General features: G+C 31.5%; 1 protein-coding gene across 1 annotated transcript; it reads right to left on the bottom strand.

Moving 5' to 3' along the window:
* Nucleotides 1-12,628: 12,628 nt before the first annotated feature.
* Nucleotides 12,629-32,589, bottom strand: LOC124915951. The gene is made up of 23 exons (XM_047456692.1): nucleotides 32,579-32,589; nucleotides 32,289-32,480; nucleotides 31,967-32,051; nucleotides 31,645-31,783; nucleotides 31,350-31,442; nucleotides 24,942-25,559; nucleotides 24,763-24,851; nucleotides 24,575-24,682; nucleotides 24,399-24,506; nucleotides 24,248-24,338; nucleotides 23,319-23,371; nucleotides 21,641-21,703; nucleotides 19,970-20,014; nucleotides 19,828-19,863; nucleotides 18,653-18,708; nucleotides 18,164-18,245; nucleotides 16,695-16,832; nucleotides 16,315-16,456; nucleotides 15,387-15,537; nucleotides 14,404-14,599; nucleotides 14,109-14,309; nucleotides 13,933-14,018; nucleotides 12,629-13,028 (listed from the first exon to the last, which is right to left on the bottom strand). The coding sequence occupies exons 1-23, from the start codon at nucleotides 32,587-32,589 to the stop codon at nucleotides 12,929-12,931; spliced, it is 2,883 nt and encodes a 960-aa protein (XP_047312648.1). The 3' UTR covers nucleotides 12,629-12,928.
* Nucleotides 32,590-72,089: the final 39,500 nt, after the last annotated feature.

Raw genomic sequence — 72,089 nt, forward strand, 5'->3', positions numbered from 1 at the left:
ACTTTCACATAGAATTCTTCTTAATACATGTCAAGCTATCATGGTTGTGTACGTTTTAGGCATGGAACACGCACCTAGTTCTGTAAGAGAGTCTATAATTGAGTCGTGCAATCATTCGAAGTGACCCCCACTTTTCCCTCACATAGGTGATCTCTTTGCTCACAAAGAATCATTAAAATTGTATGCACTAAAAATCTACACTCCCAATTTATAAAATTAAAATAATTGTTTTGATTTATTTTTGAATAAATAAAATTAAAATAGTTAACCCCAAGGACAAAACCTAATTAAAATGATTAATTAAATTAATTATTGTGATAATTAAAGCCTAAATAATTAAAAAAAAAATGATCAAAACAAAAAATAAAACTTTTTGAGATAAATATTGTGCTCATTTTATCTTAAAATAATTTTAGAAAAAATCGAGGGATTAAAATAGACAATTTAGAATGAAATGAGTTACCCATTTCATCCCTAAAATTTATTTATTTAACCCTAAAATATATAAAAAAAATATGGCAAAATATTTGTCATATTTATTTTAATATTTTGTGTATTTAAAAAGATTAAAATGAAAACTAAAAGGGTGAAAGAAAAATCAATTTCAAACAAACCTTAATGTTTTAAACTAAAAATAAAATCATAATCGGGTGTAGCCGAAACTCTAAGAGGAAGCTATAGACGAAACTACATTCACTGGATGGGCGCTGGAATCTCATCCAACGCCCCAGACGCGCCCGCGTAGCCGGTTGTAACCGAAAGAATGCGTGCTTGCGCACCACCGGATCGGATAACGCCTATTAGCTAAAGCGTTAACGGGACGCCAGATCACGACGAAAGGCTGACGAAATAATGACGGAACGCTCCGAGTCCGCTTTTAGACCTGAAACAACATCGTTTCACTCTCCGATCATCTTCTTCGTCGCGATCGCCAGAGGGATAAGATCGAATTCCGTATTTTATTTTTCAAAGATGGAACACAACCGATAGTCCACATTTTTTGTTGATTCAAAAGGTGAAATAATCACCTACCACGGTGATCATTTCTCCTACATCTATAGGAACAATCATTGCCTATTCTAGTAAGTTGATCCAAGAACTGCAAAAACATCATTAATGGCTTTCTGCTGATTCAATCCACTTGGATGGATCAACCGACTTAGGGAGGCTATAAATAGCCTCCCTCAACAATTCCAAAGCCAAGAGATAACATCTCAAATCTCAAATTGGAAGAAATCGAAAATCTGCCAATGAAGCTCAAAGCTTCAATTTTTTTGAAATTTCTAGGTAAGGACCTAAAGCTTGGATCTAGGCATCCCAAAACTTCCCTAAGGTCTAAGTAGTGTTCTCCAATCCTTGTTACACTTTCAATCATCCCTTAATTCATACTTCCAGTTTGAAATTGAAATTTTTATATTTCAGTTTTCATAAGTTTGTATATTGCTTGGTTATTAAATTTTAGGATTGGAAATTGATCCTAAGATCATTTTCAAGCTTTCTGTTTAGGTTAGAATCAATCAATCAATATTAAACATAAAACCCAAATTTGAATTTTGAAAATCCAAAAAGCCGAGTTTGTTGTTCTTGGGTTAATCCTCAAGAACAATTGTCCATAAATCATCCCAACATGTTTCTAATGATGTTGGACAACTTTATAGACCATGTTTGATCAAAATAAAAATGTTCAAAATAATTGAAATTTTGAGTTTTGAATTGGTCAAAACGAACAACCAGTGTTCATGTTTTTGTACCAATCATGTATATGAAGTATAAGGAAGCTATTGACTAACTCCTTACACTTCAAAACAACTTTAAAACCAAAAATCCGATTTTTAGCTACAAACAGTTTTGAACAAATTGATCATCACCCAGGTCGATTGATACCTTGGGTGATGTTCTAAATGTTCCTGGGAGTTTTATAAAGCTACCCAGGCCCTTGGATCGTAGAATCCAAGCCTCTATCAAAATTACAAAACTTGCAATTCTGATTTTCTTGAGGACCTAGAGGTCCGAACTAGGACCGAGATATCTAATTGATAAAAATTTAGCTAGGATTGAGAGTTCTGATAGATGTTCTTCATCGAGGACCGAGAGGTCTGACGATGTTTTTTACATCCGATCGAGATGTCAGACATAGGACCGAGGAGTTTTGCACTCGACAGAGAACTTCCGAATCCAGAACCGATGACTCTCACATAGGACTGAGAGGTCCGACTAAGAATTCTAGCCTAGGACCAGGAGTCCTTAGCACCCAGACTGAGGCTTTTCAGTCCGGACTGAGGATCCTAAGCCCCTAACGAGTGGCTCCTGACCTAGGACTCAAGACCCTTAGCCCTCGACCAATAAAAATAAACCCATGACCTAAGACACCGGTCCTAAGGCCTGTTTGGTTCCCATTTTCAAATTTCAAAATTATTTTTGTAATTTTGTAACCTTTAACCATTTTCTAAAAATCCAAAAAATTTAAAAATACTTAAAAAAATATTTTTGGGATATTTCCACAAAAAATAATTTTGATAAAGGCTTGTTTGAGATTTATATTTAAACCTTAGTGCCTTTAAAAATTGATGTTCTTTAAAAAGTATTTTCCTCCCTAGTCAACGTCATCCGCAACAAGTACCAGCATTTAAATAATTGGTGTTACAATTCTTTAAACAACACTAAAACCTATGCATGATTAGGACCGGAAGAATAATCGCTTAAAATAAAACATTATACAACCGATTTTCAAAAGTTAAAATTATAAAGTATAGACCAATTACAAATACGTATTGAGGATGAAGCACGAAAACTCTTTCCCGAGTATTACCAAACTACGAACTAAAAGAAACTATGACTAATACGTTTATACATGTATGACACTTTTATTGATTTTTAAAAAATTAATTGGCGACTCTGTTTCAAATAAATAATCTTTAAAATTAATTATTTTTAATTAATTTAAATAACGGATTTAAAAAACATCAAATTGTAATTTGATTAACGAAAACCCCCGAATTATTAAAATTTGAATTCAAATTAATTATTTTAATTAATTTTTAAAACTGTCAAAAATTATTTAAATTATTTTAAAATAATATTTTATTTTAAAAAGAATTCTAACACGCACACCGAGGTTGAAATACATGAACCTCGAGCTTCCACGAAACTGAAAGGGTTCTTCCGGGGGTTATGAAAAGTGATATACTTATCTTCGTCAAAATATATATTATTTTGTTATAGGATTAATTCTAAAAAATAATCTTCTAAGTTAGTACAATTAGATTGTTCTATTGAACCTAGTTCTTGGGATCTCTAGTTTGTATAGGTTGGATTTTTCTTCATGTTTTAAAAGACTTTCAAACTAACTCTCTATTCAAATAATTTTGTTTGTAAATCTACAATTTTATCTTTGACTAACATTGTCAAATATGATAACTCTATTAGAGAGTATAGTCTAATAACATTATGTCTAAGACGTGTATGTCTAGACTTGTCATTAACTCTAAGCTTGTCCAATTTTATATTACTATCACAATAATTATAAATTTTGGTTGGTGATAATATTGGAACATCTTCTAATAAGAAGCATTGTCATTCATACATGTTTACCATTTAAACATTTTTTAAGAAAATATTTTATTTGACTAATAAGTAGACAAAATGTCTTTGAACTATTCTGGATTTGTGTAAACGATTACATATTTTTCATAGAAATATTTTATTTTTCGACATAAGTCAAAATTAAAGATTATAACGTTTTGTTTATCAATCATAATTTTCTTAAAAGATTTTCATACGTAGATTGCACTTTCAAGTGTAAACATATTCACTTGTAAACGTAAAGTCTTTCATTTAATAATAGTAATATATCATTTGATAACAACATGATATTTTGTGTAGTTAAATTCACAACCTTAATGGATTTAATAATTTTTATCGTACATTTTAACGATAAAAAAATGTACAAAAAGACACGTAATGAAATAACCAATTTCATCGTCTTTAAATATATTCACAATTGTCACATTCATTGATTTAAATTCACTAAAAATCATAATATGAAACTTTTTTATACCATTATTATAAACCTTGTTATAAATCATACAAAGTTTTTACAAAGTCAAATTTTCTTGTTCAACTATGTCATAAAATCATTTTTGAAGGCATTTGTCATTCAGATTTATAGGAAAATAATGTCAAATAAATGACATGTTTTTTGATTTCAAAATCCTCAAAATTGAAATATCAATTTGAGAACCAACTTAGCAAATATATAAAAAAATATTTTTGTTATTTTTTATTTCATTTTATTAAGTTGCACAACTTTATTTTTTTGTAGAGAATATATTTCTCTAATAATAAATTATTTTTTTATTTATCCTAATATACACAAGTTATTATCAATTAAATATTGGCCCCCACATTCAATTGGTACATTTTTTTAAATTACACACATTTATATGATTTAAATCATTGGTTTTCTAATCAAAAAATTATCACATAATTCTTTTACAAATTATTTTTGCTATACTTATCATATAATGAATAATATAACTATATTATAAATATTTAATTGAATAAAACATAATTTCTATACAAAAATTAGAATGTTTATTCATATAAAAATCATTCTTCACATAATCTCTATATAAGAAATTATAATATTTTAATCAATTAAAATATTTATTTCATCACATTATTTCTATAAAATAAATTAGAATATTTAATCAAATAAAATTTCACTATGTCACATGATTTTTAAATAAATAAATCATAATGTTTCAAGCATCTTTGTCCGAATCCGATTAAATATTTATTTTCGGTTGCACGTTTCCATTTCATAATATTGCCACATTTACTACATTATTTCTCAAATCAATTAATATTTTATTGTAAGACCAAATAAAAAAGGTCCTATTAATGAAAATTAGAACCAGTCCCTCTTCTATTAATGCCGCATAATTATGAGTTTTTTTTTTTTGTCTATTCAAATCCAAGCTACATAACTCTTTTAACTTCGAGCTTTAGTATTTATACTACCGTTACGACCTTTTATTTTCTTAATTGAGAATAACTCATTATTCTTTTTTTACTCAACTCGTTCAAGGTTATTCAACCATAACTAATGACTAGTTGACCACTCCTCTTGAACGATTCTGAATTGACCACATCCTTGAGACAATTTATCATCTTTATGTAATATCACAACTAGTATTTATAAAAATAAAAGACAAATATTTTCAACGACATAAGATACTATATAGCTTAGCACACTGAAACTATTTTAAGATTGTTATACTTATTATACAATAAATAAGATAACCATTATTGTGAATATTTAATTGAATAAATCTTCGTAAATAATTTATATATAGGAAATTATGTTGGGTCAAATTATTTTGACTAAAATAAACTAAAGAATAAGCTTATTTTATGTTGACTTTATTTTGATGATCTTTGTTAAAACTTAGTTGTGAATAAAGCTAAGTTGTCTGTTTGTTTTGTGCATGTGCATATATAAGACTATGTTACTTTAGACGTGGTTTAAAGAATGTTATCTTAGACTTCATACGTAGTTAGACGGGTATGTCTAACTCCTTTAGACGCGGTCTAAAGGGAAACATAGTTAGACGGGTACGTCTAACTCCTTTAAACGAGGTCTAAAGGGAAGCGTAGTTAGACGGGCACATCTAAAACCTTTAGACGCGGTCTAAAGGGAAACGTAATTAGACGGGTACGTCTAACTCTTTTAGACGCGGTCTAAAAGGAAACGTAGTTAGACGTGGAAGTCTAACTCCTTTAGACGCGGTCTAAAGGGAAACTTAGTTAGACAAGTATGTTTAACTCCTTTAGACGCGGTCTAAAGGGAAACGTAGTTAGAAGGGTACGTCTAACTCCTTTAGACGAGGTCTAAAAGGAAGCATAGTTAGACGGGGACGTCTAACTCCTTTAGACACAATCTAAAAGGAAACACAGTTAGACGGGACATCTAACTCCTTTAGACGAGATCTAAAGGGATACGTAGTTAGACGAGGACGTCTAATTCCTTTAGATGTGGTCTAAAGGAGCACGCCTAATGCCTTGCTTTAGCAACTGTCTGAAGAAAAACATACGTCTAATCACGATCAACTAGCTGTCTGCTACTCCTCTTCCAATCACTTCTGTACAGTTTGACAAGCCAACTAATTATGTCAAATGAATGAACGACACGTACACGAATATCCTTCCAAATGTATGTCTAGTACAAGACAATATCAGAGGATATTTGACGCACTACTCGTTCGGTACGACCACGATCCAATTGCTCAGAGTCTACTGTACTCTAGTACTATAGGCGACCGTCCAACGGACACATGTCACGTGTTCACAAAGTAGATTCGATCGTTGGTGTCCTTCTACTATAAATAGATGCTCAAGGACAATAGACGAATCTCTCGGTTACCTGATTCACAAAAACTGCTCTTGCTCTTACTGACTTATTATGTCCTTAAAGTTCAAGAGGGAAATTCAATTACTGTCTAGCTGTGAGAATATTGTAAGTTGAACAGAGGTTGTTCTGTTCAATAGAGAGTTAGCTAGCTCAGTGAGTTGTATTCGATTCAAAGTATTTAGTGGATATCTTTTCGGTTGTGGAAGAAAGGGTGACGTAGGAGTTTTATCTCCGAACATCCATAAAACTCCTTGTATTCTTTACTTTTTTCCTTTTACATTCGGTTGTTCAAAGCTTCAAATCCGACGAACACTTCTGCACTTGAATCCGTTTCAAGTGTTTGGAGGATTTGTGAAGAATAGAAACAGATATTAATCCCTCATAGGATTATTATCGAAGAGTTTATCGTAAGTTGTTAACAATAGTTAGACTCCAGTCTCTATTACTATCACCGATCCTATCAAGTGGTATCAAAGCCTTGTTTTCTATTCTCAAGCACCAACAAGAACCTGAAACATGTCTATCATTAACCACATTCCTTTACTCTCGAAAAAAAACTACGATTATTGGATGATGAGAATGCAAGCTCATTTGGCAGCCCTCGATTACGACATGTGGTATGTCATCACTAATGGTCCTATAAAGATTGAGAAGCCAAGATGTGAATGGACAACTGTAGATAAGATGATGAACAACCTAGATAATATTGCCAAAGATATTCTATATAAGTCGATCGACAAGAATATATTCAGTGAGATCAAGTCATGCTCCTCCGCTAAAGAAAGTTGGGAGAAGCTGGTTCAAATACATGGTTGTAACGATCAAATAAAGGAGAACCGAAAAGAGCAGAAGGTTCTTATGAGCGTTGAAAGCAAGTCCAAGTGGGCCGATAGCGACTCAGATGACTCATCTAGCGATAGCGAAGCCGTCACATTCTTCATGGCAGACGACCAATCCAAGGTATTCATCTTCTCTTCGAAAGAGTTTACAAGTAATGAATGACAGACTCATCTTCCCTCGGGGCCGACCCTGATTGGGCCTAGGCTTACACGCAATGAATGACAGGCTCATGCATCTACCGTTCGAAAGCTCTTGCTTGAGGCTTTTGTTCGGTCGGTCATTCACACTGTTTGGTTCACCATAGCATTTTTTCTTTCTCATTAGAGTTGCAACATGGTTTGTCCACAAGTTTGTGGGGAGCCTACCGGTCGACACACATTGAATTACGAGCTAAGGTCTATATTTACGTGTAACTGATGATCAAACATTTAATTTGATAGTTAGCTCACCCCGTATGGTGCACTATAGCTTCACTAATCACTCAACCTTCGATGCCCAAAACCTAATACAACTAGGTTGCGGATTTCTTCTTAGTTGATACATCATGCATGTCGGGTTGAGGACAATACCAATTAGTAGTTGATTCTTAATTAGACTCAATTTGATAGGTCATAGGTGTCTGATGGGGGCATTGTATTTAAACTTCTCTTTTAGGTTATTTCTACAACTCATGTTTCCCTTCATAGGGTTCTCCCATCGCGTAAAAAAAGGTTCCAGATGAACACACGAATTACGACCCTATTTTAAAAAGTGATGATATATTATTGATTCAATAGTGCGAAACTAGTGCCGAAAATTAATATTTACAGAAATAATCTTATGTTCTTTATAAATAGTTTTGAGTTATTTAGAAAATGTATTATTTTAATATAAAATTTGAATTATTTAGATAAAATGATCAAATATCTTTGTTCTTTTATATGTTAAAAAAACAAAATTAGTATTTTGATTTTGATAATTTATTTACATACGTACCAACGTGTGTCAATTTGTCAAATAATAAAAATATTTTATCTTTTGATGAAGTAATTTATAATCAAACAAGAAATTATTTGAATATATATATCCCTTCACCGAAAAGTTATAAGATTTATGATTTTTACCATATTAATGAAATTATAAACAGATGGATATATATATATATTAATTTTAATATTTTGTTTTACCATTTTTTTCTTTTTAGTAAAAAGTGAATTATGAAATTAATAAATACAGAACATCTCTTTTCAATATAATAAAGCTTAAAAATAAGTAAACATTTGTAATATAAAGTGGCCTCTAATTTATTGTTATAAAATTATTATAAACTCGTAAAATATTTGAGTAAACTTGAATTTTGTATAGGTCGATTCATCTGTATAGTTAATTATTTGAAAGTCTCTCACTTTTCAATATATAATTGTGAATAATTGGATACTTTGCAAGATAATGAATTTTTCAACATGTTACTCTGATATTTTTTTATTTTCTTAAAAAGTTAGCAATTAAGAGCCATTTAAATTACTATATTTAGAAATGGAGACTGTATTTAACACAACATATTAGTAAATAATAATAATCATCATCAAATTACTTATAGAAATTCCAATAAAATAGGAAGCAATGGACTATACTTGAAATATCTGATATAATTCCAATTATACTGATCAAATACAATAATATATTTGATCCAATTAGTTTCGATAATATATTTGATTCCAATTATACTGATCAAATATGCATTATTGGAATTAGTTTCAATTATCTGATATAATTCCAATTATACTGATCAAATACACAATATATTAACTTCATAGGAGCAGCGAAACCCAGCGTTCTCAAAAAAAAAAATAATATGCATATTGTCAATCGAAACTAATTAATCAAATATATTATTGTGTTCAAAAGCTTTTCAATCTCCTTCTTAATTCTCATGGTCAGGATTCTTAAAATCTCTTCTTATTAGACTTGATGAGTTTTCCATCAAGTTCATGCAGCCCATTCTTAATTCTCAAGGATGAAGAGATTATCTGCCCATTCTGATCTTCATCATCATGTAATGCATTATGCAGACATGCTGAAAAATTATTTGTTCGAATTCTCATATATGGCAACTTCTCCCGGTTGATCTCCGACAGAGTTATATCTTTAGTACTGTTAGAAGGTCTCGTACGAATACTGATCGAACAAGGATTCGTTTGAAACCATACTCCAATCGGTTTGATTCGATGGTTTATTTGAAAAAATTGAGGCATGTATTATTTCGCAATTATATTCGGCGGGAATTCGTTCCATTGTTTTCAATGAGGGGGGTTTGTTTCGTATATGAATGATTAACAGTGGTCGTTTCATGAGAAGTCGCCGCCTCCGATGAGATTCCTCCATTGACGAGCACACAATGAGGAGAGAATGTGGTAACTATGGTGGTCAGTGTTAATTTAGCTTTGACGGTGACGGTGTGAGAAAAGAACGATTTACGAGATAAGATGGATTAACTGAAAAGGAGAGTGAAAATGGTGGAGGTGGGGTTGGAGTGAAGGACTGAATTAGTAAGTGATTATATAATAGTGATGTGTAAAAATATTATATTAAATAAATAAAAAATTAAAATGACATTCAAATATTTTAATAGATTTATTATATAAAGTAAACGGTGTTAGTGACTAAACTTAAATATAAGAAAAAATTGCAAGTATGACAAAAAAAAAATTAGGAGAGTCAAATTTGTCCTAAGGGTAAACTATTCTAAATGGTTATCCTATAAGTAACAAATTAAAATTCATAATTATTAATATACCAAAGTATAATTATTTTTTTTGAAAAACCACATATTATGTCATTCAATGATTGGTTTTCCATTGGTTGCCTAAAAACTTATAATTCAAATATTTCTCTAAAATTAGTATAATAATTTAAATATTTTTAATTTATACCTTTTTTTTTCTTATAAATATATATTTGAAAATTATGAATGCAAAAAAATTGTTTTATATGTACAACAACCAATTATAATATTTGAAAATATAAATTAAAACGATAAATAATTATATCATAGAATATAAATGACGAATATATCTTGATTAATAAACTATTTTTTTTACATAATTGAATATTTTTATTTAGTAAATAATGATAGTTGTTTATTATTATAAAATTTAATTTTATTGTATAAAAAGAATGTTAACCATCAAATCTAGTTACATTTATTTTTATAAAAAAATATATGTAAGTTGTTTACATGTTAAAAACGTGAATGTTGAATTGAATCAGTTTATTTTATATTCTAAGAAAATATTAGTTGTTTAACTGATAAAGAAACATTTATCATGATCGGTTAATCAAGTCACATTTTCTTTATCATAAAATAAAATATTAATTGCGACTTAAATAAAATAACTGGAATAAATTATTTTGAACTAATACAATAAACGACAATTAGAAAAACTTTCTAAAAGTAGTTTTGTTATTTGATAACAATTACATACAAATATTTTATTTTTTATAATTTATTAATAATATATGACCATAAATAAAAGAAAATATCATATAAGAACTATATCAAGTTATTAATAATAATAAAAAATATATGATATGTTTTTATCTATATTTGTGAAATATATAGTTGTCGTTTTCATGTATTAAAATCTTTTTAAAGATATAGTTATTGCTGTAATCTTGATTTTGGGAAAAAAATAATAAGCTTAGATTTTGACCTTAATTTCACTATATATAAACGGGTTATGCTTCTATTCATTTCACATCTGAAACTCTATCACTTGTTTCTCTCTTATTAGAATTGTTTAGTGAAATCTACTTGTTCTTCATTAGTTTTTCGCCTTTTATTTCATGGTTGATCATTTAAAAATTGCATAAGACCATGTGAGCTTGAATACAAATGTCCAATTAACTCGTTATGTTTAATAATTTTTGATATGGTGAAAAGATTTTTCATTAAACCTGTTAAAATTTTATCAAAATAATATTTTAAAAATTTTCGAGTCAATTAATTATTTTAATATAATCAATTTGTACCTAACTTTTTTTATGTCACATTTTTATCGTTGTGTTTAAATGATTTTTTTATTAAATTATTCATTTAAATTTAAACTTTCGTAAAAGTTATAGAACAAATAATTTTGTTGTTCATACGCTCTTTAACTACTACTTAGTTATTATGAATAAGTTTTAATGATTTAAAATTAGTTACAGTTGTATAAATGATTTGAATTTTGAAAATTTGAAAATTTATTTGGAAATAATTCTATTTTGATAAATTTAGTTATAGAAGGTAATTGATAACTCTAATTTAATTTATTTATTTACCATTTTCTTATTAATAGTGAATAAATGAGTTATGTATTTTGATATGGATGATGGATATGAATGGAAGAAACTCTTCTAACTTACATGTGAATTTAGGTAAATTTTGGTGCGTCACATCTCTATCATTCTTCATTGGAAGCCCCGATAATTTTCAGTTTAACCAGTGCCCTGATTTTTTGCTTCCATCAGGTTTCTGAGCCAACTTGCGATTTTTGGTTTGAACAAAGTTTTAGCCTATCTTGTTGGGAACATTTTGGTATGGTGTCTCCTAGCTCAACTTAGAACATTCCTCAACTTATCACATTGTCACCCTTGTGGCTTTTTCCTAATTTTGAAGTTGAATATCGCCAGGAGCTGAAGGAGGCGAAGACTGTTGACGAAGATAAAAGCATGCACCTCGTGATTCCTGCTCATTCGTAATTTTGGTCGTTTAATAAAATGTTTATAATTTAATTAATTTAAGAACAGTTTACAGAGTATCGTTCTCTAATTAATTATTTTATTTAAATCCAATTACAACAAACAATTGTATAAAAAATTATATGGGTTCGAAATTGTTCAAAATTTGTATATTCGGATATAAAAAGAGTGTTTATGATGTTGTCCCATTGTGAAAATCTTTTTTAACAATTGTTTCTTCCATTGTGAAAGTCTGAAATTGGACTATGTAGATGGTCCCCATGAGAAACTAATTGTCCTACTAATAAAATTAAAAGTTGGTTTGTTTGTTATACATTTGAAAACTTTGCAAATGAAAATGAGTTTATCTCCATTGAATAAACTTTGCAAAAATGAAGTGAGTTTGTATTGAATTGAAAAAAAAAACGTAAAACAATGGATTACAATTTAAATATAAACACCTACAAGGGATATGTTTTAGCATAGTTGAAAATAAAGGTTTGGATAAAGATAGTGTCGAAGATAGTTTGATATATTATGGGTGGTAATATTCATCCAATTGTTTACATAAACAAGGTTTCTTTTGAAACCGAGAACAAATCATATTTTCAAGCACCCTAATATACAATATGATTCATCGCTCAAGCAATTCAATAAATTTGTCAAACAAGACAAAGTATGGTAAAAGAAATTAACTCATAACCGTAACAAGGACAGTTAAAACGAATTAAACAGTGATAAAATAACATACGAAAAGTATTAACATAAAAAAATGTTTCTTCTGAAACCAGGTATTAAATATTTGTCTGCAAACTAAGAAAATTTGACACAATTTGAGATTTTAGTTTTAGAGAATGATATATCATTCCGAGAAGTGCAAGCTGTTGATGTAGTGATTCTCTTTCGACTTCTATGTACCAAGTTAGAGAGACTAAGCAAATCAATTCTTTTGAAAGACAACAAAAATTATTGAGATTATAAGCGCAAAATAGTTCTCAAAGTATCTGAAAGATTCTGAGTGGTTTGTTGCTCTTCTGATGCTTGCATCTCTTGAAGGGGCATCTCTTCATAACACCTTGAACAAAGTTATAATAGAAGGTGAACTAATTGGGATGAATATCTCATTGCATCATTAGTACACAATAATAAGTGAATACTTCTATTGAATGATAGCAACTGGTGTGTGTTTTTTACGCTAAATACTTATTTTGAATCATGAACTTGTTAAAATATCATAGATAAGTTATTGTGCTTCAAAACATCTAGTAAATATAAATTCACAATGATTCCTTTTATATAGAAAATATACATAAAAAAAAAACAAAAAACAAGTGGGCCAAATTGGTTGGGTTGAACTCTCATTGGGTTCATTTGAAAACTCTCTGGCAAATTTGAACATAGTTCAGCCTAGATCCAGATCTACAAGCTATCTGTATTTCCAGGTAATTTGACGGTTACATCATCAACGAGAGGCGCCATTTCCAGTGTATCCTAGCCAGTCCAACCCTACTATATTAAATGTATCTAGATATATATCTAAAAAATCATTGGTGGTTTCTCATCCAGATTCAGAAATAAAGTGTTTCCAAATAAGCGATAACTAAAGTTTTTGGATTAACAATGAGTGATTTGGAAAAGTTTTGTATGTATAAGACTTTGTTTGAAACCTTTTTAAGTAGAAAACCTTATTTAAGATATTTTATTTTTTGAAAATGGTAAGGCACCTTATTTAAGATATTTTAATAAGTTTTGGGGTCAAGGCAAATAATATTAAGGGCATATTTGATCTATCTCAAATAACCCACAATCTCATTACCAATCACCATCAACACCCTTTTTTTATGTTAAAACTATATTTAAAAGGCATTGGTAATAAAATCCCAAATAACTCAATTATTTGACTGTGTACACCAAACAAGTTTATTTTCAAATAACCCAAGATAAAACAATGCCCAAGTGAGGAAGAAGAAATAACTTACGATTTATGGTAAGCCAAAGCCTGGGCGAGATTCATTAATGTAGAGCTTGATGTAAGTCTCTTGTAGACGCTTGGTGGAAGAGGCACCTACATCGGAACATTCATTAACCAAAATTTTAAAATAATAATTATTAATTATCAGTGAAAAATAATTTGGAATAAAGGGAGAAAACAGACCTCGTTTTGTCCCCTTCTTCCCTTTTTCGACTGGCCATCGCAAGTAAAAAGCTCCTGCAATGCTTCCATGGCAGTTGAACCTCCGGTAGTCATTTCTCCACCTTTAAGAACATTGTCGGATAGAAGTGCGATGGGAGAAATATCGGTTGCTCTCAAAAATGGAATAGGAACGGTATTACCAGCCGTATAGATTGACCAAAGCTTATTTATGTGAAATGCCAGTGAAAGAAAAAACCATTAAGTAATGTGAAGAAAGAATAAAAATAAAATTAGTCACATCAAAACAAAGAATTACCTTATCCATAGCTCTTCTACTGACGGTGTCGTTCTTCAATGAACTGCTTACTGTTGAGCCAATTCCAACCTGTTCTTGAGCGAGGCTGTCTAGTCTAAGGTTTTGTGATGCAGGTGAAGATGAAGACACTTTAATTGTTTGATGAGCTAGAAACTGTGATGGGCCCTTTGCTTCAGATTCAATAGCATTTGGCATCCTGCTAGGACAGGTATAAAAGTTTAGCTCATATTCAGTTTCTCTATGAGTTTGTGCAATGACCAATATTTTGGTCAAATGTTCAATACTTGATCTAGATATTGTTTGTATTGTCAGTAATAATCGCAAGTGCGACAACTCTATAAAAATAATATTGAATGGGAGAATTCTCAAAGCACTAAAAATAAATGAGAACTGAAATTATAATTCTAATTGCAAATGGAATTCACATTTCAACTAGAATTGTAGTTCTCAATGAATCTTATTTATTCGTTTATCTTCTTTACAATTTAAATTGTAAGCCACAAAACTAAATAATTATATTAACTCTTATTATTTTGTTTCATATTAATAGAAGGAAATCATTAAACTAATAAAATTCATTGAAATTAATGCATTTTAAAAATTATCAAGAAAAATTTACATATTTTATGTTTGTAAGAAATCAATAATCCAAAAAATAATTTGGATTATGGTCCAAAAAGTCAATCATATACAAAACGGAAAAAAAATCACTTTAAATTTAAACTTTGATAGCTTTCAACTAGATTGTGTCAAAGATTATGACAAAATAGTCTCATAATAGAATTAATAATTGCTCACAAAAATATCCATAATTCCTTTCTAGAAGAAATGAACAAATAATTTGATTTATTCCATTTTATTTATAATTGCAATTCTAACAAACAATGGCCCCAATTCCAATTCCAATTATAACACAACCAAACACATAGCCTTAGAAGCCTATGTTGATATAAAATATAAAAAGAAAAGACGAGGATAGGTACCTGGGATCAGTAGAACCACGTTTTGCACCACTGATGGGAGCTTCAACAAGTTGTGATCCAGATGAAGTTTGACCTGCCCGAGGAATTGTTGTTTGCAAGGATGATCCTCCTTTCTCAGCCCCAGCATGAATGACAACAGTTCCGAAGTCCCCTGAAAAATATATATATAACACATAAATCAACAAACATTCATATTTTGGATGAATTTAGTTTCAAGGGAAATTATAATATTTAGTTGAGGATGTAACCAAATGAAAGTGGCCCATTTGTAAGCACTTATAATTTTTGTGATTCGGATCCAGATGAGAAACAACCCATAAATTCTTTAATATGACTGACTAAGTTTAGTTTTCAAACATAATCTCATCCAAACATGTTTCTGGATCCATAATTTTTGTATCAAGGTCTTTCCAATGGAAAAAAGAAAGCCACAATCAAGAAACAGAAGTTCATCGATCTAGTCATTTTAAAATATCTTAGATGTTCTTATGTATGTTATAAAAGACTTGTTTTTTCATGTACTTAACTTGTAAGACACCAAAAGAAAGAAGAGGAATAAAAGAAAATGATAAAAAGACATCCAAACTAGTTCACCCCAGCATTCGTCGCCATACAAAGCTAAAATGACAAAAAAAACAATCATGAAAACATCATATAAAACCTCGAACTAGATAGTCTAAAGTCATCCTCAAGTTAAGAGTAAATGTTATTTTCGTGTCCAATAAATCTCACTTGGAAACTTTCCCTAACGCATAAATCAAGAAATGTCCCTAACTACCCGCTATCTCAAGGAGACAATAAGGTAATATCTGGAAATGGATCCAAATATAGAGAGACAGATACAAGAAATGTTTCCAAATGGGGTCGATCTCACTTGAGAATTTTCCCCAAGTACAAAAATTATGTAAAAATAATAAACTATGAATACCTTCAGTCACATTTCCCATAGGCCGTTTGATGGTTCTACTCATAGAAGACCCGCCTGCTCCAGCAGCTTGGGATCCACCATCTTGAGGCCTAGATGGGACCGTACCTCCATAGTCTACGTTTATTTTTGGACCTCCTATTTCCTACTCAAATAAGACATAGATGAGACAAATGTACACGCATTTTGTCATGAAATGACATGAGAAACCTTTTTAAAAACTTTTGATTTTGTTTTTGTATCTGGATCCGTTTCCAGAAACATAAATAAAATTTTGAATCTGTGTCACAAAATTTACTTTCAAATGTGGTAAGTGGAAACGAATCCAGAATAATAAGTGTTTCCTAACAAAAACATAGGAGAGGAGGAGATATCTTTCATACATCTTCTCCTGGTATGAAGGAGGTGCCCGGAGAAGTATTTTGTGTTTGTTCGATCATAGAAGCTCTAGCCTGCCAGGCCTTCTCAATCTTCGGCGACATCACAGATGGACCAGATTTGCATCTTTCGATAAATTTGTGCTAGAAAAGACAGGAAGAAAATCTATAGGTCAGTAACCAACTGAGAAAGAACTATTTCAATTATCTACAACAGCATACACATCTAAGAATTACAAGAAAAACACCATTAGAAAATAAGAAACAAAATAGTCATATATAGAAAAGCTTGCATAGGATCAATTTGATTAGTACACAAATCATTTGTCCACTTGACTACTTATAAGTATAATGGAATTGGATCACAATAACTCGATTTTTTATACAAGTATTAATTTTTCAAAAGAGATGTTTCTGTTTCAAGAAACATAAAAAATAAATATAGGAATTGGGATTAGGAGTAAGTCTTGAACTGACTGAAATTCTGCAAACCAATAATATAGCGAAGAAATAAAAGAGATATGTGTAGGCAACAAGAAAAATATTAACACAAACAATAAGACTACAGCTTGGAAATCAGAACTATCAAGATTTTCATCAACCAATGCCATTTCTTATGGTGAAGTAAGAACCAATTATAGCTCATACATAGTAATAGAATGTGCTGGTTGATGTATATATAACAAACCACTTGGGTCTGTGTAACAGTAGTAGAAGAATATTTTAGTAGTATAAGGGTAGTATGGTAATTATTACTGGTGGGTCAGTACTTAGTAGCTTTTAAATAGTCAAGTTTGTTTTACACGTACAGAAAATATATTAATGTATGAATGAAATATTATTCAATCTGTTGTCATTCTCGTCTCATCTTCAATCCTTCTACAAATCCTAAATCTTTATGGTTAGTAACAGTTTGATAGATCAAGAAGTGTATGAGAAGCATGAAGAATCTATAGGAGTTGAGAAACCAGAAATATAACAAAAAAACTGCATAACATAATAAAGTGATTAACATACATCCTTTATTGTAATGGACTAATCCATATTCTACCATGTCTGAAGTACTAAATAATACTAAAACTTTTCTTTTTTTGTAACCAGGGTGTCCGGGATAGTTTTTAATGCACCTCGACTAATCCGCATGGAGGAGGCTAGCACCGTAACCCACCGCCATGACCTCCCACTTCAATCTGGTGCTTTCAGTAAGAAGTGAACCGCCCAAAGGGTAGTAAGCCCCTAAGTCCAAACCTCTTGCGGCTCAGCTAATCATGGTGGTGGTGGGTACTAAATAATACTTAACTAATTATACTAAAGATAATAACAAAACTAATAATATATAAACAAAATACCATTATATATTTAGGTCAACAGTCTAATTTTTCGAAGTCTTCACACCCGGACCATTTAAAAAAATGTCAACAGGCCAGGCCAAACTGCTTCAACAGTACTTGTACATAACACTATAAAGAATGTACCTTTAACATCTCGGTTGCAGTAGGACGTAACCGTGGTTCTTTTGTAAGGCACTTAGCTATAAAGTCATGGAACACAAGAGACCTGCAAAAGAAAACAAGGAGAAAGTAGATGCATCAGTAGAATGATATAATTACACCGAGAGAGAGAGAAGACTTCTGGATGACAAAATAATAGAAAACTTTTAGACCTTCTTTAGCTTTTGGAACTTGATAGTGTAATTAGTGTTAATGGTTGGTAAGACAGAAAAAAAATTATATTGGAGTTTTCTATCTTTTCACCTACTCCTGTAGAAGAGACCAGAATAAAAAATAATAAGATCTGTTGCCTCTATAGTTGAATGTGAACATCAGGACTTCAAAGAGGTTTTACATGTTCTAAGATGGGACTGTTGCTCAGTTAATAACATGTACTTCGGAAGGGTAAAGCAAACTTAAGAAGGAAATAATAGGTAGAAAATTGCCATAAAAACAACAGAGAGTAGGACAAACCATTTTTCCTTGTCTGAGAGCATTGGAGCTGGTTCACTCGATATCATAAACAAAACCTAACATAAGACAGCAAAACTAATGAAAGACCTTCCAACCAAATAATATATACCTATACAGAAAAGAAAATCCTGAATCTTTAATTGGTTACACCACAGAAATATGAGAAGGAACCTCAATATTATGGAAACAAAGATGATTTGCCCCATAGTAGTGCTAGAATTGATACACTTAAATATCCATAAAATGCAACCAGTAACATTTGACTAATAAGGTAAATTTATAACAGTAGAGGCATTGGCATCAGGGAATGCCTTATCCAACATCATTAAGGCTTCATTTGTTTATCAATTGGAAGTAGAATTAATTTTCAATTCCAATTCAAATTCAAGTAGAATTAAAACTGGAATCTATTGTTAAGAAATTTATAATATACTTCATAATTACAATTCCTATAGAATTATATATATGTCCCTTACTTCTTTTATGCCTCTTTCAAATATTTTGATAATGTCATCAACATAATTGTGAACTTAAATTACTCATATATAGAATAGCTTTTAGATTATAAAACTCTCAAAGATTCTTATTTTCTTCTTTTAGTTTCATCCATCTCACTCACCATTTACATTTGACTGTTTTTCGTTGTATTCTCCCCTTCAATTGAAATATATTAACTCAAGAAACAAGCAAAATATATGAAATTAGATCTCAATCCTCTAAACAGAGAATGCAGAGAAATTATACATATATGCAGATTTACATTTTTATAATACTATCAGTTACATATAATTTGATCTTCTTAAGCTTATTAGTTATAAATATACATCGTTCAACATTATTAATAATTAGAGTAGATTGATGGAAGAATTATAAATGAGATGTAAAAAAACTAAGGAGTTCAAAAGCTTATTTTGGCTTGTTTGATGAAGGATTATTTGGAACTATTTATCCCATCATCACTAAAATACTAAAATACCTTTTAAATTTTTTGTAACATTTTTAAATATTAAATATGTCATTTAACCCAAATTCTGAAAATTGACTGAGACCTAACTCAAAGAGAGCAACTAATCTGAAGGCTAGTGAAACAAATTTCTGCTTCATGGCCACATTTATAACTCTACAGGATAGATAGGAATAACGTTAAAGAAAGTATAAATGAGCATAGAACTCACCCTCATTGGATGAACTGTGGACCGAGGAGGAAACCCCTGAGAAAAAGGAGAAAGTAAGGAACATAAGAAGATGCCCAAAATTATAATTAGGCAGGCAGGAGTATGATAAGAGTTTATATTGAGAAAAGTGCATAACTCCTACCTCAGCCATTTCAATAGCTGACACTCCAAGAGCCCAGACATCCACCTGATATAAGAAAGTTGAATATATACATAAAAAACTAAGCAATCTAATTCCTTCAGTCATACATAGATTTGAAACCAATCCAGAAAGAGGCATGTAATCAACAATGTTATGAGCATCAAGCTAGAGTTGTTAAGGGATATACATCTCAACATCTCTAAAGTTGTGCATTAGATCCATATAGACTTGCATGTTCAAAAGTATTTCTAGGACTAGTAGTACTTCTCATTTTTTAAACCACAGTTTTTCTTTTTCTCTCTAGTAAATTCTCCCTATTGAACTCCCACTTCAATCAAGGTACTTTAAGTGGGTTGAACCTGAGATGATTCGAGATCTCAACCTAGTTCAAGACTCTTACCACTTGAACTTGAGCTACCATGTGTGGTTGTATTTTCAATACTAACCTATATTGTGTAAGGCTATGGCTATTGTATAACATAGGGCAATCTTTATATGTTGGGTATTAAAAGTTGTTCAAGTTGTTTTCAAGAGAAGCGCATGTTGGTATAATACTTGTAAAATCCATGGTACAAGTGGAGCTTAGTCAAGAGGAACATACTTCTCTCACCAATGTAGTGAAGGTGACTCTATTGAGGAATATTCTACACTTTTAATTGTTGGGATCCAATTTGATATTGAACAGAATTTTATTTAAAGAGTCAAAGCTTTATGCAGTAACTTAGGTCAAAGTTGCAAGTAGATAACAGATTACTTGAGAATCCACTTGACGAAACATAGATGATCAGTCTCTTTGTATTGAGAGGGAGAGACGTATAAGAGAATGAAATTTCCTCTCGGTGTGGGACATGATCTCGGCTTTCCACATAGGAACGATCTCGATGAAACCACCATAAGAGTTAATCAAATGAACAAGAAAGAAGCATGAAGAATAAAGCCAAATCTAAGTTTGATAAGAATAAATTGAGACCCCTGTGGAGTCAGCTATGAGGGCAGTAAATCGAAAGGAACAAAATCAAGACAAGATCAACCCATCCTCTGCAAAGGACTTCTAGCTTCACATGGATCTAAGTCCTTATTAGATTCTTAATTTGGAGCAATGAGTTATTTCTATTGAAAGTCTTTTTTGAGATTCTGAATCGTTTTGAGATCATATTTTCAGTTACTCCTTTTTTTTCCTTTTCTTGATTAACTCATCATATCTCATGTCATACTTCGATGTGACTTGCTTGGGTTGTTTTCACTACAGTCAATGTCGGGCTCAAATCTGCTGTTACAGATTTGGTGCTCCACCCTACATCACCTTCACAAAAATTGGTTAATTTATAGAATAAGTCAAAATTAATGAGGAGAAAGAATGAAAAGTCAACATATTTTGTGAAGGTGGTGCAGGGTGGAACATCAAACTTGGAACAGCAGATCTAAGGTGGTCAATGTCACCATTGCATTGACTGTGATCAATGAAAAGTGCCCCTCTTAAAAAAATAATTGGAGATAAAATGTTCCACTATAACAAGGTTTTTCCTTGAAAATAGATGATTCATAGTAGTTCAAATCTGTAGAGATATGAAGATAGACCCATCTACCTTTCTTTTATAATAATAAAAAAATCATATCAACCATGCGCTGTCAAATGCCATTGAAAATAACTAAGTTGATACCATGCAATACCTTTACATCATAACGATTCTCTTGAATAACTTCTGGAGCCATCCAATGGGGTGTTCCAATAAACTGAAAGTATATAATTAAACTGCATAGTCAGCTTCCATGACTAGAAAAACTTGAACTATGGAAATAGATAAAGAAAGCAAAAGAGTAGATGAACAAACACAATTATATCTTACAAAATAAGATAGTTTTCCCTAACAGAGAAACCAATCAGAATCAGTAAACATATTGCATACAAGATATCTGCAGTCGCAACCTTTATTAAAGTCTTCAACAGATATGCATTTTACAAAATAAATTTCAGTCCCACAATAAAAATTGGGATCACCAAAGATTTGACAGTTTTGAACAATGTAACTCACTAGAGGCCCGGGAAACAAAGAAAAGATGTGTACGAGCAAGATATTCAGCAACAAGTAGAAGTAAAAGGATTGAATAGAGGATAGAGGAGGCCAGAACATTTGGCGATCTCAGATGTGTCTCGATAGTGATTCATTTTCTCGATGAATCATTTTGTCGGACATAAGAAGATTATGGAAACACTTTCCATGTTTTTACCGCTTAGAATTATCTCTAAAGAAAAGAAATTCTATATTTAGAAAATCTCAAAAAAAATATATATTATATATATATTTTGTTTGTAAGGAAGAATTGAAAATTGAAGAAGTGAATATATATATATATATATATATATATATTTAAAATTTCTATAATATTAAATATTATAGAGTAAGCATAGCTGCATAAGTCATCAGTTAAAATCAGATCAGATAAGGGGATTTGGCCTTTTCTTTAAAAAAGAATTCCTAAATTTGAAGGGAGAAAAAGAGATTGTTAATCCTTGTAAAATGAACAATTGTATTATAAGTTATATGATGAGTTAGAGTTTGAGGACTTATTCAAAAAAAAATTGAATTATCATATGAACCCAATCACACCTCCAATAAAGGCTACAATATTGCACACAGATCCAATATGCAATTGAATTCACCTGACCGTTGTACACAATGTTAGGCCAATTTTCTTTTTATTACACTTGCTGTCAATGATTTAGATCCGGAAATTTCCCAATCCTATCCATGTTTGTGTCTTATTAACATAGTGAAATACATGTAGTAGATGCAATAAAAGCACTTGATTATGAGATCTGGAGCGAAAAATCTGGATTTTGTGCAAGTAATGGGTATTGATACTGAATAAGGACTCATTACCCCTACTTAATCCTAGTATTGATTTGGGGGTTTTGGGGAAACTGGGTTATTTTAGTCTTCCTTTACTTCTTTTATTTACTTGGCATATTTGGGTTTTTGCATAGTTACATAAGTTATATAGACTATTTTATGAATCATGATCCATATTATAGTGTGATTTGTGTAGCTTCATTTGGTATACAACTTATTTCTCGATCATCATTCAATGAAAGAGTAATTTTTGCTTCGTTTGTAGAGATTTATTTTTTGGATCATGATAGATTATCTTCTAGATCATTGCCATTTTTGGCAAACATGACCGGTATAATTTTTTCCGAATCATAATCAACGTACAAAAAGTTGAAAACAAAAGCTTAAGCCATATGAGGCTGATTTTATTTTGTTTTTCCTGCTGAAGTTTAGATTACATGCAGGCTACGTAACACAGTAACAAATCTTGTAACTTTAAAAATAACTTCAATGCATACCGTATTACGCTTCGACATGGTTCTTGTCAATTGTGCTGCAACCCCAAAATCACCTACTCGTAGGGCCAGAAAATGGATTAGAATAAACTAGAAGTAAGAAATGTATAGGATAATACAACCAATTCTACTCTTTTAACGGGAAATGTAAGATTTTTCTTTCCATAACTAAGATTTCAAGTAATGCTGCCAATATTTAAAAAAAAAAACTATTGATTGCAAATGGCTGACAGTTGGGACCGAAACAGATAAGAAACATGATAGAAGGTCTCAGAAACACTAAAGACTGTCCTCAAAAGAAAGAAAGACGAAAACAGTTTATGGTGAACTTGACCTGATTAATCATATCATTCAAATATAGAGTAATGAACAAATTCAAATACAGTTCAAAGTCCAACTTGGAAGAAATTTCAAAACACATATGTGAATTGGTTGATTTGCAAAGAATGGGGAATTGTCAATTTAAAGATCTTGGAACATCCACACAAAAAACAGATTTACAGTCCTAGAAAACAATGACTTTTGATTTGATTTTATGTTTGTTGTTTATCATTTGATAGCTACTCACTATCTAATCAACAATCTACATATAATCACATTCAAATCATCAACTAAAATACCAAAATATATATATCATTGTCTATTTATAACTCGAATGACTTCTAATCCAAATAACCTCATTTTCATTAACCTGCATCAAACAAGATCATTTTAAAATAATCACTTTCTAATCAGCAACCTACATTATTCAAATTATCAACTAAAATATCAAAATACCCTCTATTTAAATATATATATATATATATATATATATATATATGCTCCTAATGCCTTTTTACCCAAATAACCTTGTTTTCCATAACCTACATCAAACAAGATTTTAACAATGCTTCCACACCCCACCCAAAGAAGAAAAAAAATCAAATACTTACCCAACTTGACCTCGCCCTGTTCAGTCAACAAAATGTTTCCTCCTTTAATATCTCTATGTACTTTAAAAATTGAATGCAAATAAGATAATCCCTGCATCCATTGAATTGCAAGTTAATTTCAGAAACACTCAGAAAAATAAATAAATCTCACCTTTAATGCTTCCCTGCAAATATAAGCTATTTGACACTCTTCAAGTGGATCATCAGTAACACTCATCAAGTCAGCTACACTACCACCCCCACAGTACTCCATAACTATCTGCATTACAGCATCAGCTCAAAATTCAAAACAATAAAACTGAAAACTGAAAAACCCTTTGATCTTACCCATAAATATTCTTCTCCCTGGTAGCTTCCCAGGTATCTAACTACATTTGGATGACAACATTGCTGTAACATCTCGATTTCTCCACGGATTTCTTCATAACCCTCTTCCTGGTATAATTTATTGTTTTGTTAATCAACTTTAGAGTTAAAATATATATAAGATGGGGGTAAAAAGTAAGAAAACAGACCCCTTCAGTCAATGAGATAACTTTGATAGCAACCATCTCTGAAGTGAACAAGTCTCTTGCTTTATAAACAGCACCATAAGAGCCCTTGCCTGCAAGAATAAATAAATTCAACCATCAAATTGAATTTGGGTTAAGTTACTATTCAAAAAGCTGAAGTAGAACTAAGAAAAAACATTTACCCAGTTCATTAAGCAATTCGTACTTAATAGAAGGATCTTCTCTGGTGACACTTTCAGGAATGGAACTTGACGAAACTTTACTGGATCTCTGTACATAAAGATTAGCATCATTATGGAAAGAGGCACCTGCCGCCTGCATACTTGCAACCGCCCTACTCATCGTGTTAGTCTCTACACCACCACTAGTCCGCCTGACAACTGTCCCGGAGACAGACTCTCTCTTCTTACCAGTAGGTCTCACAACAAAAGTCGAGAAATCACCATCGCCGGGTTCATCTTCCTCATCATCATCATCATCATCATCATCGACATCATATCCCTTCCTCGAGCTCGATTCATCCTTATCAACCAAGGGTTTCTTCTGATTACTACTTCTATCGGTCTTTACCACCATTGTCCCAGAGTTGTTCCAGTTATCATCGTCGTCATCGTCGTCAATAACTCCGAAGTCCTTGGGAAGGTGCTTTAGTAAAGGAGGGAGAGAAGCATCGTCTTCCTCGTCGTCATCGTCAAAGTCTCGGATCTGATTGTCTTTGTTCCTCACCATTGTCGCGTAAGGATCGTCGTCTCCTCCTGCCACTGGAGCTAAATAATTTGATTGTTCACTTTTATAGTGTTCTAAACCATGTCTTTGTCATAAATGATATGTTTAATGAATTGAATAATGTATGGTAATAATATATTGGGTACTCATAAATCATATTTATAATTTAATTATATGTTAATAGTTAATTATATTTCTTTTCATTACAAATTAACTTTTCAACTTAATCAATAACGAGAAATTTACGGTATTAATAAATCAATTTCTCTTATTATCACCATCAAATTCTTGTACGACAAAAAATATATTCTAGAGAAAGAATCGATTATCATTTTTAACATTGTTGATATTGAATTTCTCATTCTTCCCAAATATCTCATTATTCACAAAAATTCAACTACACATAAGTTTAATACTTTGTTAGTAAATTTGTATCGTAAAAATAATAAGAGAGATATAGTGTTTCAAACATGTGAACTTCGTTACAATAGTTACAATAGGAGCTTCATTGTTCACGTGATCTGGAATGAGTCGTTTTCAGTTGCTCCTGTTGGGCAAGTCTCATATGAGATCCCTACTTTACCATGTTAATGACAATCTTTCTAATCCTATATCTATTTATGTTTATTGTCATCTTCCTGTACATGATGTAATAAATATACAATTACTGTATTTTCCATAGGAATGAGAGGATTCCGCCTAACATGAATTATCAAGCAATAGTAGAAATAAAAATATGAAAATAAATGATCCAAATGAATTATTAAAGTTGTGTAAATAAAAATTTCATTTTTCAATCATAGAATTATTCTAGAGAAAGAATCGGTTAGCAATTTTAACATTGTTGATATTGAATTACTCATTCTTCCCAAATATCTCGTTATTCACAAAAATTCAACGACACATAAGTTTAATACTTTGTTAGTAAATTTGTATCGTGCGTAGAAATAATAAGAGAAATATAGAGTTTCAAACATGTGAACTTTGTTACGTTACAATAGGAGCTTCATTGTTCACAGGATCTAGAATGAGTCGTTTTCAGTTGCTCCTATTGAGCGACTCTCATATGAGTTCTCTACTTTACCATGTTCATGACCATCTTTCTAATCCTACATCTATATTTATGTTTATTGTCATCTTCCTCTTCATGATGTAATAAATATACAATTACTGTATATTTGAACTGCACCATAGGAATGAGAGGATTCCGCCTAACATGAATTATCAAGCAATCGTAGAAATAAAAATATGAAAATAAATTATCCAAATGAATTATTAATGTTTTGTAAATAAAAATTTCATTTCTCAATCATAGAATTATCAACAAAATAAATTGTTTAGGTTAGATAACCACATGAATCTAACCTAATAAGAAAAGTGATCTCTTATCCTGCTTTTCAAATATTTTCTCTTCATTTGTTGTACACGGATAATAAAATAAATATTTAATCGAATAATTTAAATTGCGATTCAAATTATGAATTTAAGACATTATCTTAGTGAATTTAAGGTTGATTCTTGCATTGGAATGATAAGTGATGTGACAAAGAATTTGTGTTTTTTTCTACAACAATTAATACAAAGATCACCCGCATTATTGCAATAAAACATTTATACAAATGTATGATTGTAATACTGAATACAAAAAAAAAACATAAAACATACAAATGATCCTGCAAGTACACCACATGTTTCTAAGTTCTTGTTCGTATTAGATTTTGCCATCTTCATGAAGCTATCCATTAATGTTGTCAACTACAAGATATAAAGAAAAAGAAAAATGACATGGTCATTTCCTATCTGCATCATCTGCTTCTTTGGAAGAGAAAACAAAAGGTAGGCGACGCCCAACGAATCCAAAAACAAAGAAAGATCTAAAGGGAGACGATATACCGACCCGAGAATCTGCATCATCATCAGCTTCTTATATCATCTAGATGTATAATACTTTGATACTTTGGAAAAGGAAACAAAAGGTGGGCAAAGTCATTCCCACTTCTCCTACTACTATCAGCACGAAACCGAGTCTGCATCTAGAGAGATAATCACTCCAGATTTTAAATTTATATTGAGATAGAAACAGGGCTTTATTACACGAAAGAAACTCAAATAAAATAGTCATTCTTATGTTCACGTACACACGCCACCTCCAAAAAGTCATATTAAGAAAACTAGCATGTATCCCGTACATTTGCACGAGTAATAATATAAAAAACCGTGAAAAAAATATTATGGTAAAAATTTTATGGGCGGGTAAACCCACAATCCGACCCAAGTATCCATTTACTCTCACATATATCCAAATTAACCACAACTCTCGACCCGGCAATTCGAACACTTTAAAAATTAAGCATCATTATATATATATAGATTTTCGAGGGAAATAAACCCGTCATCATTTGTTTCCAACAAATTAAATTGACTATTAAAGTAAAAGAATTCATCCAATGTCAAAACTTTCCATAGAGCCTAGAAAACAATATGCAAATGCATGAAACAATGTAATATTAAATTTACTATAAACCCAAAAAATTCCATAAATTACTCTTACATTGATGGTTACACGTTTTAAAGGCGATGAATGAATGTATGAAGAACCAAGGCAGTTTTCATGTTTTAATCATGGATGACCTGTTTTAACCGCATAAACGAATCTGAAAATCCATTTTTAGAAACTTAAATGATTTTTTCATTTTTTACTTACCCTTATTTAGAAGCCTTTTAACAAAATCTTTAGTCTCTATAGAAGATGAAGGACAAGGAGTGTCAACAAAATTCGGATTACATTAATTAAGGGTTAATGTCAAAATAAAAACAAAATTATTTGGGATAAATGTTGTACCCATAACATCTCAAAATAATTAAAAAAAAAATTAAGGACAAAAATTAATAATTAAGATTGAATTTTGTATCCAAATCACCTAAAAGAACTATTTATTTAAATCCTAAAAATATAAAAATAAATTGGTAAAGTATTGTCATATTTATTATAATATTTTGTGTATTTAAAAAGATCAAAATTAAAACTAAAAAGGTGAAAGAAAAATCAATTTCAAATAATCCCTTAAGGTTTTAATAAAAAATAAAATTAGCAATCCAGTGTAGCCGAAATTCGGAGGATTCACTGCAATAAGATTCGTGGCCATCAGATTAGCGTTGAATTTTCATCCAATAACCAGTAGAGCTCTGTGTAGCCGGTTGTAGCTGAGGAGACGTGCGCCCATGGCTACATTGGATTAGGAGACAACCGTTAGCTGGAACGCTAACGGACCGCCCATACACCAACGACGTCAAGACATAATGGCAAAAATAGACAAAACGGCGTCATTTGGAACTCGACCATTGGTCGATAGTTTTGACCCGTTCAAAAGCTAGAATGATCACCCTACGATGGTGATCATTCTCCCTACAAGAATAGGCCTTGTCATGGCCTATTATGGCGACTATCAGCCAAGAACAGTCAAAAGCCATTAATGGTTTTTCGATGATTCAAGCCACTAGGCTTGTCCAACCGACTTAGGAGTAGTATAAATACCATCCTCAAGTCATTCCGAAGATAACCTACCAACAGAGACCCCTTAAATCAAAGAAATTCGAAATCCTCCATTAAAGCTTAAAAGCTTCGAATTTTTCAAAATTTATGTTTAAGGTCGTGAAGCTCGGATCTATATTTCTAGTAAGCTTCCCTAAGGATCAATGAGTGTTCACCAATCCTTGGTAAGGTTCCAATCATTCTCTAGTTCATATTTACAACTTGAATTTAAAATTTTTATATTTCAAATTGGATAAGCTTGTATGTTTGATGTTCATGTGATGTTATGGTTGAATATTGATCATATGATCATTTAGAAACTATCCGAATATGATAAAATTGATCATTCGATCTAACAAACAAAAATCCAAATTTGAATTTTCAAAATCAAAAAATGAGTTTTCTTTTCTTGGGTTAATTCTGTTGAATCACATCCTAGAAAGCTTCCTAGCATGAATGTAAACATGTTGGGAACGCATTTGGATCATGTTTGATCCATCTCGATATGTTTGATCAAAATGAAATTTTAAATGAAAATTTTGATGTTCTCGAATTGCTCAAAACACGAGCAACCAGTGTTCTTATTTTTGTACCAATCAAGTATATGTAGTATAAGGAAGCTATTGAGTAACTCCTTACACTTCAAAAAATCCTTAAATTAAAAAAAATCATTTTTTTTTATCAAAAACTATTTTGAACGAATTGGTCATCATCCTGGTCGATCCATACGTTGAGATGATGATCAACATATTCCTAGGAGCTTTGTGAAGCTACCCAAGCTCTTAGATCAAAGAATCAGAGGTAAAAACCGAGAAATAAAGACCCGGGACCGAGAGCTCCCGAGTCTAGGACCGAGGAACTTAACCCATAGTTAACTTCGGACCGAGAGGCTTATACACCTTGACCGAGAAACCTAACCCTATGCTAGCCCAGGACCTATAGGTTTTTACACCTAGACCGATAAGATCAACTAAGGACCGAGTCCTTAACACCTATGATCGAGAGACTCTAGTACTTAGACTAAGAGCTCTCGAGCCCAGACCGAGGGTCTCCTAACCCCGACCGATAAAATCGAACCCAAACCTTAGGACTTTGGTCATAAGGCTTGTTTGATTCCACTTTTCAAAATCCATAATTATTTTTGTAATTTTGGGACTCCAAATCATTTTTCTAAAAATCCCGAAAAATTAGAAAATATATTTTAAATATTTTTGGGATATTTCCACAAAAACATTTCAACAAAGGCTTGTTTAATGTTTATTTCTAAACCCTAATGCCTTTAAAAAAATGACTGATATTCTTCAAGTATTTCCATCCTAGTTATCATCCGCAATAGATACCAACATTTAAATATTGACGCTTAAATCTAAAAACATGACTATGACCGAAAGAATAATTGGTTAAAACTCAAAACCTTATATAACCGATTTTCAAAAAGCCAAGTTTATAAAGTAGAGACCGTTCTCGAACGGGTACGAATGAATAGCGCGAAAGCCCTTTCTCAAGTATCACCAAACTTTGAACCTAAACGAAACTCTAGTGCAAAATACGTTTGTACACATAAACCCTTTTTTATTGATTTTTATAATATCAATTGACAACTTTGTCTTCAAATATATAATACTTTCTTAAATTATTTATGTTTAATTAATTTAAATCGGATTTCATAAAAAATCAAATTGTTATTTGATTATAACAAATCCACATATTATTAAAATTTGAATAAAATTAATTATTTTTACATAATTAATTTTAAAAGTTGCCAGGTAATATCAAAATTATTTAAATGTTTTATTTTAAAAGATGTCTAGCATGCAAACCAAGGTTGAAACTATCGAACTTCGAGCCACTCTAAGCCCGTATTGCCACACGTTCACCACAACGCATGTTAAGCGATAGGGAATCCCGGGGGTTACAACTTTTCTGGCGACTCTGCTGGGATTAAATGTTTAGCTTGAAAAACATAAACTTGTCTTTTAAAATGTTTGAATCACGTTTTCACACTTAATAGACTTGTGTTACAAGGTAGAACACCTTAAAAGATGCATAGATTTTATCTCTATTTTTAAAGTCTTTATGTGTAAAGGGTACATCACCCTCTTCTTGTAAATAAGTACTCGACCAAGATCGGTACTTCTACACCTACGTGCAAAGATTTTCAATGTGGAATGACAACTTGTTACAAACCGAGTGATGTTGTGAGAGGAAAAACTAGGTAACCGGGATCAACCCACCCTTTGGCGATGAGTCGTTTGATAGAATGCATACATTGTGGAGGTTGGGGTAAATTCTCAATTGAGTAGATATTTCTTGGTTTATGGAGGAATTTTACCCCTTCCAATGTCGGTGAATGAAACTCTCTTATCCATTCTACCCTTAGAACAAAAAACCCAGTTATTACCACCAAGCCGCTTGTTTGTCGTGCCTAGACAACCAAAATATCTTGTCACTACAGTCCTTTATGTGACTACTATATATGTATTATGTGTATGCATGTATAGTCTAAGTGAACATTTAGAGCAAGTTCCTTCCTTTCAAAACAAACGCATGCTGATGGATGTCGAGCTAATCCCATGGGTTGAAAACTTCCACGAAAACGAGTGGAACCATGGGATTTACAGACTAACCCCCATCATGAAGTTTACAAACTTCCAAATAAACTTCACCTTCACGATGCAAATACAAATAAGGTGGGTCCACACATGACGCGTTTATTATATAGGAGAAAGGGCCATGTACCCAACCATAGAGGAATCCCGAGATATCCTGATGATTGACAACAAAAATATTATGCACCTCAAACCACGTGTAGAATCAATGTCTCTAATGAAGTTTTTATAAGAGGAATACGGATATACCAAAATAACATCCGATACAATCCTAAAAAAATGTCATTGACTTCCAAAAATGGACATAAATAGAAATTAGGAATGGATAAGTCCCTCTAACCATGGGATCCTCCTTTATAACAATGATAATCCCGTTGGCCCATTTCTTCATGGCTCTAGAAAATGATAAGCTACCTTCCAAAATCCTAGAAGTAACATACCACATGCGAAGAGGTAACAAAGACCCCCGGGTATCATTTTGGCTGACACTTTGATGGGTTTGAACAACTCGTTCTTAACCTCCTCCGTGAGCAAAAGAGTCTCACCTATGGTCTTATACATCTAGTTACTCGACAAGTTTGGACGCCTACCACCAGTATGTCCCAAAGATGTATTATCTCCCTCTCTTCATTATCGAAGAATGAGGAAAATTTCGCCCTTACCACTCGTAAAATATGACGATGAAGTCAGGAATTTTCTCCCACGATACCTCATTAAGAGAATGACATGCATTATGGACGACATACCCATGATCATGCTTATGGGCCTCTGATGGATTATGTTCTATTAAACTCACGAACTCTACAAACAGTCTGGTCATGATTTTATGCCCCCTTATATGAGAAACGTCATCGCTATAGACATGTCAATTGATCACAATGCCTATATGAGGTACCTCGATAAATGAAAAAATGCCTCTCAAATGAGTATTCCGAAAGAGCGAAAGAACTACCTGATCGTCATTCTTGAAGAATACAAAAGGTCCAAGAAAGATGAAGAGGAAGAAGTTTCCAGTGCAATAACAATTTAACTACTAGTCTGTAATCCCAAACCTTTTCCCTTTTCCCTTTTAGACTCTTTTTGTAAAATATCAACAAGAGAGTCCTATTTGTCATAAACTTTGCGAGTATGTTTATATACAACTTTATGTTTGTTTAATCGAATCACAAAAAAAAAGATATTCATTTTTAGGATTCATTTTATATGCATATGCATTGCATTTGTACTTTGTTACATCTACAAACCCTCACATCTTTCTCTTCGCAATAGTCCACGACTACGTAAGGCTGACACAACCCCAAGAAAGAGAGATCCCAAAACCGAACGTTTTATACGCCACCAGATAGACGAAGAACCCTTCGTACCTAAATCAGTCTCAGCGGCCGAATTCAGAGAAATGAAGGAAACTCTACAACATGTAATTGAGAAACTCGCATTGATCACAACTTCTTTACCTAATTAGAAAATTCCATCTACATCCCAAAACATCCATCCTTCTCCTCATTTTCCAAACCAAGCAATCCCAATTATGTTCACTTATATTAACCTTGGTCCCACTGGTCAAAAACCTTAAGAAGAAGTCTCTCTACGAGACTTTGAAGAGGACATCAACCAACATACATGGTACAACATGAGGAGGTAATCAACCCCTAGGTTCAAAGGAAAAACAAATTCCAGCGGATGACCAACCACCGTTAGTCACCCGCTAACGGAATATGAATGTTAAATGACTCAAGTTCAAGCCATGCAGGCAAAAACACAAGCCCAACTAAACAAGTTAACTAAGGGCAAAAACATCAAATATGACCATAACTGGAAGGACACTATGAAAGCTGTCGAATGAGCATTTATTCCAATAGGTGTCAAACTTACAACTTTCTCTAAGTACATAAGAAAAAGCGATTTGTTTGTCTTTTTCAAAATGTACGCTTCCACAATGACCACATTAAAACTCGGAGAACCAACTATTCTCCACCTATTCCCCTAATATCTTGATAATTATGCTCTACGCTGGTATCGCCAGTAAAAGATAGTTTATATATAGAGTATAGAAGAACTGGCTACAACATTCATAGAACGCTTCTCAATGAATCTCAACTTAGATGACCAGAAAAGAGGTTGAAGAAGATCAAACAGGGGAAAATGAGAAATTCTTTGAGTTTATCGAACGATGGAAAATTGTCGTCGAGGAAATCGATTCATTCTCGAGCGAACAACGTCAAATTGACATGATCCTGGAAAATGTTAACGGACAATATTCTATTGGACTTGCCGTCAAAACTTTCCAAACAATGAAGAAATTACTGAAAACTGGCATCAACCTCGATAACGCTATCAAGAAGGAAGAAAAAGAGGGAAAAGTAGTCAAAGCTACCCCACCTTCAAGTTTTTTCCCAAGAAGGGAAAAGATGCAGGTACACTAGGTAACCGCTACCTGACAGGAGCTATCGCTTCAAAAGGCGAGCCCAAGTAAGTCTCCACAGTCCAAAGTAGATACAACTACTCCTAATAAGGGAACTCCTCCAAAGGCACCTAAACCCCCTAGAGTCTTTGACGACCTAGGGATGCCTTTTCTAGGTCAAGTAATGAAGATTCTTAAAGAAAAGAATCTTGTCAAACCAATTTCCCCAAGAATAGATAGACCTTTCTTGGAAAAGTATTAGAATGCTTGGTGTGACTATCACCAAGCAAAAGACCACACTACTAACACTTGTAGCGCCCTCAAGTACTTGTTCCAGAACTTGATCGATCAAAATGTGACCACGAAGCCGGAAATAACAAAGAAACCACTACCGGATCATAAAGTCAATATGCTCACCACTGACGAAGCATCTCTTGACTACAATGTGTTACTGGACTTGATCCATAATACTGAACTAGAGATCAACATGATCGATCCCTAACCCAAAGAGAAGTCCAAACCATACTCTGGTGAGACTTCTAAATGGTGGAAGTCAAACATGACTGCCCACATCTATGCCCCGATTGACAACACGACAACGCATTGTGGGATGGATTTTCAACCCACTTTCATGAAAACCATATCGGCCAACGTTCCATCCACCTCCCAACTTCCTATTGGAACTAGAAAGGAGGATGTAAAGGACAAATGTTAACATTTCCATCAATGAAATCCTAATGTACTCTATCGAGCTTAGGAAAGCAATCCTCAATGAATTAAGCAAGGCCAACGTCCCTACCAAAACCACCCCTGAAGAGCTAGTAGGGATTATATCCTCTAGTTTGTAACACAATTCGTAACACAACATGATTGGCTTCGAAGACAATGATCTTTCATCAGCCGAAACAAATCATGACAAAGCCCTCTACATTTCTGTGCAAATGTAGGAAAAGACTGTTCAAATGGTATTGATAGACAATAAATCTGCTCTCAACATATGTCATTGGAGGACACTTGAGAAAATAGGAATATCCTAATATAATATCATACCATCCGACATATGTGTCAAAGGTTTCGATAGCTCTCGCCGCGATATAATGAGTTGCTTTAAGTGCATCGTCCGAGTGGTCGACATCTACTTCCAAGTTGACTTTTATGTCATCAACATGAAACATTCCTATAACTTGATCTTAGGAAGACCATGGCTTCATAAATCCAAGGCTTTAGCCTCCACCATACACCAAAAGCTTAGGTTCATCGCAAACAACCAAGTTATCACAGTCAACGACGAAATTGACACAACAGTCATAAGGTCTACCCACATTGACACCCCTGAAGTTAAACTAAGCGGGTTCGAGATATGTCCAATCCTCTCAGAAGATAAAAACTCATTCAAACACTCTAACTTTAGTATGTTTAGCCTCTCCTCAATCAGAATGAAGCACCAAATGAGATATTTCCCTAACACGGGCTTAAGCCCAAACGCCAAAGGCATGACTTCATTACCACAACCATGTTGTAACATAAATCGACATGGTCTAGGATACATCCCTATAGGATTCGAAGAAATCCGCACGAAAAGATATCTAAATGACGCATAGTTGTTCCACTAACCTTGAATGGATAGTTCATCGACGAGGGATAAAGCACCCCATGACTTCCCTAAATCTTTTACCAACCTAAATTTATAAAGACGTTTTCCAGGTCTTGAATCTTTTCAGATTGTCCTCATAATCTTAACCCTTATGTTTGTGTGATTGGGAAAATAATGGACTATTGACACGACGCCCTCTAAATATTGCGTCGGATTCCCAAGAAAACTACTTCAGCTAAAGAATCTAGTTCTCTCGGTTCTCAAGAAACTGACTCCCTTTCATCCATCAATACTATGATCGATGAAAGTATAACTCTTTCTTCTCTCCTATGTACAGAGTTGTTAAATATTGTACATTATAAGAAACCTAAGAATAATGATCTTGTTGGATCATCTTCTCTTTCATGTAATAAATTCTTTGATGTAATACAAGAAGTAGATTTAGAATCTTTGAGTAAAATTGATCTTTCCTTTTACTCTGACTTGAACTTCGAAACTAAAAACTTCTTAGAAACTGAGGATGAAATTGTCTACACTACGGAAAAGACAATCAAAATTAACTTAAACACGGCCGACGATCCTCAGATCGTACTGATTGACCAAAGTTTAAACCCCCAAGAAAGTCTAGAGATTGTTGAAATATTTAAAGCCAACAAAGACGTCTTCTCTTAGTCATACAAGGGCATGCCAACTATTGATCCAATAATCACACAACATCATATTCCTCTATATCCTAACGCTAATCCCGTGAAGCAAAAGCTCAGACGAATGAAAGAAGAAGTTGTGAACAAAATCCGAGAGGAAGTGCGAAAGTAACTAGAAGTTGGATTTATCGAGGTAGTGGAATATCCTACCTGGATTGCCAATGTAGTCCCCGTTCTAAAGAAAGACGGAAAACTATGTGTGTGTAGATTATCGAGATCTAAATAAGGTCATCCCTAAAGATCATTACCCACTACCACACATTGACATACTAGTCGATCATGCCATCGGTCATGAATTATTATCATTCATGGACGGACTTTTAGGATACAACCAAAAATCTCGATGGCCCCACAAGACAAGAAAAAGACCACGTTTATAACAGAAGTATGAATTTTCTATTATATGGTCATGCCTTTCAGTCTTAAAATGCGGGAGGCACCTATCAAATGTCTACCACTATGATCCTTCATGACATGATCCACAATGAAGTGGAAGTATATTTCGATGACATGATTGTCAAGTCGAAGGATCGGGAAGGAAATGTCATAAACCTAAAAAATTCCTACAACAAATCTGGAAATATCATCTACAATTGGAGTCACAACTAGTAAAATGTTAGGCTTCTTAATCACACAGAGGGACATCGAAGCCGATCCCTAGAAATGAAAGAGAGGTCCGTAGAATTTTGGGTAAAATCTAATAAATTAGTCGATTCATCAGTAAGCTTATTATGACATGCAATATAATGTTTAAGATGCTAAAGAAATATAAAAAAATTTGTATGGAATGAAGATCGTCAACTAGCCTTTGATAGAATCAAGGATTACTTAAAATCCCATTTCATAATCATGTCGCCCCGAGTTGGCATTCCTCTCATTTTATACCTTACTGTAACAAACACAATCATGGGAAGCCTATTGGCTCAAGAAACGAGGATAAACTCGAAACGACTGTGATAGGATCAACGCAATCAATAGAGACGGGGGTATGACTATTGTTAGCAACTTCGGATAAACGGATTGATATAAATCTTGTTAGGGATTAATATCACTTTTTATTCTTCGCAAACCTTCACAAACTCTTGAAACAATTCAAGTGCGGAACTGTTTGTTTGGGTTTGAAGCTTTAAACCAATGAGAGATGGAAGACAAAAGGAAAGAACACAACAAGTTTTTTATGGATGTTCGGAGCTAACTCTCCTACGTCACCCCTTCTTCCATCATCCGGAAGGATTTCACTATATACTTCTTTGAATCAAATACAATTTACTGATCTAGCTAAACACTTTGTTGAACAGAACACCCTATGTTCGACTTACAATATTAAGAACAATATTCACTCAGCTAAATAGTTTTTGATTCTTTCTCTCTTGAACTTGGAAGATGATAGGTATCAGTGAGTACAAGAGTACGCTTGTAAGGTTGTAGAAAATTAGCAAAGTAACTAGTGATTCGACTGTTGTCCTTGAGAAACTATTTTTAGTAGAAGGACACCAACGGTCAAATCTTCTTCATGGACACGTGGCAAGTGTCCATTGGAAAGCCTCCATAGTAGAAGAGTACAACAGACTATGTGCTCATGGATCATGGCCGTACTGAACGGTAGTACGCCGGATATCCTTCTGGAATTGTCCTGTACTAAACAAGTAGTGGGAAGAATATTCGCATACGTGGCGTTCATTAATTTGATGTAAATAGCTGGCGTACTTGACTGCAAAAAAGAGTGGAGCAGGAGTAGCGTACAACTAGTTGATCGTGGGTAGACGTATGCTAACTTCAAACAACTACTGAAGCGATGCATTAGACGTGCTCCATTAGACTACCAAGTCTAATGGAGTTAGACGTCAACGTCTAACAATGAGTTTCATTAGACCACCAAGTCTAATGGATTTAGACTGCAACGTCTAACTTTGCATCCTATTAGACTACCACGTCTAATGGAGTTAGACTGCAGCGTCTAACTACATATCACTTCAGACTAATCTGAAGGAGTTAGACGCCAATGTCTAACTACGTATTTATTAGACTAGCATGTCTAACTACGTATCTGTTAGACTGACACATCTAACTACTTATCTGTTAGACTAGCATGTCTAACTATATATCTATTAGACTGACACGTCTAACTACGTATCTGTTAGACTTGCACGTCTAACTACGTATCTATTAGACTGACACATCTAACTACGTATCTGTTAGACTTGCACGTCTAACTACGTATCTGTTAGACTAACATGTCTAACTATGTATCTGTTAGACTAACATGTCTAACTATGTATCTGTTAGACTGACACGTCTAACTACGTATCTGTTAGACTGACACATCTAACTACGTATCTATTAGACTTGCACGTCTAACTACGTATCTGTTAGACTGACACGTCTTACTAGCAACACGTCTAATTAGCCTACTTAGACCTCGTCTAAGTTAGCCAAATCTGATACACCTGTATAGAAATAATTAGACGACTTTGCTTCTTTCATATTTAAACATCATCAAAACTCAGTTGACTAATATTTAATAATTTCTAAGTTAATTAACTCTTCACTTAGTTCTTTTCAACAATTTCTTCTAAGTTAATTAACTCTTTACTTAATTTTTTCCAATAGACTGCGTACTACATCAGTAAAAGGATGACTATGTGTGAACTTAATTACATTTCAACTGAAAAGATTTGTTGGGCCTTAGCATGGGTCACCAAAAGGTTGAGACACTACATGCAAGCCCACCCCCATCAAGTTGGTATCAAGACTAGACCCGATCCATTTCTTGTTCCAACAAACTCTCCTGTCACCAAGGCTATCCAAATGGATAATATTGTTATCCGAATACGACATAGCCTATACGGTATAGAAGTTTGTTAAAGGAATCGTTATTGTAGACTTCCTTGCTGACAAAACTCATCATTGTTGAGTTAGAAGAAAACTCGAGCTCCTTGATGAAGGAATTATAAATATTACATCAGACACATGGAAATTGATGTTTGCAAAGTTTCTGGAAAGCAGGGTTATAGAATTAGGATTCTATTAGTTGACTTGAAAGGGAAGTAAAACCCAATATCTATAAAACTCGAATACCCCGTCACCAACAACGATGACGAATACGAGGCATGCCTCTTAGGTCTCAAGTTGGCTTATGAGAAATGAGTCACCCAACAAGAAGTATTTGGTGAGCCTAACTTGGTTATATCCCAAGTCAATGGCACGTGACAAGTGAAAGGGGAAAACCTGAAACCCTACCACGCCCACTTAACACAACTCATGAGCAAATTCAATCAAGTATCATTTGTTCATGCTCCATGAAGTCAAAACCGCTTCGCGGATTCCCTGGCTACTTTAGTAGCAATGACTCAAATTCCTGACGGCATCAACGTCAAATCTCTGAAAATCCAAAAAAAGTAATGACTTGCTAAGCCTTAGTATGATACTCTTTAGAAGTACATTGAGTATGGAAAGTACCCTTCTCATTTCTGAGCTAAGAAACGACGGGCGTTGAGCCAATATTCCACCAACTACGCTTGGATTGCCAACAGGCTTTATCGTCGATCTTTTGACGGTAAAAAATGCTCTACATTGATACTCCTGAATCCATGGTGATCATGGAAGAAGTACATGTAGGGACATGTGGTCAGCACATGAATGGAATGGATTTAACCTAGAAAATACTCCGTTTAGGATATTATTGGCAAAACCTCAAATAAGAATGTGTGAGTTATGTAAGGAGTCGCCATCAGTGCCAAATCTATAATAACATGAAGCATAGAACGACCTATCTCCTATACAACATGACATCTCCTAACCCTTTTCCACATGGGGTATCGACGTAATCGAGAAAATCTATCCCCACACATCAAATGGACACGACTTCATACCCGTCGTTATAGACTACTTCACCAAATAGGTCAAAGTAGCCTCCTACAAAGTCTTGATATCATCTCAAGTGGCAAAGTTCATCTGAACTAGCATCATTTCTAGATATGGAGTTTCTCACGCATTGATTTCAGACAATGGTCGACACTTTCAATGAAAAGTGTTGTAATTGCTCGACGAATTAAAGATCGAGCACCACAAATCATCGCCCTACCGACTTGTTAGATTAAGTTAAATAAAGAAAAAGGAAAATTAATTAAAATTGAAATAATTAATTAAGGGAAAATATTTTTAATTGATTAAAATAAACTTAGGTGAACAAGTTTAAATCAATACGACATAGTTTTAATGATGTGCTGGTGAACAAAACTAAGTTGTGCAAATGTTTATGTGTAGGTATAGTTCAAGAAGCGCGACCAGACGTCTCACTTCAATAGACGCCCTAGTCCGAAGAAGTGCGTGAACAAACGTCTCACTTCAATAGATGCCCTAGTCTGAAGAAGTGCGCGAACATACGTCTCACTTTAATAAACGTCCTGGTCTAAAGAAGCACGAGCAAACACATCGCTTTAGTAGTAGTCTAATGAAGCGCGAGCAAACGCCTTGCTTCAGCAGCCGTCTGAAGAAGTGTCTACTTATCTGCATAGCTCATCAGCATAACGAACAATAGTGTTCGTTATTAGTAGTCTGCCAAGTCAACTTAATACGCTTAAATGCCACGTACTCGATTATTCCACTAGCCCACGTACCTTTTAGTACACCACGTTCTACCGAATATTCCGTAATATAATCTGCTACGCCACGATCCAACGAATATATTCTTGTGTACAATCTCGTACATCTGGCGTACATCTAAGGGAAAGTTGACACGTATCCAAGAATCAGATTCGACCGTTGCTACAATTCAAGATAAAAAGGTAGCAGAGCACAAGAATGGATCTCTCTAATTCTCTGATCTTTTGCACGCTTACTCTCTCTCTAGGTCATCTTTCTCAAGTGTATTCTGTAATTCACTAAGTTAAGCTGAGAGATAATTTATTGTACTACCTGAGTGTATTTTTAGTATTGTAAGTTGAACAGAACATTGTCTATTTAATAGAGTGATAGCTAAGAGTTCAGAAATAGGCAACTGTTAAATCCTGTCTTTTGTGTAGTCGCTATACAAATCAAAGTATTCTAGTGAAAATCCTTCTGGAAATAGAAGAAGGGGTGACATAAGAGATTTATCTCCGAACATCCATAAAACTCTTGTGTTATTACTTACTGCATCTTCCCGTCTTACATCTGCCGCTTTAAATCTAGCAATTATTTCCGCAATTGAATCCGTTCAAGAGTTTGCGACGATTTGTGAAGAATATAAACAAATTTTCATCTCTAACAGGATTAAAATTGAATTGAAAGTGATAATTAGTACAACAATATTCAACCTCCCTTCTATTGTTGTCACTGATCCTAACAAGTGGTATTAGAGCCAAGTTTTCTATTATCAAGCAAAGAAGATATCTGAATCATGTCTTTTCTAAATAAAACCCCAATGTTCTCAAAAGAATATTATGATGATTGGAAGATCAGGATGCAGACTCATCTAGCTGCTCAAGATGACTACGTGTGGTATGTCATTACTAATGGTCCAATGAAAATTATGAAGGTCAGCACAACCACAACTTTAACCGATAGTTCTCCTGAGATGAAGGAGAAACCAAGATTTGAGTGAACTACTGAAGATAAGAGGAAGGAAAACCTCGATAATATGGCCAAAGATATTCTTTACAAGACGCTGAACAAGAATATGTTTAGCAAGATTATGTCATGCTCGACTGCCAAAGAAATTTGGGAGAAATTGACTCAACTCTATGAGGGAAACAACCAAACAAAATAAAACAAGCTAATGGTTGTCACACAGAAGTTTGACAACATCAAGTTGCGTCCTGGAGAAACGATGACTGAATTTGATGAAAGATTCAGCAACATTTTCATTGAGCTCTCAACTCTAGAAAAGACATATAGTAACCGTGAGGTTGTCATCAAAGTCATGAGAGCCTTGCCCATAGAATGAGACCTAAAGACGATGGCGATGAGGGAATCTAAAGACCTCAATAAGATGGAGTTGCACGACTTGTTCGCCAATCTAAAAGCCTATGAGTTTGAAATAAACTCAAGGAATAAAGAGGAGCCATCCATATCTGTCTTAACAAAGGCACTGGTGACTGCTGAAGAGCCACCTGCCGCGACTACTGCGAAGTCTGTTGAGCAGATCAACAACGATGCAATACCACTCTTCATCAAGAAGTTTGGAAAATTCATGAAAAAGACTCATTCTAACTCAAACTCTAATAATAACAATTATAAGAATGGATTCAAGGCTAACTTGAAATGTTTAAACTGTGGCTGTGATGACTTAACTTTAAAAGATGAGATTAAATATGTTAAGCCAACTTCAAGTTGTCTTAAGCCCAAGAAGAGGGCAGCCAACCGGTCTGGCAAGTAAAAACATGATAGAAAGTCAAGAAGTTCTCAAAACTCATCTCCTAAAGTCAAGGAGTCAACATCAGGCAGAAAAACGTCTGCCAAATCTAAATCATTTGCTTTATTAACTACACAAAGAGGGAGATCTATAAAAATAACCCAAATATGGATCCCCAAGGAACTAATTAACTACAGACCCAAGTGAATATGGGTACCAATGATATAAATATGTATAATTGTAGGTAATTCAGGACAACTCCCTGGAAAAATCTGTTTGGTATCTGGACAGCGGCTGCTCCGGACACATGACATGCAATAGCCACTGACTGAAATAACCAAATGCACAGGATCTAAGATCACATTTAGTGATAACAACAAAGGTAAAATCGTGAGTAAGGGTAATATTATCCATGGTAACCTTACTATTAATAATATGCTGCTTGTAGAAAATCTATGTTATAACCTGATTAGTATTAGCTAGATGTGTGATAACGGATATACTGTAGATTTTCAAAAACAAGCATGTCTTGTTAAGGATCAGCAATGTAACACTCTGCTGATAGGAAATTCTTATTAGATGAACTGGAAAAATAAGACGTTTAATCCTTTATGCATGATAGCTAAAAATGATCAAAAACTAGTTATGACATAAAAGATTAAACCATCTTAATTTTAAAACCATTAACAACATTTGTTCAAAAGATTTAGTAACTGGTATACCTAAACTGAAATTTTATAAAAATAAGGTATGTCATGCTTGTCATATGGGAAAACATGTTAGATCAACTTTTAAAAACAAAGGGAATATCCAATCCGACAAGTGTCTGAAATTATTGCACATGGATCTTTTTGGTCCAATCCTAGTCACCAGTTTAGGGGAAATGAGATATACCCTTGTCATAATTGATGATTATTCTAGATTTACTTGGCTAATATTTTTGGTTTTAAGGATCAAACTACTGAAAATTTGATTAAGATCCTTAGAAGTCTTCAAAATGAAAAATCTTTAAGTATCATAAAGATTAGAAATGATAGAAGAACTAAATTTACAAACAGAAGTCTGTCGTCTTTCCTTGAGGAATCTGGTATTAGACATGTGTTGTCTAGTGCTAGAACTCCACAGCAAAATGGTGTTGCTGAAATGAAGAACAAAACACTAAAAGAAGCAGCAAGATGTATGCTAGCTGATTTCGGTGTTTCTCAAAAGCTTTGGGAAGAAGCCATTAACACAACATGTTATACTCAAAAGAGATCAATGATTAATAAACGTTCCAATAAAACACCTTACGAAATCTTTTATGGTAAAGTTCCTAAAATTTCATATTTTAGGATATTTGGATGTAAGTGTTTTATTTATAAAAATGACAAAAATTATTTGACTGCTTTTGATGCTAAGGCAGATGCTGGCATAATGTTAGGTTATTCTTCAATTAGCAAAGCTTATAGAGTGTTTAATAAACAAACTCTAACTGTTGAAGAATCTACCCATATTGTTTTTGATGAATCTGTTGAAAGTAACTCTAACGAAATCATTAAAGTTGCTAACAAGTTGGAAGCTGATAATCTTCAATTTTATAGTGATGATGAAGTGCGGGTCATCAGAAACAACTCGTCTTATTAGACGACTGAACTAGCTAATCTTCAACTAGATAGCCAGACTATAAGTCAGCAGGTTGTTGACAGTCCAGATGTCGTAGAGCTAGTTGACCATACGTCCGATCCTCTGGGACCGAACATCAGATGGAACATAAATCACCCACCTAAACTAATCATAGGTAATTCTAATGCACCTCTTAAGACCAGACATCAATTAATAGATGAATTTGCAAACACTACTCTTATCTCTCAAATTGAGCCTAAGAAAATCGATGAAGCATTGCTTGATCCAAATTGGATCAATGCTATGCAAGAAGAATTAAATCAATTTGAAAGAAACAAAGTGTGGCATCTAACTCCAACACCAGATGATCAATCTATTATTAGAACTAGATAGGTTTTTAGAAACAAGCTAAGTGAAGATGGCTTAGTTGTGAGAAACAAAGACAAATTAGTAGCTCAAGGTTATAGACAAGAGGAATGAATTGACTTTGAGGAGTCATTCACCCCTATAGCTAGACTTAAAGCTATCATAATCTTCCTAGTTTATGCAGCTTTTAAAAACTTAAAAGTTTATCAAATGGATGTTAAAAGTGCTTTTTTCTTAATGGTTTATTTAATGAGGATGTTTATGTTGAATAATCTCATAATTTTCAAAATCATTCCCTGCCTAATCATGTTTTCAAATTAGATAAAGCTATATATGATCTTAAGAAAGCTCTTAGAGCTTGGTATGATATTTTGACTAATTTTCTATTTGAGCATGATTTTATTATTGGTACAGTAGATAAAACACTCTTTAGATTTCTTAAAGACTCACATATATTACTTGTTTCAAATTTATGTGGATGATATCATATTTAGGTCAACTAACTCCAAATTATATAAGAAGTTTTCTAAGCTCATGCATGACAAGTTTGAGATGAGTATGATGGGTGAGCTAACGTTCTTCCTTTGTCTTCAAATTCGTCAACTTGAAGATGACATCTTCATCAATCAAGCGAAGTATACTAGGGAATTGCTGAAGAAATTCCGCATGGAGAACTATTCAGCTGCTTCTACACCCATGAACTCATCTAACAAGCTGGATAAGGATAAATATGGCCAGAGTGTCAACATCACAACCTTCCAAGGAATCATCGGATCTTTAATATATCTAACAGTCAGTCGGTCAGACATTTTGTTTGTTGTCGGCGTCTGTAGAATTTTCTAGGCTAATCCTAAACAATCTCATTACATAACCGCTAAGCGTATTTTAAAATTTTTAAAGGTAACTCAAAATGTTGGACTGTGGTATCCGAAGGATTCTAGTTTCAACTTAATTAGTTATTCTGATGTAGACTATGTAGGTTGCAAGATTGATCGGAAGAGCACTATTGGAACTTGCAGTTCCTTGGTGATTTTATGATCTCTTAGTTTAGCAAGAAGCAGACGTCTATCTCCACGTCTAGAATAGAAGCAGAATATCTTGCCACAGGAAGCTATTGTGCTCAATTGTTGTGGGTCCAACATCAATTGAGAGACTTTGGCATCCAGGCAGACGAGTCTCCTATCTTTTATGACAACATCAGCACTATCGCGATCACATATAATCCGGTGTTGCACTCTTGGACGAAGCATATTGGCATCCGTCATCATTTCAGCTGGGACCATATTGCTCAGAAGCATATCAGGCTGGAATATGTGCCAACGGATCAGCAAGTGGACGACACTTTCACGAAGCCACTCCCCGAGACTAAGTTTTCTTACTTTAGAAATATTTTGGGTATTTTAGATCTAAAAAAATTTGATTTAGTATGCACAAACTGAGGGAGAATTTGTTGATAAACTAATAAGTCAGACGTGTTAAGACGGATGTATCAAATCGTGTTGAACAGAACAGTCGTCTAAAGACACTAGGCATTAGACAGGTTGTGCTTAAGCAGCTTGCATTTAAGCATAGTCAGACACTAAATTGGTGGGAAGACGTCTTCTGACACTACTGTTGCTATGAGTCAGCAGACGCCTTCCGAATAGACGTCTCACTAATCTTAAATGGAAGGTATGCGGACAACACAAACATACGTCTGTCTACAAGTGCTCTTCAAACGCCTCGTCTTAAGCCGAATGGGACAACTATCTTAATTTTGCCAATGCTCTGTCATTTTATCTTTCCCTTCGGACAATAAAAGGTCATATTTCAAAATACTTGGAGGGAAAATATTTATAAGATAAGATAAATATCTTATAAATATCTTCAAAAACGAATATCATGAAGACTTGTGTCTATCATGATTAAAAATGTGATATACAGACCTGACGGTTCATTACCACACGCATAATTTTTAATAATGTCTTTTATGTTTAATAAATGATGTCTTTTGTTAATGATACCTTTTATAGGCACGTGTCGGTTAGACTATTTATAAAAGGGTGCCTTGGACGCCTAAGGTGTCTCACCTTCCATTTGTGATCTTTAACCCTAAAAGCTCTTTGCCTTCTCTTTAGAAATCTAGTTTCTTCTTCGTCTAAATCTTTCATCTAAACCCTAAACCTAAAGATGATTTCGTTTCTTAAAATACAATGCAGGTAGACTTTGAATTGGTGTATGCTTTAGAGTTGTCGGCGATGGTGGCCATGTTGAAAACCCAAGTGGCATCCGGTCTAAGGAAGTTTCTACACGAACAGGAGGTTTGTGAGTTCAGAGAACGATGAAGGGCGCAAAAGTTTATATCTCTAAAGATCTTTTTACCTAGATTTTTGGTCTTCCGACAGAAGGTCTTACCACTTTTAACGAGATTCCGGCCAAGGATGTCTCGTAAATGCAAGTCATCTTCTCAAACGTCTTTGGTTCCGTCGCAGTTCACGGAAAGAAGAAATATCTCAAATCTGAGTTATGTCTTCTTAATGATATTATCTCCAAGTCTCTTCAGGCGAGAGTAGGGTCATTCGACGCCTACACCCAAGAGAGATTTCAGATGATGGTGGTCATATCGAATGGGATGACTATCAACTGGTCGTCCGTCCTTTTCACCACTTTGATGCTAATGGTAAAGATGTTGAAGAAGTAGAGTGTGGGATTCTCTGTTCAACTTAGTAGGGTTCTTGAGCACCTAAAGGTGAACGTGGGCAAGAGTACCAATATTCATGTCAGTAGGGTGATGACCTGCAACATTGTTGGCAATTGCATCTTAAGGATGAAGGTGATCAAGGAAGACAAGTCCAAATCCTTCGTCCAACAGTCAAGTGGTCAGTAGACCACTCTGTCCAAGTGGTCTACTGCCTCCAATCGTCCCACCTCTATAAAGAGGAAAAAAGTTGAAGGTGCAGGATTCGATTGCGAGTTCCACCAGCCAGAAGCGAGCTTTTGTCGTAGAAACTATTGAGGTTGCCTCTGTTGCGAAGAAGGCCAGACTGACTGAATCCCATGTTGTAGAGGTTCCTCCCTATGTAGCCTCTATTTTACCTTCGGACGCAGCACCGGCTGAGAAACAAACTAAAGGATTATCCTAATGGCAATAAACCCATTTTTTATTTTGAAAATTCAATTTTGGGTTTTTGTTTATAAGATCGATTGATCAATTCTTCTATCCAAATAATTTATTAATGATCCTAGGATTGATTTCCATCCATAAAACACGATAACAACAAGCATACAAGATTTTACAATTTGAAATATAAAAGTTTCAAATTCAAATTGTAAATATGAATTAGAGGGTGATTAGAATCACACCAATGATTGGAGAACACTCATTTGACATTAGAAAATCTGTTGGGATGCATGGATTTGAGGTTTAAGGTCTCAAACGTATTTTCAAAAAATCCAGAAGCTTTAGGCTTCAATGGCGGATTTCTGAATTCTTTCGATTTGAAGGTGGATATTGGATTCTATACCTTTAGAATGATTTGGGGAAGGGTATTTATACTATCCAAATGTCGGTTGAGGCTCTTAGTGTCTTGAATCAGTCAAAAATCATTAATGACTTTTGACTGTTTTTGGCTGGTAATCGCCTGAATAGGCCGTGGCAAGGCCTATGGTGGTAGGGAGAATGATCACCAACGTAGGGTGATAATTCTAGACTTTGAATGAGTCAAAACCATCGACCAATGGTTGAGTTCCAAAAAGAGAAGATCATCACGGATCTTCATCATAATCTAGACGACGATCGTGAGGTAGAAGAAGATCGGAGGTCAAAACGACGCTGTTTTGCCTGTATTTGACGTTTCGTTGGCATTCCGTTAGGAACGGGTGTTTTTTCAGCTAACAAGGTTGACGTCCCGCCGTTAGTTGATTTTGTACTCCTCGGTGAGCGCTTCCTTTGCTACAACTGGCTATGCAGAGCGCTGTAGTGCGTTGGATGAAGATCGGGCGTTGATCCGATGGATGCAATTCCTGCTGCATCCATTTTATCTGTTTTCGGCTACACCCGATTACATATATTTTTTTTTATTTAAAACCTTAAGAGTTTATTTGAAATTTATTTTTCTTTCACCTTTTTGGTTTTAATTTTGATCTTTTTAAATACACAAAATATTAAATTAAATATGGCAAATATTTTACCAATTTATTTTATTTTGTTGTATATTTGTAGGATTTAAATAAATAATTCTTTTTGGTAAATTGGATACGAAATTCACTCTAAATTATTTATTTTTGTCCCTTATTTTTTCTTAAATTAATTTAAGATGAAATGAGTATAACATTTATCCCAAATAGTTTTATTTTTATTTTGGCCTTAACTCTTAATTAATTTGATTAATTAACACATTAATTAATCCTAATTAATTGTTTTAAATAGATTTTTGGCCATAAAGTTAATTATTTTGATTAATTTATTCAAAAATAAATTAAAATAATTATTTTAATATTATAAATTGACGAGTAGATTTTTAGTAATTACAGTAAGCCAAATGGTTCTATAACATAACTTTCGTAGATAATGTTTTTCTTAAAACAATGCACGATTCGAGTTTACCGCTTAAGTTCTTCGTTGCATTCCCTCCGCGGAAGGAGCACTCGAAAGGATAGTTATGGCATGAGATCGATAAATTTTGGACTGCACAAACCGTCTTAAAGACAAGACATTCGAATGGAAAAATTGTAATAGGAAAAATCTTTTCGAAAAAAAAAACATTTTTTCTTAAACGGGAAAGGACGAGAAAGAATGTGTACCGACTCCGTTTAGTTTATTTTCTCATGTATCTTTTCGAAAATGGATAAAGAGATTTGACCAGAACCGGATAATAATGACACGAACCAAAGACACGACTTTGATATTATAATATAATTATATATATTTTTTGCTGGAACTTTGTATATGGAGATTAACTTCAAGCTTTTGAAGGTGTAGACAAAACATTCTTAACATCAAACTGAAAACCGAATCACAAGACAAACGATGAGGCACATTGTAAGCTCATGATCAAGCCATGTGAAGAAAATTATTACTCCATATATATTTATATGAAAAATGGTGGGTGTAAAGTCAATAACCCATTATTCATTTTTTTCACTAAAGAAAATAGAGAATAAGTTAATAATTTAAGTAAATAATTCTTAGTTTTTCAAAGTTCACTTAATTTTATTTTAAATTTAAACTAAAAAAATATTTAAAAGTTGACACCAAGCTCTTTGAAAAGTATGAATTGCAAAATTTGACATTCTCAATACAAAGTTTAGTTACAATGGGGAAGGACTAAATGCTCACACTAATCCTCCACTACAACAAAAATGACTTTCGGCGACGCTTAAAAAGACTTCTGCCAACCTTTAAAAGCGTCGTCAAAAACATTACCGACACTTATTCTTGCGTCGCCAGAAGCAGGGTGGGCGCAAGTTTTTACCACGCTTATTTAAGCGTTGGTACAAGCGTTGCCGAAAGACGAAAGTTTTAACAACGCTTATTTAAGCGTTGGCAAAATTAAAAAACGTCGCTAAAAGTCTATTTTATTTTTAAACTATTTTCATTTTAGATGTTATTTTTTTATCTCTACTATTATCACATTTGCCCTTCATCTCTCAAGTACCTGAACATAACCCTAAACCCTTAGGGTGAACCCATAGTCCAGCACATTATAATCATAAAAACACTTCATAAACTAATGAGCTCTCTCATATTTTATATACCAAAAACTTCTTCTTTTTCTCCGATGTGGGATAAATGTCATATTAACATTTCAGAAACTAATGAACTCTCTCATATATTTTACTTTTAATTTAATTAAATTTAAATAATAATTAAATAAAAGACATATATTAATAATACTATAAAAAGTTTAAAAATTATGTTATATAAAAAATATTAATTAAATTTTATTGTTAACAAAATTTTAAGTCAAATTTAATTTAAAAAAAATTAAAATAAAATATTTACAAAGTTTAAAAATAAAACATAAAAATTATTAAAATTTAGAATATTTAAATTATAAGGTTTTAACAAAGTTACAAAGTTGGTATATAAAAAAAATAAAGGTGGTGGTATAGATATAAAGGTTGGCAAAAGTTTTTTTCTTTTAATTTTTACTCACGCTTAATATGGGTTGACATATAAGGGTCGCTGAAAGTATGTTTTGTTGTAGTGCTCTGGAAAATCGGTATTCACATTAAAATAGTTCTACCAAACATACTTTAAAAGGATAAATAGATCATGTTTCATTTGTATAGATTAATGTTTAAACTATGTTTGTCTCTAATAATAACACTACTCTAAAATCAGGCTAACATGTATCTTAAGTAAAAAGAAAAAGAAAATTAAATTCATTACAATCGTATTGTTAACTTTGCAGGTTTTGCTATAAACCAACAACAATCACAAATGTGCTGTGTCAAAGGATAGTCTACACAAGAGATCATTTCTAACAACTTGAACTCTTTATGCGACATATTTTCATAAACTACATCAAATACAATGTTTTTTTTTCTTTTACAATATGTTGAGGATGACAATATAAATATTATCCATGTTCCTTCTACTTCGGAAACTTTTTTATTCCACTCTTATTCCTATTTGGTTTCGAATAATCCCCGTGGGACACCGTTTATATCATGTATTTGAAAAACAATTAATAATAAAATTATATAAAAAGATGTTTTTTTATATTATATATTGAAAATTTATGTTATTGTAAAGAAATCAACTTATTTATTTTTATAAAATATGAAAAATAAATAAATATATTGGTGATATTATATATTTAGTTAGTTTATTAATGTTCGGGGGAAGAATTGGGGCGAAATCGAGATGGGAACACAATACTATCATTAGTGGAAAATACACTATTAGAGACGGCACAAACCGTCGCTAAAAGACCAAATGCCAACGTTAATAATTATTAACGTCGGCGGATAAAACTGTCGACCGTCGTCTCTAAAGAGTTGGTCGTTAAAAGATAATGATGTTTAACCATGTCGATATTCCCCTAATGCCGACGTTGATAATTCTTTCTGATTCCATTATTAATGTCGGCGTTAGGGGAGAGCCGACATTGATAAAGATCGATATTGACGTCGGAGTTAAGGGAGAATCGACATCAATATAGTTCTTTAACAACATCGACTCTCCTTAACTTAACACCGAAGTTCATATCAATATTTATCAACGTCAGCTCTCCCTTAACGTCGACGCTCATAATCTTTGCTTTCGGGTTGTTTGAACCTCTATGGTTCTCTTATTAACGACGACATTCCCATAATGCTAACGTTGATATTGTCTTTATCAACGTCGGCACTCATTTAACGCCGACGTTGATAATGTTTGTTCTCGGGTTTTTGCATTTTTTTTATATTTTATTAAACCCGTTTCATATGTTATTATACTACAATTAGAAAAAAAAGATCATTCATAAATAAAAGAAAAAAAGTTACTTAGACATATGTACTTGTACAACTATCTCACTTAGATGTATAAACTAATAAAAGATCATTTAAACATATATATATATATATATATATATATATATATATATATATATATATATATATATATATATATATATATATATATATATATATATATATATATACTATCAAAAATATGTTCATTTAGCCTATGTTAATAAACAAAGTTAATTTTAATTTTTTTTTAATTTATATATTTATTAATTAAATATTAATATATTTTATCTCTCATTCTTTTTCATTAATTAAACCATTTAAATTTATCTCATTCCTAAATTTTATTATTATTTTTATATTAGTTTCTCTTTATTTTATTTCATCTTTTTTTTATCCGTTTTTATTTCTGTTAGTCCTCAAATTATCTATTTTTGAAGAGATTTTAATAACTTATTTATGAATTTTATTCTAGTGTAATATTTTTTTAATGATTTATTTTTTATTTAATTTAATATAATAGTAGTAAGAAATATTGTTTTATCTAATATTTGATTATTACTCTTTTGTTGTTTAATGAATACGTTTCTATTATTATCAAATTCTTGATTATTAATTAATTTTTGTGTTGAAAGATTTTTGTTGTTAAAGGAATATATCGCTGTTATATTCAACCATTAGAACTAAACAATTTTAAAATAATTAATAATAAATATTAATATAAAAAAAAAGACATAAAAAAGGAGAAAAAATATAAAGTTAAAATAATTAATTATGAATGCTTATATAATATAATAATATATAATATAATATAATATAATATAATATATATTATATATATTATATTATATTATATATATATATTATACATATATATTATATTATATATTATATTATATTATTATATTATATTATATAATATAAAATTTATGAAAAAGATAAAAGTAGAGAGTTGATTAATTAATAATAAAAAAAGAGAAAATATATTAATATTTAATTAATAAATATATAAATTAAAAATTAAAAATTAACTATGTTTAGTTACCTAGGTTAAATGAACCTATTTTTTTATAGTACGTATGTTTGAATGATCTTTTATTTGTTCATACGTCTAAGTGAGCTAGTTATACAAATACATACGTCTAAGTGAGTTTTTTTCTTAAATAAAAATCAATTTCAAGTTTCAAAAATCTCGAATCGTATTAGTACAAAAATCTCAAATCTATGTCAACCACTACTAATCGCGGGAAGGAGGGGATCCTAGACATGTGCGTCTTTATAGATTATTGTTGTGCAAGCATCATTGCGTGCATCTCTTCCATTTCACGTGCATGATGTACGCGCAACTCCATTTCAGTGCCTGATTTGCGCTCAATTCTTCCATCCTTCATTGCAAGTTCCTGTTCTCTTTCATGAGCATTTCCGTCTATTGACGTTGAGACATGCGTGAGCTGTTGACGCTCGAAGTTGAACTTCCTCGTTGATTAGCTCTGAAGTGCAATGAATGGTCCCAAAGAAGCCTAATACACGTTAAACAACGACATTTTAGGATTTGTTTCTAATCGCTCTCACATTACAACCTACAATCATTTAAAATATTGTTAGTAATTTTAAACTTAATTAAACATGCAAACTAAAATGATAAAAATTATTACAACTTACGACGGCCTGCTAAACTTGCGGATAATGCACAGGAGTCGGATCCTCGACGGTCGCTCTCATAGTATGTATTTGTAGGAAGAAGTCTGCATCACTAAGGGTGTCCAATCTCCCTCTCCTGTACGAATAACATACATACCATCTATTAAATATTATGAAAAAATAATACTCTTACTAGAACTTACCATATATCGCTCCACTTGTGAAAATGGTCTATTGCCGGTGTGGTGGGGGTATATCAATTTCGATATGTTGTCGGCGTTGGTCGTACTTTATTATGCAATTATAAGATAGTTAAAGTTGTTAGTTAATAGTCGATTAAACATATAAGAAATATAAATGACTACTATACCTTAAATTCAACCATGAAGTAGTGATGGTGAAGGAGATAATTTCAATCTTCGAAGTAAAATTCAGGAGGAGAGTTTAGTCTGATCCTCTCATCATTGTTAATATGTGGGTCGGTGTATTTCTTCTTGTTTGTATATCTCCACATATCTCATGTTTTCTTCACTTGTGAAATTACTCAATCTCTATAGGAGTCAATGGGATGGACTATTGAAGAATGGAAATGATCATGGAAAAAAACAACATATTTTAGGATTATGAAAGTTTCAAATTATAATATAACACGTTAAAAAAATATTAAACTCACGGAGATGGACTGTCATATAAGGTTTAACTGGTATTGGGACAGATCAGACCATTTTTTAGACGATGTTGCACCCCTCGGGTTTCAGACAATTCTACCAATATGTCGAGACTAGTTACAAGAGTTATCGCATGGGCTTTTCATTCATCTCCCTGAACTCCAACCTCATCTTCTCCATGGTTGCCATTTTCGCTAGAACCGTATTTTTGTTCTTCCCCCGTCCCCTTCTCGATGAAGACCCTACAAAATAACATTGAAACGAAATTTGTTAAAATATATATAATCATTTAAATATCACATATAAGTTATAACTAACTACCTACAGTCTTAGGAACGGGGGAATTCCCCTCTAGGGTGCTAGACTCCTCGGGAATGTTGGAATATGGATCATTCAGTCTCTCAATATCATGAAGTGATCACATAAAATTCATAGGATAATCGGATTCTACATAATATGTACGAGCTCGGAGCTCATCCAAATATCTTAACCGTGCTCGTCTGATACCTCGTTTAAGTGTCAGGATATCTGGAAAAAAAAGAAGTTAAAATTTTAATGAAATCATCCTATTTAACACACACAAATAAAACTTGTCTAGAAGTTCGAATAACAGGGATTTATCTTTGTGACAATTTTCTATCTATGTTTAAATTCCATATCCGTAGCATAAAAAATCTAGTGTGCTTGACTTGCCGTTACAAACGGATCGTGACTTTGAGTTCTAAATGTCCTATTCACATTAACACTTATAAACCCATATTTATCTACTTTTATACCACGGTCTTTGAAATATACATCAAACCATCTACACTTGAAAATAATTACTCGGTTACCACCAAAATACTGATCTTCTATGATATTTGTGAGTACTTCGTAGTAATTTATCGTTTCTGCTCATTGTTGCCAAGTACACAAACACCACATTTTTGCGTGATTAACCCTTCGTCATGCTTCTTGGTGTTGAACTTGTACCAATTTATTTTACAAAATTTATACTTCTTAGCATAAATTATCGGGTCACTCCCAAGAATCTTTAGATTCAAAGTTCGATCTGATTCATCATTTAATTGACCCACTTTTGTCTTGAAAAAACTTAAGTAAAGTTTATCGCATTTAAGATTAGAAAGATTGAGTCGCCTTATATCGGTCAACTCTTGCATGAATTCGCTGCATATAGTGAAATTTAATTATAATTAGTTAATTAAAAAATTCACACTTAGTCACTAATTAACTTATGAACTCTTACTTGTAATATTGTTCGACTTCCATACAATTTCTCAAAATGTATACGTGAACACGCTCTCGATCACCTGGTTCATATGTGTAAAGTATTGCAATCGATAAATCTTACATTGCCAAGAATATAGAAAGTGTTGAAGTTTGTTGTATCGATGTCTCTATTGACTCATGATCTTTTAAATACCGAGCACATAAACTCATACTCTCGTGCAAAAAGTAACTCTCACTAATTGATCCTTTAGGAAAGTTTTTGTTACGAATGTACTTTTTCAAGGTACCCATATATTGTTCAATTGGATACATTCATTGATACTGGACAAGTCCCCTTAGAAAAGCCTCAAAGGCCGAGTGTATAGGCAAATGTACCATTATATCAAAGAATGAAGGTGGAAATATTTTTCCAATTTAAAAAGGGTCAAAACAATGACATCCTGCAACTCTTCCAATTCATCTCGTTTAAAGATTTTTGACACAACAATCGGAAGAACATAGACAAGTGCACTAGAGCATCATTCACATCATTCAGAAGTAAAGCACGTGTGACAAGTGAAATCAAATAATGTAATAGGATGTGACAATCATGACTCTTTAATTCAAAATTTTCTTATCAATTACGTTTACACACCCTCCAATATTTGAATAGAACCCTTCTGGAATTTTTACATATTTAAGAAACATACATAATCGTTTCTTCTAATCCGAGGAAAGTACGTATGTAGCTGTCGAACATTGAAGAACACCATTGAACTCAACGAGATGCAATGAATGCTTTATGTTTAAAAAATTCCAAATCTTTATGAGTTTCCATCCTTTGTATTTTCTTTAAAATCCATTATAGTGCCCAACACGCTATCACAAATATTTTTCTCAATATGTATCACATCCAAATTATGCCTCAATAACAACGGTTTTCAGTATGATAGTTTGAAAAATATGATGAGTTTATTCCAATTATCTCCCCGAGACTCATGGAAAATCTTTCACTTTTTGAGATGGTATTTAGTCAAACACATGTCTTTCAAATCTCTTGTTTGCACTAATAATTCCGTTTCTAGAAAAAATAAATTAGGTGGCTGTCTTAACTATGTATTACCGTCAAAAGAATCTCTTTCTCTGTGCCAACAATGAGTAGGTGTAAGAAACCGTCGACGACTCATGTAACACTCTTTCTTCTAGTGTACCAATCTCAGCGACGTTGTATCCTTATTACAACATGGACATGCAAGTTTTCCCTTCGTACTCCATCCAGATAAATTTGCATATGCCGGAAAATCATTAGTACACAACATAGTTGCTCGCATATTGAAATATTCTTTACGGCATGCGTCGTAGTTCATCACACTGGTATGCCACAACTCTTTTAACTAGCCAATCAATAGCTAGAGAAACACATCAATCAAATCCCCGAGACTTTTTGTCCTGGGATTAACATGAAAAGAATGAAGTTATTTTTATCCATACAAATTGTAAGAGAGACGTTGTAAGGGATAATAACAACGGGCCAAATTCTATAAGAAGTCTTTCCATTTGCAAAAGGTTAGAACCCGTCACTTGCGAGAGAAAGTCTTACATTCCAAGGCTCGGAGGAGAAATCTTTGAACTTTTCATCGAAGGACGTCCATGTCATTGAATTAGCTGGATTCCTTAAGACTTCATCATCAACTTTAATATTATCTTTATGCCAAGTCATCTGAGGAGCGATTTTGGAGCACATGTACAACATTTGCAATCTCGGTGCAAGTGAGAAAATATCGTAAAATTTTATTTGAAATGAACTTTTCATTCACCTTTTTTCTGAAGGGTACCACTTGATTGGTTGATCTTCCATCTAGATACACCATAAACTTTATACTCTTCTAAATCTTTATTTTTTTACGGAATAGCATACAATCATTCTTACAAGCATCAATTTTTTTATACGTTAAACCGATTTCTATAATAAATTTCTTGCACTCATAGTATGAACTTGGCAACTCCGAATTAGGTTGTATATTTCCTCTTTGATCAATTTTAATAACAAATCGAATGACGTGTTGGTCCATTGACCAACATTTTTTAATGTGGAGTAATTGAAGTATGGTGGAGTCTTTTGAAATTCGGGATTCTTTGTACAATGGAAGTTTTGAATCATCCAACAACCAGTAGAATGCATTAACATCGTCAACATGGTATTCATTATTTGAGGTTTCAGTAGTTGAATACAAATAATTTATGATGTCTTCCATAAATTGATCGTTTTGATCAATTTCTTCATTAACGACATTATCTCATAATCCATCCTGATTTTCATCTTTAAGGTCATCTAATTCATCATCCTCATCATCCCGTCCCTTACATTCGAATATCTCGTTTCTCCATGAAAGTATCAAAAATTGTAATTTTGACGGATTCCAAACACAATTAGATGATCTATCACCACGATTCTATTCGTATAGATTCGATTTGCACATTTTACACACAGACAAGCAATTGAATTTCTGTTAGTAGACCTAATCGTGAAGTCTGAATATTTTAACCCCTTGAATATAATTTTGATCTTATCAGCGTAGAGTTGTCAAAATTTTATCGAGGACGTCAATTTTAACTAGGAATTAACAACAAATAATGAAATCAACATCTACCTATAATCAATTAATCAACATACTAATCTAAAAACGTCATTTCTCTAAACATGAAACCCTAATAATCCAAGTAAGTCATTTCTCTAAATATGCAACCCTAATAATCCAAGTAAGTCATTTCTCTAAACATGCAACTCTAATAATCCAAGTAAGTCATTTCTCTAAACATGCAACTCTAATAATTCAAGTAAGTCATTTCTCTAAACATGCATCCATAATAATAAAAAACATAAGAAAAATTTAGAACTTACCAAATGAAGAATGCCGACGAAGAGTAAATCTCGAATACTTATTTAATTCCAACCGATAAAACTAAAAATAAATAACAACGACAATCTATCAGCAAACATTATTTGGAAATAAATCAAATAAAACATAAATCAATCAATTTATCAATCTAAAAATAATATCTATCAACCTAAATCAAACATAAATCTATCAACCAAAATCAAACCTAAATCTATTAAACAACATAAATCAAACAAAATTAAACAACCTAAATCAACCAAAATTAAACAACTAATCAAATATATAAACATTCAAACCTAAATCAATAATATCAACCTAAATCTATCAATAATATATATCTATCAAACAACATAAATCAAACAAAATCAAACAACCTAAATCTATCAATAAATCAAACCTATCAAACCTAAATTAAAACTAAAATCTAAATACCTAGAGGATGAACGGCGGGTGAACGGCGGAAGGCGAACGAACGACGAAAGGACAGGTTATCGAAGGAAGGCGGACAAAAGGTTGATTGACGGAAGGCGGACGAATAACGTATAGAGAATCACGAGAGAGGAGGAGCGGCGACTACAAAGAAGAAAGAAGGAAGAAGGAAAAAAGAAGAAGCGAAGGTTTTATATAAAAAGATTATCAACATTTCCGTTATTGTGTGTCGACGTTAATATTTATTTAATGAATATTAACGTCGGTTTTACCCTAAAGCCAACGTTAATAATATCATATATTAACTTTGGCCTTATACTAAAGTTGGTGTTAATAATCTTTTCCAAAAAAATGTTTTGATTTCGATAGTAACTCACTTTTATTAACGTCGACCTTACCCTAAAGTCGACGTTAATTTGTTATAATTATTATCTTCGGCTTTAGCAAAACGCAGACACTAATAATGTTTTGCATTTTGATATGGTAATAACTCATCTTAATTAACGTCAACTTTAACATAACGTCGACATTAATGTTAGATCTTACTTCAATAATTATATCTTTTGAGATGACTTCATTTCTAGATTTGAAATTTCTTAATGGATCATGATATATATATATAGTTTTTACTTCATTTCTATATTTGACATTATTGAATGTTTCTATTTTAATGGATCTAAATAAAGTGAATGAAATTCAATAATTACCTCATCTTTCCAAACTAGTCCTAATTACCATACTTGTAATCATAAAATCTTGAGTTGGGATTAAATCTAAAAGGAAAATTTAAACAATAACAAAAAAAATAGAACATATAAAATAATCAAAGATAAATCGAAACAATAACCAAAGATAAATTGGAATAATAACCAATAAAATTTCAATAATTTAACTCATCTTGAATTGGGATTAATATATAAAATACGATCATCTTAATGGAACATCATTCCAAATCATTAAACCCTATTTAATCAAATCCATAATCATTAAACCTCTTTCAATAATTACCACATTGATGGACAACTTGAATAGACAATAGACCATTAGGCTCTCTCAGGAAATATCCATCTTCAAATTCCTTCTAACTAATTAAAGATGGAGAGCTCCTAGAAGAGATTGATGATCATTGAGAAAATTTCTTAATGAGAAGTGCTTCTAATCAATAGACAATCAAGCTCTCTTGGGAAATCACCATCTTCAATTTCATTCTAACCAATTGAAGATGGAGATTTTCCATAAGAGATTGATGATCATTGAGAAAATCCTTAAGGAAAACCGAGAGAGGAGCGTGCTAAGTGACTACATGAATTGATTTCTCCTTGTGGTCTTCAACCAATGTGATTCTAACAAATAAACAATCAAGCTCTTCTGAGAAATCTTCAATTTCCTTTTAACCAATTGAGGATAGAGATATCTCAGGAGAGATTGAGAAGACCCCGATTGAATATTGGTTAGAAAGAAATCAGTAGTTTCAGTTATTTGGCAATCTCAAATTCCTTAAGAAAGAAATGAGAGAGGAGCGTGCTATTTATAGTTCAAAACTTATTTGGCAATGAATATCAGCGATGACATTTGTCGGTAGGTCGTTGATACTCTAAAACTATTAGTGACGGTGATAACATAATGTCATGGCTAATATAATTATTTATCAGTCACGGCATTATGTTAACGTCGTCCCTAATATCTTTAGAGTATCAGTCACGGCGATAGCATAATGTCGTGGCTAATAAATAATAATATTAGTCACGGCATTATGCTATCGTCGTGGCTGATATTCTTGAAAATGACGGGGAAATCTAAATTTTAGCTACGGCGTTCGCATCGAAAACGTTCGCAGATAATATTGGTGAGAAAGGGGCGGGAAAGCCAAACTAATAGAGACGACGCCGACAAAGAAAGTTGTGGCTGATATTTTTTATTAACCATGGCGTAATTTAGCCGTGGCTGATAATTTTTTTTAACAACGGCGTTTTAGTCGCCGACGCTAATAATATTTATTAACCACGGCGTATCTTCACCGTCGCCAATGTTCGTTGTTAAAAACTATAATTCTACTAGTGTAACAAACTCCATCCTGGTAAAACCGGAGAAAAACTGTCTTGACAACACTATTCATATCGAAAATCGGGACGGGTTATAATTGTAATCCTTAATCTATTAATCACACCACCCTTATTTATTTCTTGTTAATTTCTTGTTAATTTCTTTAATAGAATTGTTTTTTTGCTATACCTAATTGGAATTTTTTTTTGTCTTGAGAACTAATCCACCTATGATAAGTAGCTGGTGGGTTTATCATGCATATGCATTAGAGTTTTGAGTACTCATTACATGAATCTATATACTATACATTTGTTAAATAATTGTATTATAATTTTGACACCGACCACCAACTAATTAATTAACACTCAAAGTGAAGGGCAACAGCCAACACGATTGCTTGTTCTAATGAGAATTAACAAGAAAGTGAAATATAATTTTTATTTTATTTTAGAGCGTCCTTAATGAGATTCATAACTATAACCTATAATCGATTAGAAAAAAGAAACAAAAAGTGTGATAATTATCAATTTGTCTATTTGTTTCTAAATCACCCTTATCATTCAATCATTTAAAGCAGAATATGATTTCCTTAGACATTTTGAAAACACATTTTGTGTCTAGATTTGTCTTCTTTTTTTATGGAAAGATATGTGAAAGGCTTATATTATTCCAAGTTGCTTTAACCAATTATGCATTTAAAAGTTAATTAATCTTTTTTTTATTTGAGTTATTTAGATAATTTTGAAATAATTCATTATCTTCCACCTATTTTCTCATAATCAAATTATCAACCAAAAAAAATACTAAAACTATCGGTAACTTTTTCTTTTAAAAAAACATTTTTTTCCATAATATCCTAAAATATACCCTTTTATTATTTTTCACAAAATAACCCATTTCTTTTAATTTAATCCGAAACAACTTTATTTAAATAACTCCAATAGTAACAAAGGTTCACTTAAAATTTAAGAATTTCAGAATTTGACGGTTATACTTGAAAGTACAAATTAATGCAGTGACAAAGAGGACTCATGCAAAAGTAATATATATGTAACAGCAGCACTAAAATTCGTTACTATTTTCGTTACTATTTTCATCGTTTTTTTAATTAGGTTTATGTAACGGTTTTACGTATATGCCGTTATAGATATATACACCCTTTTGTAACGGTTTACGTAGATGCCGTTACATATACACCATCTCTTTAACGTTTTTTTTAATTGGGTTTCTGTAACGGTTTTACGTAGATGCCGTTACAGATACATACACCCTTTGTAACGATTTACTCATATAACCGTTACAGATACACCATCTCTTTAACATTTTTTTAAATTGGGTTTCTGTAATGGTTTTACGTAGATGCCGTTACAGATACATACACCCTTTTGTAACGGTTTACTCATATAACCGTTACAGATACCTTATCTAAAAAACGAAGAACTGATGAGATATCTGTAACTGTGATATTTATCTAAAAGCAGTTACTGATCTAATATATCATTAACGGTTATATACAGCCGTTACAAATAAATTTATATCAGTAACGTTATTATTCCACTGTTACTGATAAAAATAAATTTGTAACATCTATATACCGCCGTTACAGAAAACCCCTTTTCTCCCATTGCTATCCATCCATTATGTTTTTAAAGACATATCATCAATGAATTATCAATCACTCTCCTTGGTTGAGGAATTGGACAAGATTAGCACCACAATAGAATACTTTTGTTTCCCATTCCCAACATGGAGTTGATATTCATGAAAAGGAATGGTGTCCAATATATAACAACTAGAAAAGTCTAATTCACCATTCTTTCGATAGTGTTATATTTTTGTTCAAGGTTTTGGATGCATGTTCAATGAAAAACATCTCACATTAATTGCATTTTGTCACAGAATAACTAAATAAATATCCCCGCCCAGAGTTTTTGCAATTGGAATCTCGAATGAATAATAGTACTATATATAATATATATTTAGCTTATCGTCAATTTTTTTACAAGTGGAAGACCGATTATCCATCCAACCACCTTACCTTACCCTTAGAAAACAAACACTTTAATCAATTAGCTAGATATGTTGCATTGATCAATTATAAATAAAAATGATTTTAACAAACTTTGGGAGAAAGCACCAAACCATTTTGGTTGTAATCATTTTTATGTTAGAAATGATATATTTGTAAATTTACTGAATTTTTTATTTTCAGACTAAATTTGAAAAAATCATGTTCTATGTCAGATATGATATATTAATTATACTTATTTTTAAAATGTCCTAATTAAAATGAGGTTCCCGCAAGCCGTGGGGTTTCACAAACCATAATTTATAAATAAATAAATAAATATATTTCATGCAAGTTGTTTATAAGTCAAAAGGTTGACATTGAATATGTTATTATTCTAGTGCCTTGTCCTCAACTACAGGCAACATCAACTCATGATGCCATGATGGAGAGGCCCTCAATATATACCCATTAATTATTTTGTCAAAATTAATGAATTAAATTAAGCCTTTCAAACCCACCAATAGGCATGTATATATATATATATATATATATATATATATATATATATATATATATATATATATATATATATATATATATATATATATATATATATATATATATATATATATATATATATATATATATATATATATATATCAAGATTTTTTTAAATAACCAAAATTTGGAGCATTTAGTGGGACAAGAGTTACCAAAAAAATATTTATAAAAGAAATGAGACTATTTTCTATAGAACAACGACATCATGACTGTAACATCAAGGAAAACAAAGAATCAAATTAAATTATCTATACAATATAAACATTAATGTTAGCTCAGATCTTGATACCTTTTTCAGGGCAATTCTAAATTTATCGCTTAATATTGCAATCCATAATTATCTTGCTGTGAAATTTGAAAGTTTTTCTTTTCACTCATAATTTATCTTTTAATTATGTATTGTTGTGCTAAGTGGAGAAAACAATTGGGCAAAATTAAGTGCACGAGGAATGGACAAACCGGTTGGAGACGAGATTCAGAGTCGGGGTGGCTCCTTCCATAGGCGCTGAAAAAGGGTTGATGTGTTGTTGGAATTAATTCCAATATTTACCTATATTAATTATATATGGAAAGAATGCCAATTTTACACATCAAGTTGTAAGAAGGTGTCAAATTTACTTATTAAGTATCAAAATTTTATTTATACCTATTAACTTGTAAAAAAGTGTCAAATTTATTTGAAATAACAGAAATGTTAAACACCGTCAAAAAATTTTCCACATGTAATATCCACATATTTTTTATTTATTTTTATATTGTCATTACTTTAATTATTTTTTCATTTAAACATAACATTAAAAATTGTCCTTATTCATTCTCTCTCTTTATTCCACAACAATCTATTTTTCTTTTTAACTTTTTCCCTCTTCATCTCCTCCCTTCCTAAAAATGAAATTGAGGCATTATCTTTATAATCAGTTCATTCAACCTTTATCTTTATTTTTAATTCAAATTGAGAGATAAACACAATCTCTTTATATTATAAATCAAAAATAATTTATATTAAATTGAGTCATTATAACTGTACAATTAAGAATTGAATTATAACAAGTTCCACTAAAATGACATTACATGATTCAAAATGAATTATGTGTGACAAAAATTTACTGTCAATTGAATATAATCTATTAATTTTGAATCATGTAATATCCTGTTGTAGTTCAATTCTTAATTTTATAATTTTTTTGGGTTGTTTTGAAGTTAATCTATTTGGTTATTTATAAAGACTCAATTTAATATAATTTATTTTTTGTTTATAATATAAATAGATTGTGTTTATCTCTTTTCATTTGAATTAAAAGTAGGGATAAAATGATATACAATAATATGATGTGTAGAGAGGGATAGAGGTCGAATGAACTGTCTACAAGGATAATGCCTCAATTTCATTAATTAGTACAAGGATAAAGCCTCAGTTTCATTAATTAGTTTCATTTTAGGAAGTGATCTATCTATACAATCCTAATGCATATTAGAGATGGAGATGGAGATGGAGATGGAGATGGAGATGGAGATGGAGATGGAGATGGAGATGGAGATGGAGATGGAGATGGAGATGGAGATGGAGATGGAGAGAGAAAAGTTAGAACAAAATGGATGATATGAGATAAAGAGAGAGAAAAAATGGATAAAGAAATATTTAATGTTTTGTTTAAATTGAAAAATAATTAAAATAATGTTAATTTTAAAAAAAATGAATATTACACGTGGCAAAAAATTGACGGTGTTAAATATTTCTGTTATTTTAAATAAAATTGACACTTTTTTGACAAGTTAGTATATATAAATAGAATTTTAATACTTAATAAGTAAATTTGACATATTTTTACAAGTTGGTGTGTAAAATTGACATTCTTCCCAATTATATATTGATTCTTATCATGATAAAAATTGTTAAGCTTAATTAATTTAATGTATTAAAATATAATCGTGTAGAAATAAGAACATCTACTATTTCGTTGAGAAACCGAATAATAAATTATTATATTAAGGTAATGTCACAATTGAGTCTCAACCCATATAGATAATATACATATTATGTTAATCTTATCAAACTAAAAATAAATTTTTTTTCAATCTCAAAAACATTTAAGGACTATCGATATAGGGTTGAAAACTTTAATTCAAAATTAGACGATACTAAAAGAATAACTCAGAATCAGATTCACAACTAAGAGATCCAAAACGAAGTTACAACGCACATCTTCATTGAGTATTCTTTATTAAGGATTCAAATATGTTTTTTTTTGCAATTCAGATTATTATTTCAAATTTGACATGATTACTATGATTTGTGGAGTTTTTCACCAATTATATTGCAACAAATGTGAGCTCATTCTTTACAATTATTTCTAATTGTTTGACATGTAGGTATCTTGTTCAGTGCAGACTTTTTATTCTGTTTTTAGAGATAATTGTATTTTGGTGGAAGATCTAAAACTAAAAAGAATAATATTTGCTATGAACAGTAGAATGGATCTGATTCCATTTAACTAATCATCCATATATTTCTACCAAAATCTATCAGCATCTAGCATATTTTTTCCACTGCATGCAGTATCAAAGTCATTATAACTAACCTCATTGAGTTCGGAAACAAAGTAAAAATATCTTCATATACTAAGTGTTTATCAATTTCCTAGATATTCAAAATTGTAACATTCCCCTAACATATAGGCTCATATACAAAAAATGAAATTTAAAAAACAAATATAAAAGAGGTATAAAAACAAGTGGTTTGATAACAGGAGTACTCCAATCTATTTATATGTTGTTGAATAGAGGAAATCTAAGGGGTACAATATCGCCACCACCAATGAAGCAACATAAATTTTGAGAATTCAAATAAAGGACACGTAAAAATAGTCGTTAATCATTATAATATGTGTAAGTACCATATTATTCAAAGCTTATGGTAGGAACCGAATTTGTTCTAGTATTTGAAAATAATATTTTAAAAGATTGACGATGTTCTCCCTCTTTGGTCTATTGGGTAAGTTGAGCTGTGTTGATAAATAAAGATTTTTAATAAAAATATTGTATTTTAAAAATAATTTAAAATAAGAAAGGATGAAAATAACTCATAACAAAACATATTTAATTTGACTTATTTCCTTGATTAAAATTGAAAATAAAAGCAATACTCATAGCTTACTTTATAAGATCTGATTTGGTGCATATATGGAGGATGAAGAGAAGTAGAGCCAACAAATACCCACTATCCTATTCCTATTCATATCTATCACTATTTACTAGTGCTGCTATTTCTTAGTGCAAATTGCAATCAAACCCTATCCTACAGTTACAACCATTTATAAATATTTTTTAAAAAAATATTTTTATTTTCTTGCATATAGGTTTTATTTTTTTAAAAACTCATCTAAAATTAATTTTTCAACCGATCACTTTTAAACAATTACATCACTTATTTTATTAACCAAAATATTAAAATACCTTTTATTTTAAATTATTATTTTTTATTTTATTCATATATATCAATCCTCTTTAAATTTTTTTTTTATCAAAAATAATAATCACCTCCTCAAAATCATCACCAATTATTATTTTTTTCCCTCTCTAAGTTTTTTCAAAAATCTCAATCTAAACAAAGCTTATGTAAATGTTAATTTAAATACAAAATATTTAAAATTTAGTTAAACCAAGATAAATTCAAAATTTTACTTTTGCTTAAATATCTCTCATAAATTCGTATAAACATATTCATCAAATATTTTTAAATGATATATATATATTCTATGCAACTACGTACAAATTAAGATTTATAAGTTACTTGTTATTCCTAATGAACTCTAATTTAAGGAATAACTATAAAATAAGTATGAGAACAAATAGATCATAAAACAAGGAAAAAAACTCTTGACTTCACTTAATTTTTATTAATTAAATCATTTAATTTATTATTTAAATATTAAAATACTATTTATTTTAAATTATAATTTTTTATTTTATTTATATATATCAATACATTTTAAATTTTTTTATCAAAATTAATTATTAATTTCTAAAAATTATCTAAAATTATTCCATTTTTTTCATAAAAGTCCAATTCATTATAAAGTAAATTTAAGGGATGGTGAGTCAACTCTATAGAGGTGGGGTGGGTCCCTGTGATTTGATTAGACTTAATTTAAAGGTGAAATGTTAAAATGGGTTCTAAATTAGCTAAACTTTATTCAAAACGAGATAATTTCCAAATATATCTTCTATTTTATATTTAATATAAGGTATAAATAATAAGAAATCAGGATTGATGTGAGGACACATCAATGACAATGACAATTGCTTCATGATAATATCAACTTAATCATCAATGAATTTTTATATATATATATATATATATATATATATATATATATATATATATTAATATGTTTAAGTTAAAATAACTCACGTAATTATAAATTATAATATTAATTTTAACTTAAGACATTTAAATAAAAGAATCGAATGTGTGGTCTTTCTTCTCTTAAGAATTATACTCGTGTTATTTTACTTGTGTCATTTGAAGTATTTTAGTAAGTTTTATTAAATATATCGAAAGAATTGAACATTTTAACTAATACTATATCATGAATTTCATTGTGTTTACCTCGAGTTTTTTTTATTATAGAAAACACACTATTAATAATGTCGCACCATAAAAACACTATAAAATGAATGGTGTGAGCATTAAGACATAAAGTTATTTAGGGTCTTGTTCGGTTGAAATTAAATAATTTTAACTTAATTAAACATCATTTCAATCTTCCTCTTATCTATCATATTATTATATTCATTACTTAAAATATTAAAATGTTATATATATATATATATTTATATTTAAATTATCATTATATATTTATACTTTTTAATTATTTTTATCAAAAAAATCTTAATTTTCTCAAAATCATCAAAAAAAAAAAAAAAAATAAATAAATAAATAAATCATAATTTTGTAAATTAATATCAAAATTGACCATATATCTTGATTTAGTGCTAGAGTGAACTCTCACTTATATTTTCTTGAAATTTCATGATATAAGAGTGCTCCAAAATAAAGAAAATATAATATTCAGTGCACACTAAGTAAATAAAAGGTTCTTTATAATGACATTGACAAACTTGGCCATAACCAACAATTTAACCTAAATTTATTTTTGCTGTGAAATGTTTATATCAATAATAATACAAAGTAAATGACATGTTGAAATGCTTAATTTTATTTTTGAAAAAAAAAATTACAAGTTTAATACAATATGATCAAATTAGCCTAATTAATTACATTAGTAGTAGTAGTGGATAACATTAAATCCAATTCTCATCCTTTATGTAGATGTGTTTAATTGGTGAAGTTATCTGAACTTTATTTCCAAACTCCAATTTAAATAAACACATTTGAGTTGATTTCTTTTCATATTTACTTCATCATCTTGTTTTTTTTTTTGTCTAAGCAATTTAATTAAGCTGAGATATATATATTAACTGTGAAATAAAACATACAAATAAATTCAGTTTGAATTTATATATGTTATGTTAGCTCACATATTTAATTTTCTTTACCCTATTAATTTAATATGAATCATGGAGTTACATTTCACGATCATTGTAATATATAAGGTATGCATGCACTTAATTAAAATAATATACATATATAGAATAAACCAGGTATGCATAATCATTTTGTTTTATTTTGTTTGATATGTACATTATAAACTATTTAAATGATTGGCATTCTCTAAAAAAAAAAATACTTTCTTAGTTTATTGTAATATTATAAATATTACCAACTCATATATATATATATATATATATATATATATATATATATATATTTCATTACTCGTGACCTTCCAACAAGCTATCAAACTTTAATTTATATATTGCAAAATATTGTTTCTTATTATATTTTTAAAATTTTTAGACATAATTATCTCATTAAGGTAGTTCAAGTGGTCATAGTAACTCCTAAGAGACTGCTAAATGTCACGAATTCGGTTGACATTTAGAATGACTTAAATGAAAGTGAAAGTCTGACGATAATGTGTCTTGCTTGATTTCTATATTAAAAAAATTGAAACATAATTAAGATTTGATTTTTTTGGTTGTTAGACCACAGATTTGGTTCAATGTTTGTTTGTTTGTAAATGCACAATCTAAGCATGCCAGTGGTTTTGTTTAGTTTGACCATGTATTTGCTTTTTTCTGATGTATTATTTGTTAGGTATACAAATAAAATAATATTTGCTTAAATGATGATCCCAAACTAATTTTTAGGTATCCAAATTTATTATTTACATGTGAAATATTGTGTTAAATTTCTTTAAATAATAGATCAGACTTAAAAAAGGGAAAGAATAAGCGAATATGAAGCAAAATATACTTTTTGGAATTTAGAGAATGTAACCCGTTATAAAATTGAAGATAAATATTTGACTTTTGAGAAATGTGATCATGTATAGAATTGAAGATAATACATTTAATATAAATGAATATGAGTATGACAAGTTATGTTGTACATAATAAAGAACTTAGAGTGATTTTAAATAAAGAATGAAGTTAGAGTGATTGTACAAAATAAATATTTTATTTTTCAGTGTTTTTATCTTTTGAGGAGCTTGTAATTATTTAAATTGTTGCTACTTACACATCTTATCATGACTATTTGTTTTTTTTCACATAAAAATAGACTTTGTTAATTTTAGTGGATCGAATGAAAAGTTTCTCTACAAATTAATTAATGTAATCTAAAATGTTTACAAAATATAGAATTCAAATAAATGGAAATATCTAGAATGGTACATACGTAACGCTATCATCCACGCTGCATACAACTGTTGCAATGGTATTTTAAACATTGATAATTAAATTAACTGAATGAACTACTCAACAAAGTCAATACATAAAATATTGTAATTTTTATACTTAAATTGATTCTCGACGAGACCATGGATGTCTCTAGTGACAACTACCTACGATATCGTGTGTATTCTCGAGGTTGATCCTTACCAATAAAATTGACGCTTTAATAAAAAAATATGCCATTTCTTATTCTTGTATATTAAAAAAACATGAGTTTTAGCAACATTCTTTTGCGTATTGAAATGTTAGAGTCCGTTTGTAACTTGAAATGCAACATAATTTTGTCTCACATTATAAATTGAAAAATCTTCAAATGTATATTGCGTTGAGCTTATTTTTCTTTTTTCATTTAAATTCAGTGACTTCCATTTAATTTATTCAAAATGAATTCTGAAATTAGAGAATAATTTTATCAATTAAATTATCTTTATGAGTTAGTGTTTTGGTTAGTTTTTTTTTTATAAATAAAAATGTCTAAGTTATTTAAATAATTTCAACATTATTAAACATTATTTTATTTTTCTCGTGTCAATTATCACTTAATTCAATATGAATACTAAAAATAATTTATATTTTGATATTACTTTTATTTTATCATTATATTTTAATATTTTTGATTCAATTGTTATTTGAGGCTCCAACTTTGTTCGTTACTAAATGAGACTTGGTGTGACTTGAACTATCAAAATTTTAGTTATTTTAATTTTTCCTAAATAAACAAAATACATGTTATCTTATTTTTAACATATTATTTTCATTTTTTAATTAATTTATAAAAAATTAAATAAAATAATAGACATTTTGGACGTATTATTTTGGAATTGAGTATTTTTTTTTAGAGATTTATGTATTCTAATTTGTCGAAGTTAGTTTGCGCGACTAAAAAAATGTGTATGTATTTAAAATTATTTTTGTGTTTTGGGGGAAGAGTCAATACCGAAAGATGTATATACATCTTTCGGTATTTAGGCTCTTCCAATTTTCGTGTTTTTGGAGAAAAAGACAATACCGAAAGATGTATATCATCTTTCGGTACTTCCTATTCCAATACTTAGAATTATTTTCACGTTTATGATAAGAGATCAATATCGAAAAATGTATGTACATGATCTTTCGGTAAAAACTCCTATCAACGAAAGGTTTAAAAACCTTTCGGGATAAATTTTTATTAACGAAAGGTTTCTTCCTGTTGCGACCTTTACCGACATATATATGTATATATATATATTATATATATCGGTAAATATCACATTTTCACTAGTGATATAATAAAAGATTTTAGAAAATTTGAATAGAGATAAATTTTGTTTTTATTTTTTAATAATAGCATAATTTGTGTACCGTCTATCCATTTTGTCTTATTTGTATTTTAAATTTAGTAATTTTTTTTGAAAAATACATGTTCAAAATTTTCGAATACAATTGTAATGTCTTTCTACACATGTAAATAATAAGAAAATAAAATTGCTATTTTGTTTTTAGATATATGATAAATTAATTAAGAAAATAAAATATTATGTTTATTAAAGTTAAAAATATGAAGTCTGTAACGTTTTGCCTTTAGTATAGGAATTAATAATTTCAGTTATTTCACATTTATTCAGTTATGCTTATTAAGTTAGGTGTTTTACGTTTTATTTCTTTTCTGACTTTAGATAGCTGCAATTCTTTTTCATTAGTTGTAATCTGTTTTATCTTTATC

The sequence above is a fragment of the Impatiens glandulifera genome, chromosome 9, assembly GCF_907164915.1.
Source record: "Impatiens glandulifera chromosome 9, dImpGla2.1, whole genome shotgun sequence".
NCBI lineage: Eukaryota > Viridiplantae > Streptophyta > Magnoliopsida > Ericales > Balsaminaceae > Impatiens > Impatiens glandulifera.

Excerpts from the sequence above, each read along its gene's own strand:
- LOC124915951 (XM_047456692.1), bottom strand. Across the intron at positions 24,507-24,574 it reads AGGGAGAAGAATATTTATGG|ATAGTTATGGAGTACTGTGG; the intron begins GTAAGATCAAAG and ends GCTGTAATGCAG. Across the intron at positions 20,015-21,640 it reads AGAATCGTTATGATGTAAAG|GTGGATGTCTGGGCTCTTGG; the intron begins GTATTGCATGGT and ends TTCTTATATCAG.